The 72,089-nt window shown below is 36.5% G+C and overlaps 1 protein-coding gene across 2 annotated transcripts; it reads left to right on the forward strand.

Annotated features, from left to right (window-relative positions):
* The first annotated feature begins 3,804 nt into the window (after positions 1-3,804).
* LOC127672584 (cytochrome P450 3A13-like) lies at positions 3,805-56,261 on the forward strand. 2 transcript variants are annotated; one of them, XM_052167820.1, is made up of 13 exons: positions 3,805-3,875; positions 5,383-5,485; positions 13,837-13,889; positions 20,305-20,404; positions 30,914-31,027; positions 31,324-31,412; positions 32,018-32,166; positions 36,957-37,084; positions 37,835-37,904; positions 42,469-42,629; positions 45,583-45,809; positions 53,569-53,731; positions 56,235-56,261. In XM_052167820.1, exons 1-13 carry the CDS (start codon positions 3,805-3,807, stop codon positions 56,259-56,261), a joined length of 1,455 nt encoding a protein of 484 aa, XP_052023780.1. The 2 variants fall into 2 exon arrangements, with proteins under 2 accessions (XP_052023780.1, XP_052023781.1); XM_052167821.1 differs by having other exon boundaries at positions 5,383-5,476.
* Positions 56,262-72,089: the final 15,828 nt, after the last annotated feature.

The following is a 72,089-nucleotide window of genomic DNA, read 5'->3' on the forward strand; positions in this document are numbered from 1 at the left end:
TGCAAAATTTATGATGTCTTGGTATTTAAGAGCTGAATAGTATTTTATTGTGAAGATGTACCACATTTTTAACCCATTCTTCAGCTGAGAAATATCTAAGTTGTTTCCCTTTTCTGATAATTTTGAATTTTTAAGAACATAGTTGAACAGTGTCTTTTTGGGATATTAAAGAATGTTTTGGCTATATGCCCAGGAATCTTGAGTTACAACTGTTCCCAGTTTTCTGAGAAATCACCAAAATGACCTACCTGATCTTGATTTACCTTTGGTAAGCAATATATTTCTAGAAAATGATCAATTCCGTTAATAGTTTCCAATTTTTTGAATACAGGCTTTTGAAGTAAGATCTAACGATTTTATGAATTTCCTTAATATCAGTTATTATATCTTCCTTTTCAATACATTATTTTGATTACTTATAGTAAGCCTTAAGCAGCATGATAGTTGGGTAGCTGCCTACTCTCCATGCTATTAGAATCTACCATTCTGTCCATAAAAGTAAGTTATGATGAACTGTTTACCATGTTCTCTCTGGGTTGCACTTAACTCCAACTGGGCATTTCTGGGGGCCATAGACTCTTGACCCCTAACCAATGCCAGCTTTTCCTACATTCTCCTGCACCTACTTTTTTCTCTTCATCCTACTATCCCCCAAGACTGTGAAACCTAAACCAACCTATGTCTCTTTTGCTCAGCTATTAGGTGTCTGCATCTCTAAATTGGAGACAGGATCATGGGATCTATTTGCAGACTTAAAGGTTTGGGGCCAACATTTAGCATTACAATAGACAGTAAAATAAAACCTCAATAGGTAGAGCTGGTAGTTCCTGATATCAACAAGCCTCTGACATTGCAAATAGAGTTGGTTGCCCATAGTGGCTCTAGGATTCCAGGGATGCAGGCAAAAGTAGGTGAGTCTAAATGCTTCAGCCTGTTAGTTGTCCTGGGTAGGCCTGGTGCTCTCCTTTTGAACAAATCCCCAAATGAATAAAGGAGCCAACCACTAGACTAGTAGGTAGGACTTCTGGGTTGGATGAAAGAATACAGGAAGCAGGGGAGAGTAAGGCTCTTCTGAATCTGGGGAAACAGAGGGGTACAATGTAACTACTACAGATTCCACGTATCATGGAGGATCTGCAGGAATCATCCACCGGAGGGAGTCAGATTTTAATAAGTCATAGATTATTAGGTTTTAGTTGTTGTGCCCAGAAATTGAGTTACCATTGTTTGTGAACTGTTTGTATTGTGTCTATCTTCAAATGATGCCCTGTTTGGGTTCAAGAGAGAAAGGTATGGCAGCCAAGCATGGATTTGCCTGAGGTGCTCCACAAAGGCTGTGGAGGATTTGAAGCAAGGGATTGGCATGGTACAACTCACCAGTGGGAACCTGGTGAGCTGGATAAAGAGATTGTGGAGCTCAGAGTTAGAATCTCCATGAGATATAAACAGGTCTGCCATTGCCCTCCAGTTCATGGCCAGCCAGGCTGCTGGGACAGGCACAACAGCAAGAATAAACCACTTCTACTTTTTCACTATTAAATCCAAAATAAGCAGGCCTCCAGTGAAGGAGATAGAGCTGGTGGTCCCATATAGTTGCAGTCATCTATTTGTCCCAGGCACCAAAAGTCCTTCAATGATAAAGGCAGAGCAGTGGACTGGAAAATGGAATATGGGGACAGGGTTATGCTTGCTGCATTTGGATTTTCCCAGTCAGGAAACTGGGTATAGCGGTTTCACGTGGTGGTCATCAATGTCTGCACATGTCTGGAGTTGTTGCTACAGTGTGTCCTTGTGTTGTGAAGTATGGAGAGGTTAGGGCAGACCACATGACTGCAGAACTGCATGGGAGCATAGCAAGCAGAAACTTAAGGCTTGGGAACGCAACTGGTCGACCTTGAGAGCAGCAGGAAAAGGGAGAAGGGGTAGGCAGATCAAGTGTAGGGAGAGCATGGGGAAAGAGATGGGAAATCAGAGATGTGGGCATCTCTTGGACATTCCAGAGACCTGGGAAATGGACACGCATTAAGGTTTCATGGTATAACACTCCTATTCTTCTTGCAGGGTATTTTCAAGGTTCCCAATTGTTCTTTGTTTCAAGGATAATTCTTCTCTACAAGTAGTTTCCTGTTACATTTCTACAGGGATTCATTGTTCTTTACATGCCTTAGGCATGTTCTTGTAACAGATACTCATGAAAAAATTGTTTTGTTTTTCACTTCACGTGAGGCAAAATCTGAACAAGGAACATCAGAAAGTCAAACTACACACTATGCATGATTAATTCAGAAGACTTCTTCATTTACCTTCAATTTATGGATAGAAGCATGTTCTATGGAACTTTAATAGTAAATCTATGACTTTTATCTAATGAGTCTCAGAAGAAAAACTTTTTTCAATGTACAAAATATAGTAGAAATTTTACATGATCTGGTAATAGTAACGAACAAAAAATATCCATCACCACCACTATTACAAAAACAAAAATTTAGAAGAAAAAAAAACAGCAAAATGACTAAGAAGTGATTATGCTGCACCAAGCATACATACCCTTTACTCTAGTCAGTGCTCAGAAACCACCAGATGCATGCAAGTAAAAATGGGAAGAATTGGTGAGTGGTGTTTTATAATCTCTGGAATTAGTAATAATGCTGATTATGTTGTTAAAAATACCTCATTTATGGATTCACTGGAGATACAACTAGAATGTGAATGTGATGCTTTTTCAGAAGTCCATTCTAAAGTATGTCACACTTCTTCAGCTATGGGGGATGCACAGGATGTGGATTACTATGGAAATGAAAGAAAATAACACTATAAAAATATTAAAAGAAAATAGGTTCACAAACATTACCATATTTTTATTTTTTAAGGAAATATTTACATCTATGTTATGCTTATTGTTGTTTTGAATACTGTCTGTACACCAAGACACTGGATTGCAATGCAATAGTGAGCAATGTCAAGACTATTCCATTAATAATGACATAGTGTAAGAAGAATATATACAAAAATGTGAATTGAGAAAAAAAGATAAGAAAGAAATGCATGAGCCAGGTGGTGGTGGTGTATGCCTTTAATCCCAGCACTTTGGAGGCAGAGGCAGGCAGATTTCTGGGTTCTAGGCCAGGCTTGTCTACAGAGTGAGTTCCAGGACAGCCAGGGCTACACAGAGAAACCCTGTTTGGAAAACAAACAAACAAAAAAAAAACAGAAAAAAAGAAAGAAATGCATGAGACATTGTAGTTTATCTGAGGATGAATTTATATATTTATTTATGGTGGCATTTTGTCAAACTTTGTTATGAAATCTGATACTTCATATTTTAAGGGATTTAAAGTGTTCCAGAGATATGGAATGTTTATGTGCATAAACATTTACAAATGGAGCTTGTGTATGGATATTTAATGAACTTTGCAATGTAGGAAAATGCATAAATATAGAGTGGAAATTTAGCATCAATCACATTACTATAATTTTTATTTAGAATATTCATGATCTTTGGTCTTACTGAGGGCATAGATTTAGTTATTAAATACCTACAAAACCTGCAGAAAATATCTAGGAAAAACTCAAAATGTCAGTTTTAATGAACAATTGTTAACCGACAATTAACGAGGAAACTCATGTTTCAGTACTTAGGAAACAAAGTTCATTGTTCAACTGACAATATTGATTGTTCCACCTACTGCCTTGCACATAAATACTGCCGATTGGCAGCACAGATATACAACTGGATGCAGAAGGGGAACTCAAGGCCTTACCTGCAAGGAAAAGTCAGAGAATAGAATTGTTGAAATAAAAGCTATGGACCTGGTTCCAAACTTTTCCATGGAAACATGGGCACTGTTGTCAACTATCCTCGTGCTGCTCTACCTGTAAGTAAAGGCTCAGACTCCTCTTCTTTGTATTTCAATAGTTGGGATGATTCTTAGGTCCTTATTCCCTTTTGGAAAACAAAAGGTATTATCCAATGAAAATTCATACTGCCAGAGATGATAAAAGAAATCTGATGTAAACTAAATCATTTATCTCATTGAGCTTTTCAGCCATACTGTCTCAACTCTTGTTTAGGAGCCAGTGTGGTGAGACTGAAGACCGAGCTTGAAATGGTTATTCAACTATTTATCTTGATGGTTTTGTGTTATTGGTCAGTAATTTGTCACATTAGTATAGCAAAGTTTTTAGGATATAGAACTCACAATGTCTACACCTGACATGTTAAAGATTATTCTGCCGGTAGATTGTTTGTCCAGAAAGTGTTTTCAATATCGATGGCTGGGTTACAAAGTCGGTTAATTAAGTGCGTTTAACTGATCTACTCAATACAGAAAGCCTTGGAAGAAATAAGACAGATATATGATGACTTATGTAGTAGTAATATCATTTGGGTAACTCATGGTGCTGTTCAACTATTCTTGGGAAAATGGAAGAAAACATCGTATGACCATGTCACCAATGATACCTTGGAGAGACTAAAGTTTATGGTGCTATGTCATTAATTTGTTTTAAATATTGCTTCCATGGGCATGAATGGCTCAAAGGCATCTGCAGCAACAAACTACCATATCTGAACAAATGGTGACTTCCAACTACTGTATCTTTAAATGAGAGTATTCGTGCACATTACTGTTTTGCCTACATGCGTGATAAATATGAATGTTAAAAAAGGTACTTGATTCCCATGTACTGGGATTATAATATGCTGTGAGTTGGTGTGTGTGTGTGTGTGTGTGTGTGTGTGTGTGTGGTATAGAACCTGGTACCTCTGAAAGAGAAGCAAATGTTCTTAACTGCTGAGCCTTCTCTCCATCCCAACAACTGAATGTTTGAAGCTCTGAACAGTTTGCAGACTGTGAGATACGACAACTCAGAAAGTTCCTCTAATGTCTCACAGCTCACTGCTTATATAACATTCACAAGGGATCTTGTGGATCTTGTATTCATGTTACCCATATTGGTTATCTGTGTTTGCTTTCTAAATTTGTGAGACCCTCAGTAACTTTCAAACTCTAGCTTATAAAGTTGTATTACATATTAACTCTAGGATTAAAACATCAAATATTAACGTAAAATGTCTATGCTAAGTTGGGATGGGAAGGGTATTATTACTCTAAGAGTTTATGTTAAATTCTGCTCACCTGTGTCCTCACTGAATAGATTCTAGTAACTATCAATATTTGCACCCAAGAATATATATTCACAGAAATATATATACACATGAATATACTCATATATATTGAGTCAATGATATACATAAATTAGTACCAGTGTGAATATATATTTACATATATCAATACCTATACATGTGCATATGAATCTGTTTATTCATATATGTGTTTGTGTTAGTATGCCTATGACCTAGTTTTCTCCTTCATGTTTTAGATATGGAACTTCTACTCATGGACATTTTAAAAAGCTAGGGATTCCTGGCCCCAAGCCTCTGCCTTTTATTGGGACATTGCTTTTCTACAGGAGGGTGAGTGATGTTGAGTTCCTTACTTTGCTGCAGTGACTGTCATTTTCATGCGTGTTAAGAAACCCTGTGTAATTTCACCAGTACCAGTAGCCATTGCAATGAAAGGCTAAAGTTTTCAGCTTTTAAAATTGTTTGTGCTGCATCAACATCACTGCCAGGTTATCCCTGGAATTTATTGACTTGAGTTGGGGACTACAGGTTTTTGTCAGGTCAACTGATAAACCTCGATCTTGACACACCAAGGCCTGCTGCCAAAATGTTGATGTGTAAACTGTATAAAAATAAAAGACTTAGGTTTCTTTTTCAGTACAGATTCCTGAAAATTACAATTATTCCTAATCAATATTAAAAGGATCATATATATATATATATATATATATATATATATATATATATATATATATATATATATATATCCACTGAGTGACACCCAACCAATTTGAACTAGATTTCAGTTACATTATTTGCTCTACTTGTTGAGTAACTCTGGCACATGGCTATCAAGAGTCACATTGGTACTTTTGGGGAATATGCACATACTTGAATTCTTAAAGGAACTCTTTAACCATGTTCTCATTTCAAACATAACAGCCAAGGCTTTGCCACCTAAATGAAGATTTGACTTTACTCCTTTTAACTACAAAATAGGACACTGCGTATAACTCTAAGGAACTGGAATATGGGAGACTAGATAATTGCTATGAACCACAGATGTTTAACCATATCATGAGTTTTGTTTCTCAAAACAGAAGAAGATTTATACAAAATTATTAATGAAAGCATGATTTGACAAATATGAAAATACTTAGAAGTAGTGTGTGTAGTGTGTAATATGTGTAAATGCATGCATATATACAAATACATGTACATGTACATACATACAAACAATTTTGAAATTTTTATTTACATAAACATTTTGTGTATGCTTTCTAACGTTGGAGTTCTGGCACATCATTTTTAACAACAGATCAACGTGTTAAATGTTTACTCATGATTCTTCCAAAATGAAGGTTTAAGGTCCAAAGAATTCCACACTTTTAGACCTCACTTTAAAAAGCAATAACTTACCTCATCATTTTTTTGATGATCTCCTCTTTATGTATTTGAAATACACTTGTTGGGATAACCATGGGCTGAGGGAAAGTTTTGAATCCCAGAAACTTTATCCTTGACTGCTTAGAGGTCATAGCACCAGATTGAGATAGAGACTCGTGGAAACTGTTCCTGGAAACAACTTGAACTGTTTGTATTTTCTGTATAGACTAGTCTGTTTGGACTTTGACTATGTTGTCTGGAAGAACTTTGTATCAGTATGTATCAAATAGTACCACTCTTTTTAGATTTTATATCCAGATGAGTAATTTGTACCTAAATGTTTAAAAGCCCCAGATACTATCACTCGATACACTAAAAAAGGCCCCCTGATACTATCAAAGCATCCCAACAAAAGTAATTTGAGGATACTACTCAACAAATATGCAGAAATGACAAAGATATCACATGTTTACAGACTGTAATATATATTTAGTAACATCTAAAGAGAAATTGAATGTGCAACAAAATTGGCACAGGTATTTAACAATTTGATTGATGGTTAGGAAGTCTAAACTAACATTATCCTGGTGCTATATTCCCTGTATAAATGATGTATACTTCTATCACATTTCAATTCTCACTTGCCCCCTCATTACTTAGAAGAGAAACATATAGGTATCTAAAGCCAGCAAAACAGTAATTGTAACTGACATCTTAGTATCTCCTAGGTAAAACACCACAATTTTAATAACATTTAAATTCTTGGCTTTATATATTTCTTCTTGTGATGATGAAGCAACAGAGCTATTATAAAAAGCTGATTAACAAAACGGGTAGTTTACACTTGCAGGACAAGGGCCATTCTGACAGCAGCCTCTGGTTTGACTGTTATTACCACTGCAAAAGTTATAATTAAAATGTGATGTAGAAATACTTTTTAGTAAAATACTAGAGAATTTGTGTCAATCACAAATTCAGAATTAACAGAGAATGTGTTTATCAAAATCATCATATTTAATGTGCCATTAAGGTGCACAGGAACCATATCAAAAGAAGGGTGTTGAAGTAAAATAAGGCCTGAATGAGCAGAGTTTTCACAGAAATAATAAAACTGACCCAAGTAATTTTTAAGTGTCCCTCATTCTCTTGCATAGGGATATTCTCACTCACTTCAATATATGGAGGGTTGACAGAATAGGTAATGTAAAATATAAAATGATGCCTATGGCATGGTTTGTCCTTGCTTGAATAGATCATCTCAATTTCCAGGTGTACATCGAACAGCGTAAGGTCCTTTTCACCACTTCCCCTGACTATGGTATAATAGGAAATATCCAATGGGCAGGTTCTAAGAAGTTATCTTTAGTCAGATGAGGTGAGCACATTAGGATCATCTATCTACTAAGAGGCAAGGAATACTGTTGAACCATGGAGTATGCCATTTAAGGGGAATTTTATTCTGAACCAAAGCACAGAAATCTCACCATATTCTGGGCATTGTCTATCCAATGGATAATTGAATTGATCAGAAACTAGAAAACTCAGGTGATGAGTAAGTTGGTGATGTTTGATAAACTCTATCCTTATTCCCACATGGATACTAAAATAATAGTCCTCGCCAGTCACTCAAATGAGAACATCCATACTGATATAACAATGAAAATGCAAATAATTCATGATATTCCAGTGCAGACAGAGCACTGGAACATCAGAATTGCACAGTAAATATCATATCATTAGTACATAGGCTTAAGTGTCTATGTGTCAAAATGGATGTCAGATTCATAGGCGCAGTAGACTTCATCACCTTCAATGGAAGTGGCAAAAAGTAATGCCAGAATTCCTAAAAATTATTTGAATGTAAGTAACAGGCTGCCTTGTCACATAGCGCACACATTTTTTTTTTCTGCAGTGAGACATTTAACCTATCACCAAGTTGGGAGTATGACCATCCAGACTTCAAACTTGTCATCATCTGCATCTCTATTTTCTGGCACCCATAGTACAGCAGATGCTTACAAAAAATAGGGATGTCTGAAAAGGTGCTTTGATACCCAAGCTGCTTCATAAGCTGCATCTGGGAACACACAAATATATCTACTTCCCTATGTAAGCACAGAGTCAGGACCACACTGTTTCCCTATAGCAAGAACTTTCTATAAACACCTCTATATCTGGAGCATGTCTGCCATAAAATATCTTTGTCGATCAAATCTCAAAAAAAAATATAAATGAATTAAAATTGAAAATATTTTTAGGAGTAATCAGGTATATGTACAATTCCTTTTCTTTTCAAGAAACACTTTAAAAGACCCACTTACAATTTTTCGCCCTTGAGGAATGTAAGACAGGCCAATTATATGTATAATACTAAAGATGGCACAAAATTTTAAAGGCACCAAAAGTGTATGCAGGAATATTTATTGTTTTTAACATTTGCAATGGCTAGCTATAGAAAATGATTCTAGGCAATTAGTAAACTAATGCTTACTAGCATTTCTTGTCATTTGGATAAACATGTAGAGTAACCCAGATATGTGTCACATTTGTGGCTTTCAAGAAATGATATGTCTGTAATATCTATCTACTATAAGATTGTAAGCCTTGGGGATTTGCACCATAACAAGCAGTAGGCAGATAGGTTACATGATCAGGACAATTTGCCATACCTGATCTCTAGACTGAAGGAGGGCAATTCTGATGGTCCTGTTCTCCTCAATAGGTTCATTATTTGTCAGTCTGGCACACCAGGGGCCAATTTCTGGGAAAAAATACAGTCAGATTTTCCACATACCAGGATGAAAAGGCAGATTCAAAGAAGCAGACGGGGGATTCTGGCATATTTGGAGAAAGTACATAGCAACTATATGAGTTCTCAAGGGGAGCTGGTGTCTGTGGCCACTACCATAGGGGGGTGGTCAGAGATGTTTCACAGAAGATGGTTGGGAATAGCCACTGAAGTTTAGAGTAGGCGAAGAGATGGAGACAATAAATTTATAAGAGCACACTTTTCCAGGTGAAAGACATCAGCACCCAGAAGTTGTGCCAGGTAGATGAATTGGAAATGAAGAAAAGGGGAAATCATTTGAAATGTAAATAAAAAATATATCGATTAAAAAAATGGAAAGGAACAAACTGTGTGTGTGTGTGTGTGTGTGTGTGTGTGTGTGTGTGTGTGTGTGTGTTTTGTCCATGGATTCGTAGGGGCAGGTAGAATTATCACCTCCCAGAGCTACAGACTGGTAAAAACAAAAAGGAAATCAGTTGGGGGCTGGTAGCTCAGTTGGTCCCAGAGAAAATCTGGTAGCCTTAAACTGCACACAGCATTAGAAAAATAAATTGAGACTGAGGCATAGCAGAGGTATGATGGAGACTTGACTGAGTCTGTAGCTTGTTTAAACTGAGAAGACACACCAAATATCTGAATGAAATAATAGGAAGCTGGGTATACTGCTTGACTTCTTTCCAAGGAAGCAGAAAGTCAAGTGCTTGAAGATTTTGAAGAAAATAAAGATAATCTCCTGGTTCTGAAGCTGTTGCTGGACATGCTGAGACAAGTGAAGCATCTTTTCATCCTCAGTAAATTTTCTAAGATCCCAGGAAATATATCAGCAACATGCCAGGCATGTACACTGTCAGAGTAAATATTGAGAGGATAAAGGAATGCAAAACAGTCTATGCTTTGAGAAGACATAACTGAAACATACAAAGTAGGGTGAAGTAGTACAAAGTCTACTTCAAGTATAACATCAGCCATTCCAGAATGACTCTCACTAAGAAACACAGTACTTGCTGTGGGGATTGTATACTTCATACAAAGGATAAAATGATTAGAATGTAATGTTGACAAATCTGAACTAAAATATCTGCAGAATATGATATGCCAAGGAGAGCTACCTGTCAAGAGTCAGTGAAGCCATAGAGTGTATCTATCTTCTCTGTGGGAGCCCAATCTTCCCTCTAGTCTGTATCTCCTCATGCAACTGAGACAAGCCCTGACCTTATGCACCAACGTCTGACTGTCTCTCAGGTGGTTCACCCTAACCGGTGATACAGGAAGTCTCCCCTAACCAGGAACAAAGGAAGAGAGGCAAACCAGGGACACAGTAGGCCTCCTCTGACTAGGGATAGAGTAGACTGTACAAAACAAGAGAAAGCACTGCCTTCCTCCAAGGAGACCTGCTCTCACCCATGTTACAGTTGTTTACGTTTTTCCAAGGAGGCAGAATCCTGTCAGAGATACTCAGGGCAGTTAATACCAGAGAAAACCAGATGACAAAAAGCAAGCACAAGAACCTAAGCAACAAAAGTCAATGTAATTCGACATCATCAGAATGCAGTTCTCCAACCACAGCCAGCCCAGATTACCCTAACACACCTGAAAAGCAAGATTCATAACTAAAATTCCATCTCATGAAAATGTTGGAGACCTTTAATGAGATTATAAATAACTCTCTCAAAGAAATATAGGAAAGCACAGGCAAACAGTTAGAAGTACTTAAAGAAAAACAGATAAATTCCTTAAATACACATAGGCAAACATCTTCAACCAATAGAAGGAATTGTCCAAAAAATTCCAAGACCTAAACTGGAAATAATAACAATAAAGTAATCTCCTGGAACCCTGGAAATGTAAAAAATAGGAAAGGAATAAGGAAGTACAATGCAAGCACAACCAGCTGAATACAAGAGATGGACAAGAGAATCTCAGGAATAGAATATACCAAAAAAGATATTGACACACTGTTCAAAGAAAATATAAAGTGTAAAAGGCTCCTCATACTCATACAAAACATCTTGAAAATTCACAGCACAATGAAAAGATCAAATCTCTGAATCGTAGGAATAGAATAGGGTAAAAATTCAGGCCCAGAAAATATCTTCAATTAAATCATAGAAAAAACTTCCCTAACCTAAAAAAGAGATGGTCATAAACATACAAAAAGTCCACAAATCAGCAACTACATTGAAACATAAAAGAAATTCTTTCCCTCACATATTAACTAAAAGACTAAATCTACAGAACAAAGAACAATATTAAAAGCTATATAGGGAAAAGACAAAGTATCATATGAAGGCAGATCTATCAAAATTACACCAAACTTCTCAACAGGTGTAATAAAAAAAACAAAAGGACCTGTACATGTGTCACACAGAGCATAAGAGAACACAAAGGCCAGCCCAGGATACTATACCCAACAAAATTATCTGTCACTGAAGTTGGAGAAACCAAAGTATTCCATGATGAAACCAAATTTAAACAGTACATTGCTACTAACCCAGCTCTACAGAGGATACTAGAAGGGAAAAATTCATTACATAAAATACAGGCAAGAAAACACAACAAAGTAATAATCTCACAACAAACACAAAAGAAGAAAATCATAATCACACACACACACACACACACAATATTCCCTCCCAAAATAAAAACAACAGGAACTAAGAATCATTGGTCTTTATTGTGTCTCAACATCAATAGATTCAATTCCACAATAAAAAGACACAGGGTAACAAATTGGATATGTAAAAAGGATCCAGCATTTTTATTGCATACAAAAAACACAACACACTGACAAAAGCAGACACTACTTCCAAGTAAAATGCTAGGAAAATTTCCAAGCAAATGGTCCCATGAAAAAAGCTAGAGTCACCTTTTGAATATCCAATAAAACAGACTTTCAACCAAAATAGATGAAGAAGAAACTTAATATTCATCAAAGGAAAAATCCACACAGACAAAGTCTCAATTCTGAAAAACTATTCCCCAATGCAAGGGGTCACGTATTCATAAAAGGAACTTTACTAAAGCTCAAAACAAACATTGTCTTCACACAATAATATTGAGGGTGCCATCCTTTCTCTCAGTGATTTCACCACCCATTCTATTTTACATATACACAAGTCTGACATTTAACAAATATTATTTCTACTAATCTCAGAATCCATATTGAGCAACACATAAGTCAAGTAGAAAGAATGAGGATTCCCAAAGGGCAAGATGATAAGATGATTAGGGAAAGAATCATGGAACAGAAATATAGAAGGAACATAGCTCTGAACAGGTTGTCTTCCATAAAATAATGACTTATGTTGAAAATTTATTAAGCAGCATACCTTCTTACATGCTACATGTAGGGGAAAATGACCAAGGTCACCATAGAGCTAAATCAGATAATTTTCGCAAACAACCTAGGATAGTTCAGACACATCTGCCATTCAGACAGCTCAGGAAAAAGTCAAAACCCTTTGGAACTACAACTTCAACTTCTGCAATGCACTGTCTTTATCCCTAGACTATAACTTAGGAAGTCTGCTTGTGTAGAAGGACACAAATGTAATGTTCTCTTTATCCTTTCTTTAGGGTCTCTGAGCATGCCTTGGTTCAGAATAGCTCTAAGCCCTGGAGAAGTGCTCTACAGGATGGGTTTTAACATCTGGCAGGCTCATAGTTTCATGCAGTTGAAATTCACAGTGGCTGAAGAAGTAAATGCCTTATGTATATGGCTTGCCTGAAACAGACTAATCCCTAAGCTAGACCGGACCCAGCATCATGTAAAATATAGGATGATGCCACACACTTATAATACCAACAGTTAATAGGATCAGAAATTCAAGTTCAGCTTTATATACACAGGGATTGATTCAGGATGAGGTACATAGGATTTTATCTCAAAAAAGTTACAATAACCACTTAATGACTACAGTGATTCCTCCCACAATTCAGGGTTCAGTGGTAACAGTTGAGATCAAGCTTTTAACTTTGTTTACCTTATGTCAGTGAAGAACTCCTCATCTTTTGATGTTTAACAGAGGCACCAGAAGGCAAAATCATTTGCCTCTACTTAATTTCTAGTATAAATCTAATATGCTATAGGCATCGATATTGTCTTTACTTTACTGAGGATATTAAAATCCTAGAGAAATCATCGGGTGAGTGAAAGGGCAGTAAGCAATGAGAAGCAAAGAGATTTTGAAAATTCCTGTCAGTTTCCCTGATTCTTGATGCCTTATGAATCAAAATGTGAAACACTAATGTGTTTCAGAACTTCACAAAGCATAACCAAAGAAACTGCCATAGATTAAAGCAGTTAGCATATAGTTTTATTAGAGGAGGACACATTTGGGAATGTACAATACTCAGAAACAAAATCATGAATATATTTAAATGCCTGACATGTCTCAGAGAATTCTGTAGGATTTGTATTACTTGCAAGTTAGGAATGTATACAATGAGACTAATTTCCTGGTTACTGAGTCATTGGTTTCTCACTTAGGGGCCAAATGTGTATAAAAATAATGATCTCTTTAATTTGTTTTCCCAGGGTGTGTGGAAATGTGACGTAGAATTCCGAAAAAAGTATGGAGATATGTGGACGTAAGTAGTTTGGAAATGTCTAATATATGTTTTTGCTAAGATGTGAAACCAACCGAGCTGAAGACTCTGTCAGTCTAGAGTATCTTGGGTTGTATTGACCTATTTTAATGTGTGTGAAAGTCTGCCCTGCCAAGAGTTCTGTAAGTATGTTTTAATTCAGTCTGAATTAGAACATTGTAGGTCATGATTTTTCTGCATCATTTAATGATCTAGCAATATGGTCCTACTTTTACTCACTGTCATATAAGGGGTCTTGGCTCCATTTGTTATTAATTAGGATTTTTGTTGTGTAAAATGTATTAATTTAGACAAAACTAAAACATGAATATAATTTTAAAAGTATTTCTTCTGCCCTCACTTAGGCACCAGAAAAGAATTTAATAAAAATATTTCCAGTATTCTCAAAGACAGGATTTATTTTTCTTTTTCTTTGTGTTTTTAAATCATTTTATTGATTACTTATGAGTTTCACATAGGCCATCCCACTAATACTAATTTTACTATCCCCTCATATCCACCTCTCATCCTTGCAACCAAACCTCCCCACAAATTAACCACAAACACACACATACACACACACACACACACACACACACACACACACACACACACAGGCAATTCACCACTACTGAGGACGAAAATGATGATGATGACAGCAATGTCAAAAAACAATGCATAGAAAACATCTCATTGTGGAAACTACATTATCTTTCTCCGTGTCCCACACTATATCCCTTTGTCTTCACATCTTTACTTACAAATGTTCACTGCAATGAGTCATTGGTCTGGTTTGAGGGCTCTGGCTTGTGTGACACCATCAATATTGGATCCTCATTGGGACTTCTCCCAGTTATTTTGTTGTTGCAAAGTGTCAAGGAAATTCTGAAACCTTGAAAAAGGACTGGCCAATTCATGTGTTTGAGTAATTAGCAGATGATGTAGATTTAGATGTAAGCCATCTCAGAGCCCAGGATCAAGGCCTGGATAGTAAGAGAGCTAGTTATCCCACTGGCTATCCCGTATCCACACTACAAGGGTGAGCTTACCAGCATTGCTATAGCCCTGCCACCCAATGGTACCATCAACAAGACACAGGATCAGATTTACTTCTTTCATTCCATGAGATGGCTCACTCACATCCGCATCACCAGAATCAGATCTACACTGTGCAGGCAAGATGCAGGACTAATACTTGCCAGTGCTGCAGCAGATCATGGATGGGGCCAGTTTTTCAGTTCTTATGACCACAGTTAATGAGGGGGGAAAGGAGTAGGGCACCTCCCCATCACCCACTGCACATCATCGCAGATGAGTGGTAGAGACAGCTCTGGCTCAATCTCATCCTCAGGGATGAATCACCTGCATCCCCTCAACCATGGCCAGCTCTACTGGGCTGCTCAGGTGAGGTGTAAGGCCTCTAATTGTTCATTTTAATATAACTAATGTAAGTTGTACATTAATATGATGGACATTTTTCTTTATTCAAGCTAGTTCTCCAATAATAAAACAGAAAGACCAAGGTTTATTTTAAAGCTTCACCTCAATTCCTGGGAAGTCAAATTTCACACAGTGCACAAACAGATTTGTCCTACAAAGGTCTGTTCTTCTGAGCTCTGTGTCCATTGAGAAACAGGGCCAGCTCATCTGTTCTCATGCCCCCACATCTAGTTGATCTTGTTCATTCCCTTAAACAAACCTGGATACCTTCAAGCCAAAATCTGCATAATACTTCAATTTAGAGCCTTCCATGCTTCTGCTGAACTCTCATGAACTCCCTCCTTTCTCCTCATGGTTCAATCTGAATGTGTCTTCCTCTCTCTCTCTTTCTACACACCAAACAGGTGATCAGCTCTTATTGACATGACAGAGAAAATATGGTAAGACAAAAATTTTAGTCATGAAATTATTGACATAAGCTTTACAATTCCATGTCCAGATTGAAATAAGATATGAAGACAGAAAACTTGGTATTCGAATAACACAAGTATAAATTTCACACAGTGCACAAACAGATTTGTCCTACAAAGGTCTGTTCTTCTAAGCTTTGTGTCCATTGAGAAACAGGGCCAGCTCATCTGTTCTCATGACCCTCCCCCATCTAGTTCTCTTGACTGCTGCAGATGGTGAGGGGGGCATCCACACCCCACCATTTCATTCATTGCACAGCAGGATTGTCATGACCAGCTTTCTCATGCTCTTACCCTGGGTTAGCTCAACTATGCCCCTTAAACTGGGCCACCCCTATTATGTAAATGAATTATATATAATGTAAATGTACATGGTGAATTAATCGGACAGCTGTACTTCTTTACCTTATGGTATTCTCCAATGACTACACAGAACAAAGGGCATTTATTCACATCTATACCTCATTAGCTGAACAGTTAAATGATCCACCCTTTTCTCCTATGTGGATCTGACTTCCTCCCACTCACATCCCATGATACTTGCATATTATTATTAATCTGGCTCTTTGACCACTTCTCCATGGCTCCTATTCCTCCATCCTGTCAGCTAATCTGAAAAGTGAATTCTTTCTCACTCTCTCCATTCTATGCCTGGCAGTTATCCTGCCCTATTCTACATTCTGCCCAGCCATTGGGTGGTTAGTATTTTTGACAAGTCAGAGAAGAAATGATAAGAATTGTTTACACAAACTTGAGAGGGAGATCCTTGGTAATAAACATTACAGTAACATGTCTGCATTGAGACAATTTATGAGGTCAGAAAAGTAAGCATTTGAATAACTGAGGCTAAATTTAGCACAATGTATAAAAACATTGTGCCTATACTGTTATGATGCCCAGACAAAGTACAGGGCCTGCTGAAAATGGGCATATTTATAGTTATTACTTTTGTTTAGTTTACATAGTTATACAGTGTGGTCTTCGTATTGTTATTACTTCATTTTTGATGGAGGTTATAATTGCTTCCTTCCTCCCTTTCCTTTTCTCCCTTCAAGTATATAATTTGTACATGCAAATGAATTCATGTATATATATATATATATATATATATATATATATATATATATATATAATCACAACATGCTCAGTAAGTCTTAATTTTATGTATGTATTATGGTCTGACTACATGGAATTGTGTAATTAGTTGATGTGTTCTTCCCTGGGAAAGACCATTTCTCTCAATCTCAGGATCCTTTACTTGCCTGTAATACTTTCCATAGGGTTGCTGCATCCTGGGCTTTCTCTCGTTATTTTTTTGAGACTAGATCTCCACATATCCAAGGTAGAAGTGTAAGTTTCTATAGCCCAGACATCACTGTTTTCTATGACTACCTCCTGGCTACTTGTCTTAAAAGTCTGTGGCATCACACTTAGCTGAAATTTCTTTTCCTTCTCTTTTTACTGCATTCATTACAAGACAATGACTATTTAACAGGAATGTATATGGATATTTTCTCACAACACATACAACTAACTTTAAAGTACAGGTATAGTATGTGTTAAATCATATTATTGTCTTTAAGCATGTTTCATTAATTATTTTGTGTGATAACTAAGCCAACAGCAGCAGAACCTCCCTATGAGAGGTGCTTGTAATTTGGTTACAGTCTGAGAAGAAGTAACATCAATGTTCTGTATGACACAACAAAGGTATAAGAGATTCCATCCTCAGCAATCTCAGTAGTAATCACAAGGCCAGTTGCATTGCCATGATCACTAAGAGCAATGTGTTCGAATGTCATGGGCAATCTCTGCTGGATTTAACTTTTTATTGGTTCCTTCTGAATTTCTTACCACATCATACACCCCAATTCAACTCAGCACCCTCTCTCCTCATACCCACCCTCAACCCTTGTGACCTACCCTCAACAGAAAAAAAATAATAAAATCTCATTGTGGAAGCATTTATGTGTCAGAGAGTGTCCCACAAGATAAAATTTTGTTCACACTTCTTTGCTTGGAAATGTTCATTGTAATGAATTGTTGGTTTGGTCCTAGTCCTCTGGCTTCTACTATACTATCAAATCTGGAACCTCACTGCGACATCTCTCAAATATTCTGTCATTATCTGTGTCATGGAGAGCCGGGTTTTTTTTTTTTTTCATCTATAGAACTGGCCCAATCATGTACCCCACCAGATCCTGGAGGAGTCACTGTCAGGTTGGGCCAATTTAGAATCCTGTATTGGACCTGAGAGTTATTTGAAAAGATCAGCCTGCCAACTCTCTTATACACACACCACTGGGGCAAGATTTTCTGATCTCATGACCTCCAGCAGGTGCCAGCTCCTGAACTCAGTTCACATCAAGTGGAGAGGGCAAAAGGGAGAGGAGAGAATCTGGCCCTCTTCAATGATAGTGAAATGTTCTATATTTCTAATGTTCCCAAAGGAAAAGTTCCTTGCAAATTTTACCACTTGTCATTTGTTAATGGTATTGGGGCTGTAGAGATGGCTCAGAATTGAAGAACAATAGTTCTTACAGAAGATCAAGATTCATTTCATAGGGATTGCGCAAGTTTCTCTCCATTTAGTTTGATGCTGGCTACTGGTTTGCTGTATATTGCTTTTACTATGTTTAGGTATGGGCCTTGAATTCCTGTTCTTTCCAAGATTTTAATCATGAAAAGATGCTGAATTTTGTCAAATGCTTTTTCAGCATCCAATGAAATGACCATGTGGTTTTTTTCTTTGAGTTTGTTTATGTAATGTAATGCATTGATGGATTACCGAATATTGAACCAACCCTGCATCCCTGGGATAAAGCCTACTTGATCATGGTGGATGATCATTTTTATGTGTTCTTGGATTTTGTTGGCAAGAATTTTATTGAGTATTTTTGCATCGATGTTCATAAGGGAAATTGGTCTGAAGTTCTCTTTCGTTGTTGGAAATTTGTGTGGTTTTGGTATCAGTGTAATTGTGGCTTCATAGAAGGAATTGGGTAGTGTTCCTTCTGTTTCTGTTATGTGTAATAGTTTGAAGAGTATTAGTGTTAGATCTTCTTTGAAGATCTGATAGAATTCTGAACTGAAACCATCTGGTCCTGTGCTTTTTTAGGTTAGAAGACTTTCTATGACCCCTTCTATTTCTTTAGGGGTTATGGGACGGTTTAGATGATCTATTTGTTCCTAATTTAATTTTGGTATTTGGTATCTGTCTAGGAAATTGTCGATTTCCTCCAGATGCTCTAGTTGTGTTGAGTATAGGCTTTTGTAGTAGGATCTGATGATTTTTTGAATTTCCTCAGTTTCTGTTGTTATATCCTACTTTTTCATTTCTAATTTTGTTAATTTGGATACTTTCTCTGTGCCCTTTGGTCAGTCTGACTAAGGGTTTATCTATCTTGCTGATTTTCTCAAAGAACCAGCTCCTGGATTTATTGATTCTTTGTATGGTTCTCTTTGTTTACACTCGATTGATTTCAGCCCTAAGTTTGATGATTTCCTGTCTTCTACTCCTCCTGGGTGAATTGGCTTCTTTTTGTTCCAGGACTTTCAGGTGTGACCTTAAGCTGCTAGTGTATGCTTTCTCCATTTTCTTTTTGGAGGCACTCAGGGCTATGAGATTTCCGCTTAGCACTGCTTTCATTGTGTCCCAAAGATTTGGGTATGTTGTGCCTTCATTTTCATTAAATTCTAAAATGTCTCTGATTTCTTTCTTTATTTCTTCTTTGGCCAAGGTGTCATTGAGTAGAGTATTGTTCAGCCTCCATGTGTATGTGGGCTCTCTGTTGTTTTTGTTGCTATTGAAAACCACTCTTACTCCATAGTGATCTGATAGGAGGCAAGGGATTGGTTCAATCTTCTTATATTTGTTGAGGTCTGTCTTGTGACCAATTATATGGTCGATTTTGGAGAAGATACCATGAGGTGATGAAAAAAAAAAGGTCTATTCTTTTGCTTTAGGATGAAATGTTCTATAAATATCAGTCAAATCCAATTGGTTCTCCTCAACGGAGGAATGGATACAGAAAATGTGGTATATATACACAATGGAGTACTATTCAGCCATTAGAAACAATGAATTCATGAAATTCTTAGGCAAATGGATGGAGCTGGAGAACATCATACTAAGTGAGATAAACCCAGTATCAGAAGACCAATCATGGTATGCACTCACTAATAAGTGGATATTAACCTAGAAAACTGGAATACCCAAAACATAATCCACACATCAAATGAGGTACAAGAAGAACGGAGGAGTTGCCCCTTGTTCTGGAAATACTCAGTGTAGTATAAGGCAAAACCAGAACAGGGAAGTGGGAAGGGTTGTGTGGGAGAACACGGGGAGGGAAGGGGGCTTATGGGACTTTTGGGTAGTGGGGGAACAGAAAAGGGGAAATTATTTTAAATGTAAATAAAAATATATCGAATAAAAAAAGAGAAAAAATATTCTTTTCATTGTTCTGGATCAAACTGGTGTAATCATCTCTGTTTTCCCAATACAGGCTACATGACGGGATGACCCCTGTCCTGGTTATCACAGATCCAGAAATGATCAAGACGGTTTTTGTGAAGGAATGTTATTCAATCTTTACAAATCGACCTGTAGGTATTTGGTTTTCAACATGTAAACATTGTGCATACTGAACAGATTTTTATCTTTTTATCTAGTTATATATATATAATCTAGTTATATATATATATTATATAGAATATTATATACATATGCATATATGCATGGAGAAACATTTATTACAAAACCAAATGAATATGAAAAAGAGAAGGAAGGAGTGCTTGCAAAAATATTGTAATTATAATCTGACAATGTAAAAAATTAAAATGTGAGCATTCATTTAAAAATTTTACAATGAAAAGTTGGTATTGTTGCCCAGGAGCACATTTATCTTGCTCATGTTTCATGCTCCAGCACTAACAAACAAACAAACAAACAAACATTTTATTTTGAAATTCTTATGATTTCACCATAATTTTCCAACAATGTTCATAATGCTATGTGCCTTTGTGCTATTGTGTTGGGGAGAAGGGTAGCTCATCCTTCCTGAAGGAAAAATCGTCAGAAATAAATGAAAATCTCCTTTAAATCGTTTGCACTTATAGCCTCTAGCTAATGGCTAAAGAGGACTGAACTTACTATCTAATCAGGTAGAAGTGAAAATGTGACACTTATCAGCAGAGAAGTTAAGAAAACAAGATTACAGAGCAGAAGTCAGTAATTGATTTTAGCAGCTTTGCTGCCAAAGGCCAAAGACAGGCCTCCTTATTTTTATTTCAGCTATTCCCCAAGGAAAACTGGCAATAATAACTAAGGATAAGGCTAGTGCTTTTCTGATATCCTTTAGACTAGGCAAAACTGCACAAATATACACATATATACAGATAAAGATATATCATATACATATGTGTGTGCATGTATATGTATGTATATGTGTTTATTTTAGAAGTGTGTTTTTATTCTTTATTAGTGTCAGTGCATATATTCAAACGCAGCATTCACAGTTTTCTGTGATGACAGAGATATTTATCTAAAAAATGGTAACATCATTCAAATACATACCTTTTTATATAAAGAGTTTAGCACGACAATTTGTAAATTTTAATTAAATTGCATTTATACCATTTATTATTTCCTGCTCACTCCCCTCATATTCCCACATAAACTCTATTTCAAATTCACACACTCATCTTCCTTTCTTTTTCCTTTTTTTGAACAAGGGCCAATATATGCCCTAGCTATTCTGTAATTCACTCAGTAGATCATGCTTATCTAAGACTCATGTAAATCAGCCTGCCTTTATTTTCAAGTATCTTAATGAAACTTGCATGACTCTTTAATTTGTTGCATATATAGATGAAAAATGCATAAGTACAACTTGATTATACTGTTCAATGTGGCAAGCATATGTATGTTTCTAGAGATGATTACTCATCATTCAACAACCAATCACAGATGACTCTCAGGAGAAGACTGGTTCTCCCTCTCTGGCTCTTCATCTAGGAGTTTAAAATTTTCCCTACATCACCATTTGATGAAAGTTTTCAGGTCTTGTTTAGGCGATGATGTTGTTGATTTTGCATTTTGTAGCTTCCCTGGTATAGCTAGAAGGCACAATCTCACAAAAAATCTTCCTGATACTCTGGCTTTTAAAATTCTGGCCATACCTCTACAATGTTCTATTAGCCTTAGGTGCAGCAACTCTGTTATGATGGTATCAATAAGGTAGGAGAGCAGTGTGAAATTATTCCTCTCCATAATGACTAGCTGTGGTTTTCTGTAATTGTCATTTACATTTCAAAGAAACTTCTTGACAAGGATTGAGATCTATACTTTTCTGTGGATACAATGAAAAAACTTGAAGACAGTGACATAGCATACTGCTCTGGTAGGATAGGGTGATAGTAATAGGATCACTTCTAGAATCCTCAATAGCCACACATATTTAGCTAGGTTTCCAGTACCAGTAAGTATTTTTCTTACTTTGAGCAGGCCTTGAGTCCAACTAGTCAGCTATTGATTACTAATATATATATATATAGTACTAATATATATATATATAATTACTACCAATCTTTTAATGCTGCTATTATATTTTATTAGCATTTTCTTGTAATAGTATTTGTTGTGTTTCATAGGTGTCATAGCAGGATGGGCCTACTCATTCCTGCATCCTCTTATAAGTTTTTAGATCACCTTTCTGATATCCACTGTGTGTGGGTCAGTTACATTTTAAATACAGGGAATATTTGCTATTCCCTGTAGTTTCCTTTTTCTCATCTCTACAATTAAAATTCTCTTTTAATTTATCCACTTGTCCTTCATATTACATGTATACCATGCATCCTGTTATTTTAATCCTGGGAGTTTCCCTAGCCATGGTCCCGTCTACTCTTCTACTTTCAGTGGTTACTCTTTATTGTATATTCACATATGAAGTTTGGGGTCTAGGAACCATATATATGAAAGAATATATGGTATGTGTCTGTATGGGTCTGGGTTATCTCACGCTATATAGTACTTTCTTGTTCCATTCATTTAACTACATGATTTCAATTTGCTTTTCAGTTAAATAGTATTCTATTGAATGTATGTGTATGTATATATTTATGTATGTATGTATATATATATGCACTTATTAGTAGTAGTATACATATACATACACATATACATACATGTACATATGGAGCACTATATTAAAAAGTATTGAGGATGGAGGATACCTCTCTCTCACTCTCTTCTTTTTAGTATAATTTAATGGTTTTGCTTAATTTGTCTCCATTAAAAATAATCTTGATTGTGGATTTGTAATATAGAGAATTTATTATTTAAATATTTACTATATATTTTGTTTGGTGTATGTTTTTTGTTACTACTTTCTTTAGAAAGTCATGCTAATTTTTTTCAAACACTATCTTAAAAGTATCTCTGCCAGGCCTTGAACACAATTGTACACCAGCTGATGTTAAACTCACAGTATCCCTCTGCTTCTACTTCCTGTGCACTGAGATTAAAGCACATAACACCATCACACTAAATTTTTATATCACTTATTTACTTTTTAGTTTATTATTAAAATACTTTTATATATTTTTAAATTATGTGTGCATGCAGTGAATCATCATGTGTGTATGTTCATATATATGAATAATGGCAGTAGTTCATCTTTTATGTTTTCATTATTTATTGTTTGTATAAAAATTTTATTATGATATTATTGTAGGATTTAATCTGTTTTATTTTGGTTCTTTTTTTGACGGGTCGAATAAGCATTAAACCAGAATACATTGCACATTCCAGACTACTTGCTAAGAGAATACAGAGAAGAAAATTCCAACCTTTAATATATCCAAGCAGACATCACACACATTAAGTCCAATAACTAGTTCACAAATAGAATACATGTTACCATATATACATATAATAACTATACACACACACAAATACATATATATGTATATGTGTATGTTGCTTTTATTTAGATCCTATTACCTAGTCTTGTTCCTGTGCCACTCTCATTGTTCCCCTTCTTCTTCCATATTATACTTCCTTATACTCTACTGACTTTCAAAAATTGTGAGCCAATAAATTTAGTTTTGCTTATAAAATAACAGATTACAGAATTCTTTGCAGGAACATAAGCACCCTTCCACTCTCTACACTGCTGAAAAAAAATGGCTCTTCTTTCACTGGTTTCCAGTACTTACCAGTAGAAACAGAACCTCTCAATCTTTCCATTCTCCATGGTTTAGAGTTTATGGTTCTTATTCTGTGTCAGTCTTGGGTCATTAAACACAATTGCTAGAATCTCAAGAATGCAATGACCTTTTCATGCCCCAACGGGAACTTTCTACATGTCTCTACCTTTCCTGCAGACCATATACTGTTTAAAAGGCTTTATTTATAATTATTTAAATATATGTGCATATATGTAAATGACTGAGTATATATGTAAAGTGTTTATGAAGGTCAGAAGTGGGTGTTGGATTCCCTGTGTCTGAAGTTACTGCAGTTGACTCACCTTACAGGGTCTAGAAACTGAACTCATGCCCTTCTCAAGAGTAGTATATGTACTTTACTAATAGTCCTCATCTCCTATATAGGCTATATGTTTCTTCAACGCTACTCCATTTTTTTTTACTGCTCTTGAGCCTTTGAGTGAGTGATTTGGATATCACATTTAGGAGTGAGAATTCTGCTATCATTCTTAAAATCTTTGTCTAATTATAATTTTCCTGTGCTAATCTTTCCCCACTGTAAAATAAACCTTCTATGACAATCACTGACAACAGTAATCTATAGCTATAAATGTAAGATTCTAGAAGGTATATAGATAAGCATCACATATTCATTTAGAAAGAAGAGATGTAGTTTCAGCACTAAAGCCTATGGACGGCTTTTACCAGATTTACAAAACCATGTTTGGAGTCAGTTATTAAGAACACTGACTATAATTATTGATGAATGGGTTCAATTCCCTGTAGCCATATAATATGTAAAACATGTCTGTAATTTCAATGTCATTGGATCCAGTGACCTCTTCTGGGCTCTGCAACTGTTGTACCCCTGTGGGACAGATGTACATAGAGAAAAAACTGCTCATACAACTACCATTAAATCCTCAGGAAAAAGCCATGGCATCAAGATCCATTTTACATTCAATGATGAATTTCTAATTGGATTGATATTCTACAGATCTAGAGGAATACACACAGCAATCGTTAATTCGTGGGTGCAATAATAATATCATGCCCAGAGTCAAGAATTTCATGGAATTCCTTTGGCATTAAGAGACTTGCAACCCTATCTTCCATAATGTTCTCAGGGTCTTGGGTGTGATTGGTTATGCACTGGCTATGAAGTAGTTTAGTCAATTATGACTTCCCTTATTTTTATAAATAATCTTTCTTTTTTGTTGTTTTTTTTTATTTTTTATTGATATATTTTTATTTACATTTCAAATGATTTCCCCTTTTCTGGATCCCCACTCCCCACAAGTTCCATAAGCCCTCTTCCCTCCCCCTGTTCCTCCATCTACCCCTTCCCACTTCCCTTTTCTGGAATTCCCCTATACTCTTGCACTGAGTCTTTCCAGAACCAGGGGCCACTCCTCCATTCTTTTTGGACACCATTTAATATGTGGATTATGTCTTGGGTATTCAAAGTTTCTAGGCTAATATCCACTTATCAGTGAGTGCATACCATGATTGATCTTTTGAGACTGGGTTACCTCACTTAGTATGATGTTCTCCAGCTCCATCCATTTGTCTAAGAATTTCATGAATTCATTGTTTCTAATGGCTGAATAGTACTCCATTGTGTAAATATACCACATTTTTTGTATCCATTCCTCCGTTGAAGGACACCTGGGTTCTTTCCAGCTTCTGGCTACTACAAATACGGCTGCTATGAACATAGTGAAGCATGTGTCCTTATTGCATGCTGCAGAATCCTCTGGGTATATGCCCAGGAGTGGTATAACCAGGTCCTCAGGAAGTGTCATGCCCAGTTTTCTGAGGAACCGCCAGACTGATTTCCAAAGTGGTTGCACCATCTTGCAATCCCACCAGCAGTGGAGGAGTGTTCCTCTTTCTCCACATCCTCACCAACACCTGCTGTCTCCTGAGTTTTTGACCTTAGCCATTCTGACTGTTGTGAGGTGAAATCTCAGGGTTGTTTTGATTTGCATTTCCCTAATGATTAATGATGTTGAACATTTCTTAAGGTGTTTCTCAGCTCTCCGAAGTTCTTCATGTTAAAATTCTTTGTTTAGCTCCGCACCCCATTTTTTAATGGGGTTATTTGGTTCTCTGGGTTCTGCCTTCTTGAGTTTTTTGTATATATTAGATATTAGCCCTCTGTTGGATTTAGGGTTGGTGAAGATCCTTTCCCAATCTCTTGGTTGATGTTTTGTCCTTTTGACAGTGTCCTTTGCCTTAAAGAAACTTTGTAGTTTTATGAGGTCCCATTTGTCAATTCTTGATCTTAGAGCGTAAGCTATTGGTGTTCTACTCAGGAACTTTTCCTCTGTGCCCATGTCCTCAAGGGTCTTCCCCAGTTTCTTTTATATTAGTTTCAGTGTGTCAGGTTTTATGTGGAGGTCCTTGATCCATTTGGAGTTGAGCTTAGTGCAAAGAGATAAGAATGGATCGATTCACATTCTTCTGCATGCTGACTTCTAATTGAACCAGCACCATTAGTTGAAAAGACTATCTTTTTTCCCTTGGATGCTTTCAGCTCCTTTGTTGAATATCAAGTGACCATAGGTGTGTGGGTTCATTTCTGGGTCTTCAATCCTATTCCATTGATCCGCTTGCCTGACATTGTACCAATACCATGCAGTTTTTTTTTTTTTTTTCACTATTGCTCTGTAGTAAAGTTTAAAGTCTGGAATACTGAATCTCCCTGAAGTTCTTTTACTGTTGAGAATAGTTTTGGGATTTTTATGGGGATAGCATTGAATCTGTAGATTGCTTTGGCAAGATGGCCATTTTAACTATATTAATCCTTCCAATCCATGAGCATGGAAGATTTTTCCATTTTCTGAGATCTTCTTTGATTTCCTTCTTCAGAGATTTGAAGTTCTTGGCATATAGGTCTTTCACTTGTTTGGTTAGAGTTACCCCAAGATACTTTATGCTGTTTGTAGCTATTGTGAAGGGAGTCGTCATTTCCCTAAATTTCTTTCTCATTCTGCTTATCCTTTGAATATATAAAGGCTACTGATTTGCATGCCTTGATTTTTGTAGCCAGCCATTTTGCTGAAGTTGTTTATCAGCTGTAGAAGTTCTCTAGTAGAGTTTTTATGGTCACTTAAATATACTATCATATAATCTGCAAATAGTTTGACGTCTTCCTTCCTTTCCAATTTGTATCCCTTTGACCTCCTTATGTTGTCTAATTGCTCTATCTAGGACTTCAAGAACTATATTGAAAAGATATGGAAAGAGGGGGCAGCCTTGTCTAGTCCCTGATTTTAGTTGGATTGCTTCAAGTTTCTCTCCATTTAGTTTGAGGTTGGCTACCGGTTTGTTGTATACTGCTATTACTATATTTAGATATGGTCCTTGAATTCCTGTCCTTTCCAAGACTTTTAGCATGAAAGGATGTTGAATTTTGTCAAATGCTTTTTCAGCATCCAATGAAATGATCATGTGGTTTTTTTTCTTTGAGTTTTTTTATGTAGTGGATAGCATTTATGGATTTCCTTATATTGAACCATTCCTGCATCCCTGGGATGAAGCCTACTTGATCATGGTGGATGATCCTTTTGATGTGTTCTTGGATACGGTGGGCAAGAATTTTATTTACTATTTTTGCATCGATATTCATAAGGGAAATTGGCCTGAAATTCTCTTTCTTAGTTGGAACTTTGTGTGGTTTTGGTATCAGCGTAATAGTGGCTTCGAAGAAGGAGTTGGGTAGTGTTCCTTCTGTTTCTATTTGGTGGAAAAGTTTGAAGAGTATTGGTCTTAAGTCTTCTTTGAAGGTGTGATAGAATTCTGCACTGAAACCATCTGGTTCTGTGCTTTTTTTTGGTCGGAAGCCTATCTATGACCCCTTCTATTTCTTTAGGGGTTGTGGGTCTGTTTAGATTGTCTATTTGATCCTGGTTTAATTTTGGTAATTGGTATCTGTCTAAGAAAATGTCCATTTCCTCCATATTCTCCAGTTTTGTTGAGTACAGGTTTTTGTAGTAGGACCTGTTGATTTTTTGAATTTCCTCGGTTTCTGTTGTAATATCTCCATTTTCATTTCTACTTTTGTTAATTTGGATACTTTCTCTGTGCCCTTTGGTTAGTCTGGCTAAAGGATTATCTATCTTGTTGATTTTTTTCAAAGAACCAGCTTTTGGTTTTGTTGATTCTTTGTATGGTTCTCTTGGTTTCTACTTGATTGATTTCAGCCCTGAGTTTGATGATTTCCTGCCTTCTTCTCCTCCTGGGTGAATTAGCTTCTTTTTGTTCCAGGGCTTTCCGTTGTTCAGTTAATCTTCTAGTGTATGCTCTCTCGAATTTCTTTTGGAGGCACTCAAAGCTATGAGTTTTCCTCTTAGCACTGCTTTCATTGTGTCCCATAGATTTGTGTATGTTGTGCCTTCATTTTCATTAAATGCTAAGAAATCTTTGATTTCTTTCTTTATTTCTTCCTTGACCAAGGTATCATTGAGTAGAATATTGTTCAGTTTCCATGTGTATGTGGGATTTCTGTTGTTTTTATTGTTATTAAAGAACACTTTTACTCCATAGTGATCTGATAGGAGGAATGAGATTATTTCAATCTTCTTATATTTGTTGAGATCTGTCTTGTGACCAACTATATGATCTATTTTGGAGAAGGTACCATGAGGTGCTGAGAAAAAGGTATATTCTTTTGCTTTGGGATGAAAAGTTATATATATATATATATATATATATATATATATATATATCTGTTAACTTCAATTGGTCCTAAGCTTCAATTAGTTTCACTGTCTCCCTGTTTAGTTTCTGTTTTCCTGATTGGTCGATAGGTGAGAGTGGAGTGTGGAAGTCACCCACAATTAATGTGTTAGGTGCAATGTTTGCTTTGAGCTTTAGTAAAGTTTCTTTTATGAATGAGGGCACCCTTGTATTTGGGGCATAGATGTTCAGGATTGAGAATTTTTCTTGTTGTGTTTTTCCTTTGACCAGCAAGAAGTGACCTTCCATGTCTCTTATGATGACATTAGTTGAAAGTCAATTTTATCTGATATTAGAATGGCAACTCCGGCTTGTTTCCTGGGACCAGGCAGAGAGTATAACAGAATAGATGGTATAATAAAGTCTACAGGAAATTTATATTCTTTGAATGTGGGCTTCATGGGAATTATAAGATAAATTCTTGATTTGACAAGGTGCCTGGTTCTTATTAGCAGGTGTTAATAAAAGTGTGATTAAATTGTTTTAATAGTTAGGAAAGAAGACAGATTTTCAAAACGAGTAGAATTATGAGGTTTTTGGTTGTTTTGTTATTCCACTGAAAGAGAATGCAGGATACAAGATTTCCTTGTTGCTGACTGAATGGTATGCTGATTTGAGAAAAAGGGTTTGTCTTTGTGTTTTTAGAATAGCTGATTAGTGTCTATATACCTTCTAGAGTTATATGGACCAGATATTACAGAGGGAAACTGCCTGAATATAAATTCAGGTGAATCAAATGAAAAACTATTCTTCATGATATCCGCCATATGGCACAAATGCCTTGATGGTAGTAGTGTGGGATTTATATTTTTTAAATATTTCACACTACATAGGGAGATTCATTGTATGCAGTTCAATTGCGTTCAGTTGGGTTTCTCCCCGAATTCCCTTCAGTTTTTACAGTTTGTGAAGTGAAGGTCAGCAGAGGCATTTGAATCCAGAGAATAAAAAATAGACAGAAAAATTACAAAAAAATTGCAAACTTAGTTTGAATCCAACCAGAGAAATTCAGTGAGAAGCTGAGAAAAGCCCCCTTGAATCAGATAACTTGGATAGGATCTTAAGCCAAAGCATATGAGTTGAAATAGCCAGGCCTGAGTTCAGATAGAACTAGAAAGGGTGAGTTCATTCAGCAGTAAATCTCTGAGATAATGATTACATCTGGTGAATAAAAGGTACAATTACAATGGCAAATTGCTTATACAGTGCTGATTGTTTTTGGCACCACGACATAAACCTAGACTTAGTTAGGAAGAGTCTTCAATTGAAAGAATGCCTCCATTAGCTCATGTCTAGAAATGCTTCAGGGCATATTCTTAATTAGTGACTGACAACCAAACTCACTGTGGTTGACACCATCCTTGGGAAGTTAGTCCTGGGTTATATATGAAAGCAGGTGAGCAATCCATTAGGTGACATTTATGCAGAGATTCTGCGTCAGTTCCTGCCTTCTATTCCTGCCTTGTGTCTCTGCCTTGACTTCTTTTTTTGAAGGGATGGGATCTGAATTGTAAGCTTAAATAAACCCTCTCGAACCAAGTTGCTTTGCCCATGTTCTTTATCACAGAAATCACAACAATAGAATGCTATCTAAGAAACCAATCTTTCTTTTTTCTATTTTCTATACTGAGTTCGAGACTATATTTCAATCTCTTTCCTGTCTATTCATTTTGAAAGGAAATTTTTCTCATGAGTAAATTATATTGATGTAAAAATTGTCATAGGACAGGTTAATACAATATCAGATAGATGTATGTATCCTTCTTGTACTTTGAGGTATTTTACATATTTAATTTATTCATCACATTGTGTGCTTGAGTGTATTATATGCATGGCATTTGTGCAAGTGGTCACAGAGACCAAAAGAGGACTTCAGATACCAAGAGCTGTAATTACTGGTAGCTGTGAACCACCAACTGGGTGTGTGCTAAGCATTGAACCAGGGTCGTCTACGAGAAGAGTAAGCGTTCTTAACCACCAAGCCACTGGTTCATCCCCAGTTTGAGAAAATTTATTGAGAGACTTGCAAAATCTAAGCCACCCTGAAGAGGGTTACTATCAATTAATATCAAGGAATATTGTCTATTTTATAAATATTTTACAAATGCCAAGATAACCAAAATAACGAAAGGGAAAAGTATAATTTTCTTGGTATTGTAGGCTGTGGGTCCTGGTGGAATTTTGAAAAAGGGCCTCCTAAGAAGTGAAAATGAAGAATGGAAAAGAATTCGATCATTGGTTTCTCCAACCTTCACCAGTGGAAAACTGAAGGAGGTAAGAAAATAAAGGATGTTTTTTAAAGATGTGATCAATTCTGAGTACAGGGTGAAGTAATATATTCTTCAAAGAAATGTTCCTTTGTGCATCACATTGCTAAGAATTGTCTTTCTTTTCTTTGTTGATGTTGTTATTTTTATTGTTTTTCCTTTTATGGTTTTTATTTGTTTCAGTGGAGGTTGCTCTTTCACCTCTGTTAAAATGTGACTCTTTTCATAATTTCAAAAGTCTTGTTATTTGGGAACCTCAGATGTTGACATTTGTCAATGCAGTGTATTGTATTTTGTACTTAGATGTTCCCCATCATCCAACACTATGGAGAAGTGCTGGTGAAAAATATGAGACTGGAAGTAGAGAAAGGCAAGCCCATTGCTGTGAGAGAGTGAGTAGTAATGCATGTATTGGCTGTGGGCTCTGTCACTTCTGGAGACATCCCCTACATTTCAAGAACCCCAGATTATTCCAGAGAAAAAGGACAAGTATGATGTTATCCTCCTGTAAACCATGCATTAAGAAACACCTCCCAGATTAACTTTGGATAATCTCCCTCTAATGTACATGAAACAAAATTAGATTAGAATTTGTTGTCTCTTATTTTAGAAGACAAATTATATAGTTTAGAGAGAATGATGAAAATTTAGGTAAGATACAGCTCTCAATACTAAGAAACGAAAGAGGAGAATATATGAGGTTCATCAGAGATCCTTAATTTGCCATGAGTATTACAGTTTATATCTTTGGACAATCTAAAATTCATGTTTTGCTGAACATCTTAGAAATATATCAACAAAAGAGAAATCGCTTCTACCTCTATTTAATTAAACTGAAGAGGGGTGACTTTCTGGAAATTATGTGGGCAGTAAAATCACATTGATTTTTGAAGATGCCACAATAGTAAACTCAGGCTGCACTAAACATAATGCAGACAAATTGTCCCATAGCTCAGGAGCTGTGTTGGTCTCATATCAATCCCTTTGTCTTTCTTAGAATTTTTGCTGCCTACAGCTTGGATGTGATCATTAGCACCTCATTTGGAGTGAAGGTGGATTCTGTCAACAATGCTCAGGATCCATTTTTGTGTAATGTCAAGAAGCTTCATAAATTTAACCTTTTCAATCCATTAATTTTCTCTATGGGTATGCTGTCTATTTTTAAACTATTACTATATTAGTCTTATTGTAAGTAGCATGCAATGTACAATATACTTCACAGCATATCAATACACAATTAATTCTCCCCCCTTCAGGCTTCACCACTATATGATCTGTATTATCCCCCTTTGTACTTTCATCTTACATCTTATCCATCATTGATATATCTTTGCTCTTTTTAGATAATTTTATTACATGACCATGTGATTTCTGTCTTTGAGCCATCAATGCCATGATTTATATTTATACATTTACATATATTATTCATTTCACTATATCTTGAAAGAAACTTAAATAAATATCTAATTTCAAGGTTTGTTATTTTTCTGGATAGTATATTAATTTTAGGAGTAAGTGTAGAACTCACCATTTTGTGACACAGGTTATTCTGTGACACAATATCTAGTATTAATTAAGTTTACATATTTATGCATATACATTTAGAGTTGCAATGCTATATGGATGATAGTTCCCTTAAATGCATAAAGTAGTCTATATGCTTGTGATTTGTTTTGGTATTTCAGAATAGTAATGCATGCTCATTTCCTATATTGATATTTGACGGTTGGATATATTTCTTGGAATCAGCAAAACAAATTCTGATTGCTAATACAATTGGCTAGTTTGTGTATTGTTTGTTTGTTTGTAGACAAACTCATGATCTTGGCTACTCTGTAACTAGCTATGTAGACCAGATTGGATGAAACTCATAATGATCTGTCTGACTCTGTTTTCTGACTATAGGGGTTAAAGGATGTGTTAGTACTATCAGCATTAGTCTGTGTCCTTTGCTAAAGGAACTGAAACCATTTATTTTCAGATTCTTAATGAAAAGCATTCACTGGTTCTTATCATTTAATGGCACTTTGTGGCCTTGTTTGGTGCTCTTTTTTAACAACTGCCTTAGCAGTTTTAAAACTTTTCCCCCCTCACTCTTGGCTGTAATTATGGTTTCCTTCAGTCCAAATTCTTGTTTCCATTATGTAATACATGCAGGCTTCACTGTGATTAATTCTTTAGGCAATTCATTAGGCTGACATAACATACAGTTTTTGCTTCTCCTTTAATTGTAATCAATAAGTTTTTGAAATATTAATACTTTTCAACAGATCTTATGTATTAAACATGAAATATATCTTTTAAAGAGCCCCTGGCTTTCTTGTTTACTGTTGAAAAGACAGAAGTCACACTGAGGAACTTCTCTTTATATATAAGTTAGTCCCTCCTCTTGTACCTTCAAATACTTTTTTTTTAATTTTGTGTATTCACCTGCTCTTGATTTCATGATTCTTTGTATTGGTCTGTTTGTTTCTTATTGGTTGATTTAAGTCCTAAGATTGACTACTTCCTGACATCTATTCCTCCTGAGTGTGTTTCCTTCTTTTTGTTTTAGAACTTTCAGGTGTACTGTTAAATTGCTAGTATGCAATATCACATATTTCTTTATGAAGGCATGTAGTGCTATGGCATTTCCTCTTATCACTGCTTTCATGTTTGGGTATGTTTTGCCTTCATTTTCATTGAATTCTAGAAAGCCTTGGATTTATTTCTTCTTTGACCCAGTGATCACTGAAAAAAAAGAGTTCTTCAGTTACCACGAGTTTTTAGGGTTTCTATTGTTAATGAAGTCCAGTTTAAATCCATAGTCATCAGATGATAAACAAAGTATTACTTTAATCTTCTTGTATCTGACTAGGATTCATTTTTGCTGAGTATATGCTCAATTTTGCAGAAGATTCCTTGAGGTGCTGAGAAGAAATATTATTTTGTGTTTGGGTGAAATGTTATATAGCTATCTTTTAGCCCCCTTTGATTTATACCATCTGTTATACACCCTGTGTTTCAATTTAGCTTCTGTTTGATGACCTGTCCAGTGATGAGAGTGGGATATAGATGCCTCCCACTATTAATGTGTGGAGCTCAATGTGTGATTTAAGCCTCAGTAATGTTTCTTTTAGGAACATGGATACCCTTGTATTTGGCACACAGATAGAGTTGAGACATCCTCCAAGTGGACCTTTCCTTTGACAAGTATGAAGTGATATTCCCTGCCTCTTTTTATTAATGTTGATGGAAAGTCTATTGTATTAGATATTAGAATAGCTACAACATCTGGTTTCTTGAGTTTCTTTGCTTGGAAATACTTTTCCGCCACTGATTCAGTTAGTGTCTATCGTTTTTGCCAAGATGTGTTTCTTGTATGCAAGTGAATGGTGCACCCTATTTATTAATCAGCTTTGTAAGCCTCTGACTTTTTATTAGTGAATTTAGACCATTGATATTGAAAGATATTAATAACCAATGATTGCTACTTCCTGTTAATATTGACAGTGTTTGTGTGTGTGTGTGTTTGTAGGAAAATTATACTCTTAGTTTTGCTAATTTGGTGTGAAATTATGAATTCTCATAATTTGGTGTGAAATTATGAATTTTTGTGTTTTATTTGGTATAGCTAGCCTTGTTCGGTTGGAATTTTCCTCCTAGTATCTACTGTATGGCTAGATTACTGGAACAATAGTGGTTAATTTTGGTTTTGTTGTGGAATACATTGGTTTGTCCATCTATAATCATTGAAATTTTTGCTGAGTAGAGTAATCTGAGCTGATATTGGTCTTCTCTTGGGGTCTGCTTGACATCTGTCTAGACCTTTCTGGCTTTCAGAACCATTGTTGAGATGTCAGGTGTTATTCTGAATTTATGTGTTTGTTGGCCTTTATTCCTTGCAGCTTTCAATATTCTTTCTTTGTTCTGTATATATATAGAGTTTTCATTATTGTGCAGCATGAAGAATTTTCTTTTCTGGTCCAATTTATTTTGTGTTCTCTAAGCTTCTTGTATGTTTATAACCACCCTGGTCTTTAAGTTAGGAAATTTTTCTTCTGTGATTTTGTTGAAGATATTTTGTGGTGTTTTGAGATACAAAATGTCCTTTTCTATTCCTATTATTCGTAGAATTTTTTTTTCATAATATTAGATATTTTCTGAGTGTTTTGTGTCAGGAATTTTTTTAAGATTTAACATTTTCTTCGACTCCTATTTCTTCTACAGTATCTTCTATGAATGAATGCGTCTCTTCCATCTCTTGTATTCTGTTGGTAAAGCTTGTTTCTGTGTCACTGATATCTTTCTAGATTTTCTCTCTCCAGGATTACCTCAGTTTGTGTTTTCTCCATTGCTTCTATTTCCATTTCTCAGGCTTTGAACAGTTTTATGCATTTCATTGACCAGTTTTATGTTCCTGTACATCTTTATGGAATTCATTTATTTGCTTTTCATAGACTTGTATTATCTACATAAGATTATATTTAAGGTTGTTTTCTTGCTGTTGATGTGTGATAGGATATACAAAGGTTGCTGTAGTAGAATAAGTGAGTTCTAGTGGTGCCATATTATCCTAGCTTTTCTTGAGTGTATTCTTACTCTAGCCTTTAGTCATCTGTTTATCCCTGGTTTTGCCTGGTCTGATAGTCCATGCTGGCATTTTTGACTGCATTTATAGCTGGTATTTCTGGGTTGAACCAGATGGCTACTGCCCTCCGGGAATAATAAATTATTATGACTTGGAAGATGTAGAATAGAGGAGATCACTTTGAAGATTTTCTCAGTATTATTTTCTTGCTAAAAGTTTCACATTGACATTGTTTGTTGTATTAGATATGTGTATACATAAGTATGTGGATAATATTGTGTTAAGTGTGTTGGGGAAGATTTTTGACCCCAGAAGTAGTGCAGTAGAGGCAGGAATATTACAATCATTGACCACTCTGACCTACTATCAAAATTCTTCCTCAAACCCAAAGAGGTTTGGAGCTTCATGATAGCATACTTATCTAGCATGTATAAGGGTGTGCAGTTTTTCACCAACACTGCAATTATTTCTTAAATTTTAAGCAGTTTCTTTATAATAATCACATCTTCTCTCAAACTATTGTTTCTTGGCCTCAAACTCCAGAACACATGACAATTTAATTTTGTTCATTTTTGTGAATACATACTGTACCATAAAAGACATAGGAACCTCGTTTTATGATTCTTATAGCTGAATAGATGTGATGATGGAGTGAGCAACCTTCCATTTCCATTTTCTGGAAAGTAATAAGAAATATTTCAACCCTCAATTTTTGGTTACTTAGTATCTACTGACAAGTTTCATAAAGTTTAGGGAATTCTATGCTATTGCTATTTATCTGAGAACATTATTTAGGAAAAATGTTTAGTTTTTCCTGAAATTTTTCAGAATACTCAATCTCTGATTATTTTGTGTAATTTGATATTATTCTGTCATGTGCCTTATTTGATAACATGCATGTTAATATATAACGAGATTCACTTCATGATTCTGCATTCAAGTAGTAAATGTTTGTGAAGTTAACTTATCAAACTTTTAAGTCTTGTTTCTATATAGGATTTCTTTCCCAAAAGGTTTCTGATTTTAGAAACAGGGATGGAGAAGCTTCCAGATACAATTTTCCACTTTTACCTAATTTTCTGTTTTGGGAACTCACATGAAAACTTGTTATAAATTGTCTGTTAAATATTTCATAGAACTCCACTGTGAATCTTTCTGTAGCTGAATTCCTCTTAGTGACTCTGTGTTTTATTTAAAATTCAATTACTTTTAAGTATGATAGAATATAGGTTATAATAGCATTCATTTCTATCACAATATTTCCTGTTGTTTTTTCAACTAAAACATTGACTTTTACCTTTATTAAATAAAATAACTGTCAAAAATTTAAATTTTTGTTTTCATCATATATTTTTCTTTTTTATAGCCCTCTTTCCATTTCTTAACCGAATATATGACAAACTAAACATCTCCATTTTTCCAAATGATGCTATAACATTTTTTAAAAAATTTGTAGAGAAGACCAAAAAATGTCGGCTTGAAAATATCCAAGAGGTAATATATGAAAAACTTCTTTCAATTCAAAGGAAATGCTGTCAAAATCACACATTCTCGAGAAAAGACCCTATGGAGATATTTGATGAATTTGATCTATTCAGTTTGAGATGTGGCTAGTCTAGAACTTGGGCAGTTATATTTGACCATAGAGAGTGCCAATTGCATAAGCAAGTTTTGCCCAATGCAGCCTATAACCTGGATGAGGGATATTGGCAGAAAAAGAACATAGCAGAAGGATGTTTGGGAGTCAGTATTGTGTCTGAGATGTCACCAGTGTTTTTCTAGTATTCTGTTGATTGGAGCATTTCAGATAATCATATAAAATCCAGGAATTAGAGCCATAAATACCCATCAGTAATTATGGGATGTGGGTTCAGGATGTGTGAAGGACATGACAAATTGACACATTCTGCATATAGAATTTCTTTATAAACAAGTGTTTATGACAGGAGAAAGAACTATAATCAATCAGGCAAAGGCTTGTGCTCATCACCAACAGATGTGCAGAATCAGAGAAAGCCATGAGGGAAAAAAAAGGTGTTGGGCATGGCAGCATGATATTAGAAGTACACATCTTGTTCTCCAAAATCTAGTGATGAGTGTTTTGTTCTACTAGTGATTCTGGCAACAATAGCTATATTCTAACATTAAGTAATTTATAGCCTCAAAAAATTTTTAAGTTCTTCATTAAATTTCCATTTTAAGGTCCCCCAAACACTAATCTGACTTTGATATTTCTGATTTCAGAACCCAGTAGATTTTCTTCAGCTGATGATGAACTGCGGTAATTCCAAAAATGAGGATGGTTCCCATACAGGTAACCAAGGATACATTAGGATCTGAAAGATATGCACAGAAGAAGGGGTTGGTTCTTAACATATAAAGGGACAGTCTATTAAATTTCAGAGAAACACTGACATGTGGTGTTATATACAGCAGCTTAAGGAACTCTCTAAAAACACACAGTAAAGAATGCTCATATTCTGAAGACTACTGTGCCTTCTATCTATGACAGAGAATCTACCTGCATGAAATCTCAAAACCTAGCTACCTAACGAAGACCTAATTAAGTTTTAAAAAATAGGTTAATATCCCTAATAGAGGAGGGAAACTTCAGGGTGACTCCTCCATAGATAACAAGCTACAGGGATAATGAGACATCTCCATAAATGAGTTCCATAAATAGCTATCCAATATCTAGATATCAGCCCTAGAAACAACTATATGCAGATAATACTGAGAGAATTCCTTAGGTTATAGTTTTATGATTATTCATTTGTGTGTATGTTACAATGATGTTCAAGGAATTGGAGGCTCTAGATTTGCAAGTAAGTGTGGATGTGACTTAGGAAGAGTAAGAGGGAATGTCATACTTAAATATTATTATTCTTATAGTAATCTTAAAGCCATTTGTAAGCATGATTTCTTAGGCCAAAATTCATTTATGATGTATGCATTTCCTAAATTAGCCAACGCTGTTTCTCAGCCTCATGCAGAACCATTGATTTAGAAATTTATCCTGGAAATCTGCTTCCATGGCATAGAGGAGGTACAATGGTTTGCATGTCATTAGTATTTGTCAATGTAAGAGACTTGGAAATTTTATTTTTTCCTTTCATGGTGATCTAGTGACAATTTTTCTCTAAGTAAGAAGGCTCTTTCTCTTTAATAATATACAACATACAGACAGAAAATTAATGAAACAGATTATGAAATTAATAAGTAAGAGTTACATTCAAATAGACCAATCTGTTCCTATCTGGCAACTCAAAAAAAGTATTCAATTAACTATCCTGGTGAGTTTAGAGTTTAGCATCTAAACCATTTTAGATTTTAATTTTTAAATGAACTTAATAGCATCTTAAACCTAAGTATCTTCCTAAATGCTAAACAACTTAAATTTAAATCTTCATCTTTTCAAGTATTCAACCCTATCAAAACCTGAGAAGTAATAAGTATTACTTGAGTATGTAGAAAGTACAGGAATTGACAGAGACTGCTGACCTTCTGGAAGTCCACAATATCGCCTCTATAACATTGAAACATCACTCTTTAGACTTTTGAACCAATATATCTGACAGACCTTAAGTGAAGCAGGAATTATGAAAGAATGTTTATCAAACATTGCCTGTCTCCAGCTACCTAGTATCTATACATTCAGGACATATATTTCATTTATGATTTAGACAAATATCTGATATGACCATGAGTTTGACTGTCTGATTATTAATTGGCATTAATTATCTTTAACAGTTTTTAATATCAGATATTAAAAGAACTGAACTAAACCTCGTATTCTTAAAATGAGTTGCATGGGCATAGTATCTATACAAGGTTTGAAATATACATATATTTCATTGTTACAAAACTAATCTTATCAATATGCAGAGATTTATACCAGTGTAAACTTTAAACCTGTATCAATGTATAAAGATATGTACAAATTTAAAAATATAGCCTCAATTCTGCATCAAAATGTAAAGATCTCTACCAATGTAGTATTATGGCTATAAAATATTTTTTAGTTCAAGAGTACATTCAATAATCTAATCCTATTTGTCTAATTACATTCTGTTCAATCTCCTTACCCTTACAAAAGAAAAAAGGATAAGTGTGGAAGCCCATATTTATAGAGCCCTCATACTAGTGTGACACCCATTACCAAGTTAGCTCTCATGAGTGGCAACTGGGTTTCCTGTGGGAACCTCATATTCCAAGGAGTGGAGCTACAAGGGATTGAAGGAGAGGCTACAGAGAGAGAAGCTCATGACCTGGAGAAAGCGCAAGTTATATGGGATAATATAGATAAAAAAAAAGAGTCTAGTATATTGGGAGATCTGCCCAATCTAGGCTTATAGCTTGTTTTGTTACTGATTGAGTTGAGATTTCTTTTACCAGGGAATTGGGTTGGAAACAAAGCAGCAACAACATATATTAGTTTCACTGTATCTCTGTTTAGTATCTTTTTCAGAGATCGGTCAATTAGTGAGAGTAGAGTGTTGATATCTCCTACTATGATTGCATGAGGTTCAATGTGTGTTTTGAGCCTCAGTAACATTTCTTTTATGCATGTGTGTGCCCTTGAATTTGGGAAATACATGTTCAGAATTGAGACTACCTCTTTTTGGATTTTTCAGTGGATGGATATGAAATTTTCTTCCCCATCTCATTTGAAATTTTATGGTTGAAAGTACATTTTATTTGATATTAAGGTGGCACCTCCAGCTTGTTTCTTGATATCATATTCTTGTAAAGATTCTTTCTAGCCCTTTATTCTGAGGTAGTGTCTCTCTTTGTTAGTGAGCTGTTTTCCTTGTATACAGGAAAATGCTGGATCTTGTTTAAGCATCCAATCTGTTGGCCTGTGTCTCTTTAATTTTGGAATTGAACCCATTAATGTTGAGAGATTTTAAAGACCAATGATTGTTAGTTCATGTTATTTTTGTTGCTACAGGTGGTATTATGTGTGTATGATTCTCTTCTTTTGAGTTTTTTGTGAAATGTTATTTTTCTTGTGTTTTCTTTGGTGTAGTTGTGTGCCTTTGTTGGAGTTTTCCTTCCACTATCCTCTGTAGGACTGGATTAGTAGAAATATATTGTTTTAATTTGGTTTAGTCATGGAATATCTTGGTTTCTCTATCTATGATGATTGAGAGTTATGCTGTATATAGTAACCCGGGCTGGTATTTGTGTCCTCTTAGAGTCTGGTTGACATCTTTCTATGATCTTCTGGCCTTTCGAGTCTCTGTTGATAAATCTGGTGTAATGCTGATAGGTCTACATCTATATGTTACTTGACCTTTTTATTCTTACACCTTTTAATGTTTTTCTTTATTCTGTGCATTTAGTGTTTTGATTATTATGTGACTGTAGGATTTTCATTTATAGTCCATCCTGTTTAGTGCTGTGTATGCTTCTTGTACATCTATTGCAATCTCTTTCTTTAGGTTAGAGAAGTTTTCTTCTATGATTTTGTTGAGGAGGTTTTCTGGCCCTTTGATCTGATTTTTCACACTTTTCTATTACTAGTATTTGTAGCTTTGACCTTGTCATTGTGTCCTAAATATCATGGAGGTTTTGGGTTAGGCACCATTTACACTGTTACTTTTGACCAATGTGTCAATATTTTCTATGGTATCTTCTATGCCTGAAATTCTCTCTTCTATCTCTTGTATTTGGGTGGTGATGCTTTCATCTATAGCTCCTGATCCATTTCCTAATTTGTCCATACCCATGGTTACCTCCCTTTTTGTTTTCTTTATTGTTTCTATTTCCATTTTTGTTCTTGGACTATTTTGTTCAATTCCTTCATGTGTTTCATTGTATTTTCCTATATTTCTTTTAGGGTTTACTTGCTTATTTTTTATGGGCTTTTTTTTACAACCTGTTTTTCTGTGTTGTCATATATTTCTTTAAAGGAGCTATTTCTATTCTTTTTAAAGGTCTGTATTATCTTCATGAGATGAGATTTAAATCAGTATCTTACTTTTCAGGCATGTATCCACGCTTGCTGTGGTAGGAGAACTGAGTCGTGGTGGTGCCAAATTGTATTCATTTCTGTTGTTTATGGCCTTCTGCTTGCCTCTGACCATCTGCTTATCTCTGATGTCAACTAGCCTGGGTGTCTTTGACTAGAGTTGGCCTTCTTGGAGGGAAGAAAAACTCTGTTTCTTGGGTTAGAAGAGATCTCTCTCCTTGGAGGCAGGCAGTTTTGTCTTGGGTTGGAGTGGGTTTCTTGTCTCATTTTTTTGACCAGGCTGTCTCTTTCCCTGATTACTGAGAACCTCCTGCGAGGCAAGTAGGCTGTATCCCTGGTTCCTATAGACACCCTGGAAGGTAGGCAGGCTGTGTCCTTACTTTGGACCTCTTGGGAAGCTCAAAGGCAGTAGCATGTTAGTAGGTATCATGCCTCTGATCAGACCTGGATTTGGAAGTGGACCAAAGAGAAAGTGGAGCTGTGATCTTGGTTACTGTAGACCTCCTGGGAAGCATGGAATCTATAAGGTGTGGGCAGGTATGTAGCTGCTGATCTGGCCTAAAACTCACATCTTAAGTTTACCTTTGCTGCACAACTTATTGTGAATAAGCTCAAAATCCCAGTTCTTTCCTATTCTATTTTTTGCAGCTTTCCAATGCATGGCACATTGACATCTTGCTTATCACTATGCATAGTGTGCTATATTATTGTCCATACTTCTCTTATAAGTACACTATATAGTATTTTTACATTTATCCTGGTATTTGTTTACTATATATTCTCATAGAACACTGCCCTACACATGATTGATAATATTTTCTCAAAATTATAAAGAGAGGTGAATTCAACTATGCCATCTTCCCAACATGATCCATTATACCTGTTATGACTAATCTTATTTTAGCTCTCTCTGATCTGGAGATTTTGGCCCAATCAATAATATTTGTTTTTGCTGGCTATGAGACAACAAGCAATACTCTTTCCTTTATTATGTATACACTGGCCACTCACCCTGATGTCCAGAAGAAACTCCAGCATGAAATTGATGCAATTCTGCCCAATAAGGTGAATAGATAGCATCTGTAGACCAGAATACATCAAACCTCAACAAGAAACATTTCTTCCACACATATATTTAAAATGATAATAAATATCATAGACATTGGTTCTTATAGAAATCAATAGTGAAAATCTAAGCGCAGAAGAGAAATGAGAGATGGAAGCCAATAGTGTTCATAGAGAAAATTAATCATTGTACTTTTTAATGATCCTCTAATATCTATTATTTCTTGCCAAAACGGCATACTCTAAAAGCATGAACAAAATATCCAGTCTTTAAGTATAATCACTTAACAGTCAATGACTTTTTAAATCTGCACTTAATGTATATAACTGTTTTGCCTAAATGTATATTTATCATCATGTGCATGCCTAGATCCTGACGTCACCAGAATGGTAATACAGATGCCCCAAACTAAGTTTCCAGTAATTGTGATCCACAATTTTGGCACTGGGAAACCACTCTTTGTCCTTTGCGAGAGAAAACAGTGTTCTTCATCACTGAGGCATTCCTTTAGTCTCTCAGTGACCTAGTAGCTGCTTTATTACTGTGAATGCTTTGGCACGGATATTAACAATTACAACTTATTTGTTTTTAAAAGCATTTTATTGTATTTTTCAACCACTGTGGAAATCAGTCTGGCACTTCCTCAGAAAACTGGACATGGCACTTCCTCAGAAAACTGGACATGACACTTCAGGAGGACCCTGCTATACCTCTCCTGGTCATATACCCAAAGGATTCCTCGGCATGCAATAAAGACACATGCTCCATTATGTTTATAGCAGCCTTATTTATAATAGCCAGAATCTGGAAAGAACCCAGATGTATTTTTCAAAAAGATAGAAATAGCCACTGAAGATGCTACTGAAGGAAATGAAATAAAGCCTAGATCAGAGACCAAGGAGCAGTAAATATCTGAAGACATACAATAATCTACCACACATTTATTTTTCTATTTTTAGATTGACAAGAGATTCTTGTCTCATGTTTTACATTAACACAGTTTCTCCTCCATTCACTCCTCACAGCCCCACCACCTTCCCTTCCTCTCCTTCAGACTCTCTCCCTCTCCCTCTTCCTCTCCCTCTCAATCTCCCTCTCCCTCTCCCTCCCTCCCCCCCTCTCTCTCTCTCTCTCTCTCTCTCTCTATAAGAGATCATGTCTCTAAGAGATAACAACCCAATGAGACAGAACATGATGTAATAACACAATACAAAAACCAGCCATTATAACTTTTTGTATCAAAGTTGGGCAGATATTCTCTCCATTACTTCTTTCTCCAGTCATATGATTAGATATGGACATGGAAATTATGGAAGATTCCAACATAGCTTTTCACCTAATGGTAGTTCCAATGTCCCATGGAGCAATAGCAACATATCTCATAAGCTGTCTTTACATCTCTACACAAACGTGACTGCAATGGACTGTGTGGTATCTGATCTGTGAGTGTCTAGCTATCAGTGAGAAGCATACAAAGCATCATCAGGTCTCATACTCACCTTCTGTTCTTACTTCATTCTCTCATGTGGCAAATACCATGACAAAAACAATGTATGTGGAAGAAATTACTCATTTCAGCTGACATTTTTTGATGACAATCTATCATTGAGCAAAGAAAATGCAGGGACTCAAGACAAGAACTTGTAGGCAAGAGTGCTTGCAGCTCCACATAGCATTTCTTTTGATAGAGGCACTTCCTCAAAGTCAAATAAGAACATCAGGGACCATGAAGGATGCTATTTACTGTCTGACCCACTCACTGAGCTATCATGATATAGCTGTTTTCATATACGTCAATACAAACTTCTCATGAAATAATGCTACCCACAATTGCCTGGACACAGCCACATCAATCAAGACAATCAGGAAAACAAAACTCTAAGACATATCCACAAACCTATCTAAACTTCTAATCCTTAATCTCTCAGTTAAGACATCCTTTCAGCCAACTATAGACTGTGAGATGTTGAAAGGTAAAGAATTGTTTGAACACTATATGAAGCAAGAAGAGGATGTCTGTTTCAGCAACTCTGCATGGAGTTGAATGGAAATTTCAGTAGAATATAAATGTTACAGTCAATTATTGCCCACGTTTACCTTATTTTATCAAGTAAAGTTCCAAAGGAAAAGATCCTACTGAACTTATTTCACTATAATGTCATACATTATTCCTGTTTAATATGCCATTAATCTTCACACCTATAGTAATATTGAACTTAATAATAGGTTTTTCACACAATGTGTTCTCATTAGAAAGGCTTGATATAGATTTTTCTTTTGTTATTAATATTTTTATTTTCTATATTCTTTGTTTACATTCCAAATGATTTCCACTCCCGGATTCCCCCTCCCCATATGTCCCATAAACCTTCTTCTCTCCATCCCTTCTCCAATCACCTCCCTCCTTTTTCTCTGTCCTTATAGTCCCCTCCAGTGCTAGATCAATCCTTTCCAGGATCAGAACCCTTCACACCTATAGTAATATTAAACTTAATAATAGGTTTTACACACAATGAGTTCTCATTAGAAAGGCTTGATACAGATTTTTCAAAGATAATTTGACACTGTCTGCATTAAATTTCCTTGGTCTGCATTAATGGCCTCTCTATAAAAAGTTATGATTACTTTGACAGCTGATCTATATTGAACAAGATTGATAAAATATGATACTCATTATTACTGGAAAGAAGAGAAGTATAAAGAGAAACTTATGAGTTGAGATCTAAAAAGAAGTTTATTTGAATATCCCCCATAATCACTTCACTGTGAATTTCAATGGCCCTTTAGCTGATCAAAACACATGACTATTGTGAATATAACATATCAGTGTTCAATTCAATCATTAATCTGTGTTGAATGAGTAGTTTCTAACAACTTAGAAGTGCTGTATGTATTGATATGAAAGTTAATTACAGATCTCAAATCATCAAATATCTGTTTTTCTCTTCCCAGGCACCTGCCACTTATAATGGCCTGGTAGAGTTAGAATATCTGGACATGGTAATAAGTGAAACTCTGAGATTATATCCAGTTGGTGCCAGACTTTCCAGACTAAGTAAGAAAGATGCTGAAATCAATGGTGTGTTCATTCCTCAAAATACAAAAGTAGCTGTACCGGTCTTTGTTCTTCACCGAGATCCCAAATACTGGCCAGAACCTGAGAAATTCTGTCCTGAAAGGTATGATGTCTATGTGAATGGACACACTCAAAATCATAATTCTCGAAGCACATTAATATGTCTCCTATAGAGACATATTAATCACACAGATGGAAATTTTTATTATCTTAAATGTATGTTTAAATTTACAACGTTTTTACTACAAAGTGATAATTATTATTTTAAAATGCTACAAGGATTTTAGCTGAACAAAGAAATTATATTTCTAAATTGTGAATTTTTTTAGAGTCTTAAAAGCTTCTTTAATACAGTGACATCATTGTAAGCATTTCTAAGTATGGGTAGATATTTAAAAATTAGTATAAACAAATGTTTCTCCAGTTTTTATAAATACTAGCTACTTTATATAATTTATCAACACTATTTTTTGAGGCATGCTGGCATGATGTATGCATGTATGTGTATTAGTACCTGTCAGAGAGATCAAGCACAATTACAATGATTATGACACTAATGTTTTATTAAAGTCACTGTTTATGTTTCTTTGAAGTTGTCCTTTATGCTAGAAGAAATCTTTAGACATGTGCCCAAATATGGGAATCATGTCTCAAATATGGGAAACCATTGAGTTACACATGTGTGCATTTAAAAGTTGCAGAAATTCATACTTTTAGTAGTTTGAGCAGTTTCACTGAGGATAAATGTGAATGCACCTGCTCCTAGTGTTGTCCCTGTCTGCTTCCTGAAGATGGCTCCTCCACAGTCATTTAGTGAGTGATTCCTCCAAATGCAAGTAATCTATTCCTTAGAGAGTTGATATGATCTTTCTTTTATTGAATATTTTATTTAGTATGTGCACATTTTCTGAGATCTTCTTAGATTTCTTTTTTGAGAGACTTGAAGTTATTGTTATACAGCTATTTCACTTGTTTGGTTAGATTTACTCCAAGATAGTTTATATTATTTTTGGCTATTGTGAAGTGAGTTGTTTCCATAATTTCTTTCTCAGCCTGTTTATCATTTGTATAAAGAAGGCTACTGATAGATTTGAGTTACTTTCATATCCACCCATTTTGCTGCAGTTGTTTATCAGCTGGACAATTTCTCTGGTAGAATTTTTGGTATCGCTTATGTATACTATTTGCAAATAGTGACACCTTTATTTCTTCTTTGCCCATCTGTATCCCCTTGATCTCTTTTCATTGTCTTATTCGTCTAGATATGAGGAGAATATCCTTGTCTTGTCCCGGATTTCAGTGGCATTGCTTCAAGTATGTCTCCATTTAATTTGATATTGGCTGCTGATTTACTGTAAATTGCTTTTATTTTGTTTATGTCTTGGCCTTGAATTCCTGATCTCTCTAATACTTTCAACATGAAGAGGTGTTGTATTTTTTCAAATGTTTTTTTCTGAATCTAAGAAGATGATCATGTACTTTTTTCTTTGAGTTTGTTTATAAAGTGGATTACATTAATGAATTTTTGTATATTAAACCAAATTGCATCTCTGGGATGAAGCCTACTTGTAGTGAATGACGGTTTTGATGTGCTCTTGGATTTGATTTGCAACAGTTTTATTGAGTATTTTTGCATCTATATTCATAAGCAGGATTGGTTTGAAATTCTCTTTTGGTCCTTGTGTGGTTTAGGGGTGAGAGTAAATTTGGCTTCATAGAACAAAAGAAAATCTGGGGGAATCAGTATCCCTGACCTCAAGCAATACTACAGAGCAATAGTGTTAAAAACTGCATGGTATTGGTACAGTGACAGGCAGGAGGATCAATGGAACAGGATTGAAGATCCAGAAATGAACCCACACACCTATGGCCACTTGATCCTCGACAAAGAGGCTGAAAACATCCAATGGAAAAAAGATAGCCTTTTCAACAAATGATGCTGGTTCAACTGGAGGTCAGCATGCAGAAGAATGCGAATTGATCCATCCTTGTCTCCTTGTACTAAGCTCAAATCCAAATGGATCAAGGACCTCCACATAAAGCCAGACACTCTGAAGCTAATAGAAAAGAAACTGGGGAAGACCCTTGAGGACATCGGTACAGGGAGAAAGTTTCTGAACAGAACACCAATAGCGTATGCTCTAAGAGCAAGAATTGACAAATGGGACCTCATAAGGTTACAGAGTTTCTGTAAGGCAAAGGACACCATCAAGAGGACAGATCGGCAACCAACAAATTGGGAAAAGATCTTCACCAATCCTACATCAGATAGAGGGCTAATATTCAATATATATAAAGAACTCAAGAAGTTAGACTCCAGAAAACCGAACAACCCTATTAAAAAATGGGGTACAGAATTAAACAAAGAATTCTCACCTGAAGAACTTCGGATGGCAGAGAAGCATCTTAAAAAATGCTCAACTTCATTAGTCATTAGGGAAATGCAAATCAAAACAACCCTAAGATTTCATCTTACACCAGTCAGAATGGCTAAGATTAAAAATTCAGGAGACAGCAGGTGTTGGAGAGGGTGCGGAGAAAGAGGAACACTCCTCCACTGCTGGTGGGGTTGCAAATTGGTACAACCACTCTGGAAAGCAGTCTGGCGGTTCCTCCGAAAACTGGGCACCTCACTTCCAGAAGATCCTGCTATACCACTCCTGGGCATATACCCAGAGGATTCCCCACCATGTAATAAGGATACATGCTCTACTATGTTCATAGCAGCCCTATTTATAATTGCCAGATGCTGGAAAGAACCCAGGTATCCCTCAACAGAAGAGTGGATACAAAAAATGTGGTATATCTACACAATGGAGTACTATTCAGCCATTAGAAACAATGAATTCATGAAATTCTTAGGCAAATGGATGGAGCTAGAGAACATCATACTAAGTGAGGTAACCCAGACTCAAAAGGTGAATCATGGTATGCACTCACTAATAAGTGGTTATTAACCTAGAAAACTGGAATACCCAAAACATAATCCACACATCAAATGAGATACAAGAAGAAAGCAGGAGTGGTCCCTGGTTCTGGAAAGACTCAGTGAAACAGTATTTGGCAAAACCAGAACGGGGAACTGGGAAGGGGTGGGAGGGAGGACAGGGGAAGAGAAGTGGGCTTACGGGACTTTCGGGGAGTGGGGGGGGGCTAGAAAAGGGGAAATCATTTGAAATGTAAATAAATTATATCGAATAAAAAAAATTTATTTTCAAAAAAAAAAAAATGCTATCATTGTGGCCAGGCAGTGGTGGTGCACGCCTTTAATCCCAGCACTTGGAAGACAGAGGCAGGTGGATTTCTGAGTTCAAGGCCAGCCTGGGTGTTTAAGTCTCCCACCTCTATTGTCTGGGGTTCAGTGTCTGTTTTGAGATATAGTAAAGTTTTTCTTTTAATAATTGTAGATGCACTTGCATTTGGGGCATAAATTTCAGAATTGAGAATTTCTCTTTGTGGATTTTCCCCTTGATGAATATCAAGTGTCCTTCTTCATCACACTTTATAACTTTTGGTTGAAAGTCTATTTTCTTGGATATTAGGATGGCAACACCAGGATTTTCCTTGGGACCATTTGCCAGTCTTTTACAATGAGGTACTGTCTGTCTTTGTTATTGAGATTTATTTCTTGTATGTATCAAAATTCTGGATCCTATTTGTGTATCCAGTCTGTTAGCTCATGTCTTTTTTTAGGTGATTTGAGTTCATCAATATTGATAAATATTAAAGACAGAATATTTTTAGTTCCTGTTATGTATTTTTTGTACATGGCAGTATGGGCATGTGGTTTACTCCTTTGTCTTTGTTGTAAGATGATTAATACTTTGTCATTTTGGTAAAAGTACCTTCCTTGTGCTGGAGTTTTCCTTCTGGAATCCTCTATAGGGCTGGATTGGTAGATAAACTGTTTATGGTCCTGCACTTGTCTTTTGCTATTTGGATATCCCTGGTGATTGTTGGTTTCAGTGACTGTCTAGAGTCTGCCTCTTTTGTTCCTGAGTTGCTTCAGGTCTCCTAGTAGCCCTGCAGCATTGGCTGTAGCAAACCACCTGTGGGAACCCCCAACTGGGAACTTTTCACAGGGGCAGAGAAGCTCCTGATCTGTTGCCCTGGCTGCAGTAGATTTCTTGGGAGGCCTTCAGGCTCTTGGGTCTTCATTCGAGCAGTCAATCTACTGTCCAACTGCTCTGAGTTCAGCTGATCCTCAACTGTTCTGCATCCAGTGGATCCTCAACTGCTCTGAGCGCAGGGGATCCTCTTCTATTCTGAGTGCAGCAGGTCCTCAACTCCTCTGTGTGCAGCTGGTCCTTTCAGATGGGTTAAGATATGATTTCTTCAGTGGAGCACCCCAGCTAACACTCTGTCACAGGGGAAAGGACCAGACAGAAGGGGCAAAGTGGATGGGAGGGAGATTTTGAGATTTTAATTTAGGTATAACATTTGTTCTTATACTTCTCCCACCCAAAAGTTACTGTACATCTCTACCCACACTTTTCCAAGTTGAAGGTCTCTTTTTGGCATAAATTGTTATTGCTTGTATATAAGTGTAAGGCTATACATATTATATTCATGAATGTAATCTGCTCAGTCCACATACTTCTACTTATGTGAAAAATATTTTTAAGATAGTAGTAGTTGAATCAGGAGTCAAATAATTTAGATGTATAGTGTTCTATCATTTTTCATAAAGATTTTGATGCCAAAGATCTTGTAGTATTAGTTCTGTGTCTAGTTAAGGCAGTTCGCACATAGTACACATTGGAAGACTAAAATAGAGTTGACTGATTTCAGTTTCCTGTATAGGCGAAATCTATCTACCCACCAATCTCACCTCCTGTAGCTAAATGAGTTCAAACAGATGTCATTTATTGTACACATTGATGTGCTTTGAACCCAATATTATATGTTCAGTGAACATCACTGGCTACTAGTCCAGAGAGTGAGGAATGCAAAAGTTAAAAAGAAAACATTAAAGTTATGGTTATAACCTAACATATAATATAAAGTCTACAGAAGTGTTCTAATATTTCTCATGTTTTATATAATATTCCCTAATGAGATTCACCAAATTCATTTTGCACATACATTCCAACACAACCTCCATCTGACTCCAATGTATTGTGTAAAATATTACTAAGGAATTATTTCACAATCTTTCATGATGCTTAAAAACTCTCAGAGAACAGATGGTTATTAGGCTTCCTGAGCATTTTCAGAATCTGAATTTTTATTTATATAATCACATGAGAAATTAAATTTTTTAATTGTTCTTGTTTTTCTTTTATTCTTGAATGTTTTTACAGTCCAGTCTTCATCTCATTCCTGGTCTTCCCCCTGACTGTTCCCCATCCCATTACTCCTCCTCTCCATCTCCCAGAGGATACCCCCCCTCCACTGAATTTCACCCTGCCAGGCCTCTCCATTCCCTGGGATCTCAAGTATTTTGAAGGTTCAGTGTATCTCCTATCACCAAGGGCAGACCAAGAAGTCCTTTGGTGTATATGTGTCAGGGGCCTCATATCAGTTGGTGTAAGCTGCCTTGTTGTTGTCTTAGTGTCTGAGAGATCTCGGGGTCTAGGTCAGTTGAGACTGATGATTTAAATTGCACATAAGACTTTACTTTTAGTAGTCTTTCTACTAATTGAAAAGATAGAGACAAAAATAATTGATAAGACAATTGAAAAGCAGTGTGGTGCCAGTCCAGCTTCACTTCTCCCCCCAGGGCTTCCAGACACCAGCTGTACACTAGGCTGCAAGGAGCGAACAAAGGTTATCTATACAAGTGCATCCAAAGGTTTCTGGTGTGGCAGTTATTGCAGGGAGAAACAGGCTTCTACCAAGTTTTCAGTAAGAAGTAATACGTGTTTTGTAAATCTTATATAGTATGTAGTATGCAGTATGCAGTATGCAGTATGCAGTATGTAGTATGCAGTATGCAGTATGTAGTATGTAGTATGTAGGGGTTTTCATAGTGAGTGTACACTATTTTTTAATTTATTGAATATCATCTTCATTTACATTTTCACTAGTAAAACCTTTCCCGATTTTACCCCTCTCCACACACACCCAACCCCTCCTCCCACCCCCTGCCTCCATGTATATGCCCCTCCACTCGACCCACTTCCTCCCTAGTCCCCCTCAATTTCCCTTTGTTGTGGCATCTATTGAGCCTTCACCTGACCAAGGACCACTACTCCCACTGAAGCTCAGCATTCCTCTACCACATTTTTGGCTGGAACCATGTGAACTCCTTGGTTGATGGTTTAGTCCCTGGGTGTCCTGGGACATGTGAGTCACTGAAATCATTGTTCTTCCCATGGGGCTGTAAACCCCTCCAGCTTCTCCTGACCACCTTCCAACTCCTCCATTGGGGACCCCTTGCCCAGTCCAATGGTTGGTTGCTAGCATCTGCCTCTGTATTTGTAAGGCTCTGGCAGAGCCCCTCTGAAGACAACCATGGCATGCTCCTTTTGGAATATACGTCTTGTCGTTGAGTTTTGCTGACTGTTTATGGGATGAATCCCCAGGTAGGTCACTCTCTGGGTGGCCTTTACTTCAGTCTGCAGCCTTATTTATAATAGCCAGAAGCTTGAAAGAACCCAGATGTCCTTCAACAGAGGAATGGATACAGAAACTGTGGTATATATACACAATGGAGTACTATTCAGCTATTATAAACAACGAATTAATGAAATTCTTAGGCAAATGGATGGAACTAGAAAGTGTCATCCTGAGTGAGGTAACCCAATCCCAAAAGAAAGCACATGGTACGCACTCACTAATAAGCGGATCTTAGCGCAAAAGCTCAAAATAAACAAGTTACAATTCACCCAGCACAGGAAGCTCAAGAAGGAGGACTTTAAGTCAGCGTGCTTTGGTTCCTCTGAGAATGGGAACAAAATACTCACAGGAGTAATAAGGGAGACAAAGTGAGTGTACATTATTGGCTGTAGCTGAGATGCTAGGAATGCTTCAGTTTCATGAAGAGGAATTCCAGGTGATTTCTGGACTTGATCTTATGGGGAAGAAAGAGGTTAAACCTGGAATTGACCACCAGGCTCTGTGTCTATCCCAAAGGTGGTGGAAGTGGGAACAGAAAGCTATGTTTACTAGCACATGCATGCCCAGAGACATGGATAGAAAAATCCTTACTCCTGTTTTTCTCAGGATGAGCTTGACAGGGTTTGGATATACCTCAGCATCACCCTTGCTCTAGGCCACATCCCCTATTCACACAGCTCACGTCTTTCTTAATGTGTGTCCTTGCAAACTAATTCACTTGATGACAATTGAAGGAAGGAGAGAAAAATCAAATATTAAAGTGTCTTAATGAGGCGAAAGGAGTCCTAAAATGAAAGGGATAATGAAGAAAAGGAAGCAGATTAGAATGAGTCGAATAAGGCAAAAATAGGAAGGCAAGAATGGAGCATGAGGAAACTAGAGGATGCAATACAAACAATTCATTAATAACATTTATCTTCTCCTTCGTTCCCAATGAGTGAATCCCCAACTCAGACCTCAGGACACTTCCTTTTTCATTTACTTCTATTTTGTAATGTTTAGACATTGGGAACCTAGACTTCTTTAATATTTTAATGACTTTAATTTTTAAGGACACACTTGATTTCAATGAGCATCCACTACACATCATCTTTAATTCTGGAAGTGTCCTTATTGTCAATCTGTTCAACGAACTTTAAACTTCCAAATCTCATAATAAATCAACTCCACCACTATTAGAATAGTGAATAACCTGAATTCTTATGTATGATTCTGTATGAGGGCTATAAGTGAAACCCACAAATATATCAGTCATGTGTTCTTGTTTCCTTATTTATGTTCTTGCTCAATTTTGGTACCAGGTTCAGCAAGGAGAATAAGGACAGAATCAATCCTTATGTATACATGCCTTTTGGAAATGGTCCGAGAAATTGCATTGGCATGAGGTTTGCTCTCATTAACATGAAGCTTGCTGTTGTCAAAATCTTGCAGAACTTTTCTGTACAGACTTGTGAGGAAACAGAGGTGAGGAAAAATGTATTCTTTTTTGATATAGTTTGGGAAACTGTACAAAGAACCTTTCACTTCCAAATCTGATAATAAATCAACTTGACCACTATTGGAATAGTGAATAACCTGAATTCTTATGTATGATTCTGTCTGGGGGCTATAAGTGAAACCCACGAATATATCAATTTTGTGTACTGTTTATCACATGCACTTTCATAAACTTAGGGATATGTATCCCATAGATAGATAGATAGATAGATAGATAGATAGATAGATAGATAGAAAGATAGATAGTTAGACAGATAGATACATAGATATGCACATATATATACACAGATATAAATATGTACATATATTCACACATATATATACATATATACATATATACATATATACATGTGTACATCCATATATACCTATACGTATATACATATATAGGTACACATATATGCATACATATATATGTACATACATATATTGGCATAATATATATGTACATATGTACACATATACTTATATACATATATACATACATATATACATACATATATGCATACATATATTCATAGATACATGTATACATACATAATACATAATACATATATACAGACATATATACATTTATACATACATACATGTATGTATTTATGTATACACATACCTACATGCATACATATACATACATACACACATATGTATATGTATACATATATACATATATACATATATACATATATACATATATATATTTATACATTTATACATTTATACATTTATACATTTATACATATATACATATACCTATTTTAATTAAATGTTCTCTGTTAAAGATGTATTTAAAGTCATGTGTGAGCTCTAGGGCCCTTCATTTTGGGGGCAGTTATTCTGTGTCTAAGTGTAAGTTGTAAGATCACGTACAGTTAATGAAAATATCCCTTATATGGTTATAAAAATATCATTGAATGTAGGTGGTTTTTCCCTTGTTACAAGTATATTTGTACTTTACACTGTTATTGGCTTTATTAGAACATTTTCATTCTTATGTACACTATATATGTGACCAATTCTTTTCTGTTTTTCATAAAACATATCTCAACCATAGCCTCCACTCCCTCCTCTCCTCTCAGGCCCCTGTCCTGCTTCCCTTTCTACCAGATCTACTGCTACTTCATTTATTTTCATAAAAGAGCAGATCTCCCAGTACTAGCAACAAAACACATCATAAAAGAATGCAATGTAATATACATAAACAGTTCTTAATAGGATAACTCAGTATGAAGAAATGGATCGCCAAAGAAGGCAAAAGACTCATACACACACTCCTATTGTTAGAAGTCACACAAAAACTCCAATCTACACAAACATGGCATATATACAGAGTGCCACTGCAGTCTCAGTGAGCTCCCATGAGCTCTGCTTTGTTCTGTGGGCCATGTTCTCCTAACATCCTTGACATGTATGACTCCTACAGTTATGGAAGAAGTTTTTAAAGTGTGTTTCAGGTTAACTATTTGTAAAAGTATATGTGTGTATCTGCCTGTGGTTCCTGAAAGGCACTGTCTCCTTGAAGTCAGTCATCTGGTCTTACAAATTCTCAACCCCATTCTCCGTAAACTTTAAAAGCAACTTGTCACATTAATAAACATGTTTGAAATGTCTCATATGAAGAACTTAAGAATATATTGTAATTAAGTTAATAGAAAAATGCCCAGCAAGTTTAATTTCATGGGTTTTGTAACATGTATATCTCAAAATATTTCTGATGTAGAACCCCCTCTCCCACAAACCAACAAGAATATAATTTTAAAATTAATCAAAATAACTGTATGTTTTCTTTTAGCACCATCTTGCAATTTCAAAATAGATAGAGGGGACTAATACCTTAAAAGTTCCCAAGGCCCACCCTGTATTATGAACACACTTGCATCAGATTGGAAGGTAAACATTCCTTTTGGAAGTCAAAGTATGACAACAGTGCTCCCTATGAACAAACCCTAATCATGGTTGTCTTTCCAGTTTACCAAATGGAAATTAACTTTATATCACATTTTTAAAAATATATACTTTGTGCCCTAAGATCTGCTTTACGAAGTTCAAATTTCTAATTTTAATTTAAAATTTACATCAAATAAAAAGATACACTGTTAAACGATTTTGTCCTGAGCCTATTACAGGATAAGTATTCAATATGTATGTTAAAGTATAAATAGACTGAATGATAGTTTCATATTCTACATAAGCAATTCAAAATGTTCAATATTAAAGTGATATTTAATCACTTATATGGATTTTGTGAAAACAGGAAGAAGTCTGTGTTGATCACAAAGTTTTGACGATACTATTTACCTCAGCAAGCCTTAACTTTGTATTCTTCCTCCCTCTTACTTCTGAATATTGGGATCACAGACATGCAATAACATCGGAAGAAGCCAGTACTGTTATTAATAAATTGGCTCTAGCAACCTGTGAAATTTGATAATTCCTTTAACTTACCAATGTGTTTATTCAATTATTTCAGATTCCTCTGAAATTAATAAGAAACTGATTCTTTCTCCAGAAAAGCCTATTGTCCTGAAAGTTACATCAAGAGATGGAACCATAAATGAAGGATGATTTTGTTCTCAAGTTCTGATATGTTCTTTAAATAATAAATGGCAAATACCTGAGATTTTAACTTACCCTAGAAAAAAACCTAGATGATGACGACTTTATTCTTCTGCACTTTATTAGTTGACTATTCGGTGTTCAATTAGTTTTAATTGTCTGGATACAGTCTTGATTATTATATGTGAAAGGAAAATTATTGTTCAGTAATGTACATGTGATCTCATATCAAAAATCCACTTTTCTAGTGATAGCAAAATCACCTTTGCTTTATTTCTATAGTGATTAAAGTTTACCCAATAATATTGTCAATTTTGTTTCATTGTAGAATCTTTAATTTCCCATTTATGGGTAAGCACTCTACTAACAACTTCTTTGATTAGTACTTGTTTTTAAAGATTTACTTACTGTGGTTTGGGGGGAGCTAAGTTTTCTTGCTAAGTTCCTGTTTGAGGTCTAGAACTTGCTATATAACTCAATTGGTTTCAATCATTGAATCCTCCAGAGTGTGCATATTAATTTCAAGGATTATAGGCATGTAGCATCACTCTCAAAATGGATTATTGTTCTCTTTCTTTTTTATTCACTTTACATCCTAATCGCTGCCCCACTCCTACATCCCCTTCCAGAGTCCAAAACCCTTCCCCACTCCTCTTCTTCTCTGAAAGGGAGAAGCTCCCTCCCCTCGTATCTCCTCACCCTGGAACATCATGTCTCTGTGGAGTTAGTGCTAGGTGATTCCCCCACTGAGGCCAGAAAATGAGAGTTGAGTTATGGGAATAGATCCCACAGGTAGGCAACAGATTTAGGGATAGCCCCTGATCTAGTTGTTTGAGAACCACATGCAGAGTGAGTTGCATATCTGCACATATACTTGTGTGTGTGTGTATGTGTGTGTGTATGTGTGTGTGTATGTGTGTGTGTGCACGCATGCATGCGTGCATGCATGTTTATCCTTTTTGTTGATAGTTCAGTTTCTGAGAGTCCTGAAAGGTCCAGGCTGGTTGACCATGTTGGTCTTCCTGTGGAGTAGCTATACCCTTCAGAATGCTTTATCCTCCCCCTAATTCTTCCAGAAGAGTTCCCAAGCTCTATCAAATGCTTAACTATGGATTGCTGCATCTGTCTGAGTCAGCTGCAGAGTTGAGTCTCTAAGAGAACAGCCATGGTAGGCTCCTGTCTACAAGCAAAACAGAGTACCATTCATAGTGTCAGGTATTGGTGCTTCCCCATGACATGGGTCTGTAATTGGGCCAAATATTTCTTGTCCAGTCACTCAGTCTCTGAGCCATCCCGCATGTTTGCATTTTTGTCAGCAGAATAAATTTAGGGTGGAAAGTTTTGTGGGTGGGTTGGTGTCTCTATAACTCTATTGGGTTTTCTACCTGGCTATAGGAGATGACCACTTCTGGTTCTATAATCACAAACCTAAGAGTCATAACTAAGGGCACTCCTACAGACTCTTGGGAGCTGCCCCATCCACAGGTTTCTGGCATATCCTCAAGCTACTTTGAGCCCACATCACCGCAGAGTGAAGATTTAAATTCATTCTCAAGACCATCCGGCCATCTCCCATTTTTCTACCTGGGTGTGGAGGATCTGATACTAAAATTTGGCTGCCTAATCGGTTCTTGATTGTGTCAATTAGGATGGTGTAAGCCAATTGCTGGGCAAAAGGAAAGGAAATACTTATGGATCCCAGGAGGAAAAGAAGGGACACAGGGAGAGAGGAAGTTTCTTTGGACCAGGCTTCAGAATGAGTAAGACACAACAACCATAAGTCAGAGCCTGCACCCTCCACCTCAGACAGGCACTGAGTAGGTTGGAAGCATATAGCTGATAACATTAGGGCCGAATATTCTTTGCCCAACCATTGTGTTATCTGGATAGATTTAAAATAGTAAAACTGTCATGCTCCGAACTAAGGTAGACCTGATGTCTCTGTATGTTTCATGTACTAGTGGTGCCTTCCAGATGACAGCTATATCCAGCTCCAGTCAGCAACTACATGTGGGCATCGATAATAGTATCTGGGTTTTGTAACTGTTTATAGGATGGATCCCTAGGCTGGGTAGTCCCTGGATGGCCTTTCCTTCAGACTCTGCTCCACACTTTGTCTCTGCATCTCCTTCTGTGGTTATTTTGTTCTCCTTTCTAAGAAGGACTAGTGTACTCATACTTTGTTCTTTTTTCTTCTTTGGCATCATTTGATATGTGAATTGTGTCTTGAAAATTCCAAGCTTCTGGATTAATATCCACCTATCAGTGAGTGCACATCAGGTGTGTTATTTGTGATTGGGTTACCTCACTTAGGATGATAGTTTCAAATTCCACCCATTTGACAAAGAATTTAATGTATTCATTATTTTTAATAGCTAAGTAGTATTCCTTTGTGTAAATATACCTCATTTTCTGTATCTATTCCTCCATTGAGGGACATCTAGGTTCTTTCCAGCTTCTGGATATTATAAATAGGGCTGCTATTATCCCCTATCGTGGTTCTCCCCCTTTCAGGAAGGCCCCCTTCCTTCCCTCCTCCACCTGCTTCTATGAGAATGTTCCTCTACCCACCGACACACTCCTGCCTTTCTGCTCTGGCATTTCCCTACACTGGGGCATGTTTCAAGCCTTAATAGCACCAAGGGCCTCTTGTTCCATTGAGGTCTGACAAGGCAGTCCTATGCTACATATGCAATTGGAGCCGTGTGGATTCCATGGTGGATGGCTTAGTCCCTGGAAGCTCTTTGGGTATCTGATTGGTTGATACTTTTGTTCCACCTATGGGGTTCCAGACCCCTTCAGCTTCTTCCACCCTTTATCTAACTCCTGTATTGGGGATTCTGTGGTCAGTCCAATGGTTGGATGTGAGCATTTACTTCTGTATTTATAAGTATATGGCAGCTCCTCTCAGGAGATAGCCATATCAGGCTCCTTTCAGCAAGAATTTCTTGGAATCCACAATAGTGTGGTTTTTGGTGACAGTATATGTGATGAATCTCCAGGTGGGAAAGTCTCTGAATGGCCTTTCCTTCATTCCCTGCTTGACATATTGTCTCCATATTTGTTCCTGTAAGAATTTTTTTCTCATTCTAAGAAGGATGGAAGTATCCACACTTTGGTCTTCGTACTTGAACTTCAGGTCGTCTGTGAATTGTACCTTGGATATTTGGAGTATTTGGGCTAATATCCACTTATCAGTGAGTGCATACCATGTGTGTTATTTTGTGATTTGGTTACCTCACCAAAAATTATATTAGTTCAATCCATTTGTATAAGGATTGCATAAATTCTACATTTTTAATTGCTGAGTGGTGCTCCACTGTGTAATACAGTAATGTACGACATTTTCTGTATTCATTCTACTGCTGAAGGACATTTGGTTTTTTTCCAGATTCTGGGTACTATAAATAATGCTAGCCTTCCTCTACACAAAGAATAAAGGAGCTGAGAAAGAAATTTGAGGAATGATACCCTTTACAACAGACACAAGTAATATGAAAGATCTGTATGGCAAGAACTTCAAGTATCTGATGAAAGTAATTGAAAAAGATCTCAGGAGATGGAAAAATCTCCCATGCTCATGAATTGGCAGGATTAATACAGTAAAAATGGCCATCTTGCCAAAAATAATATATAGATTCAATGCAATCTCCATCGAAACTCCAACTCAGTTCTTCATAATGTTAGAAAGAGCAATTTGTGAATTTATTTGTAATAGCAACAAACCCATGACAGAGAAAACTGTTAATAACAATAAAAGATTTCCTGGGAAAATCACCATACCTGAGATCAATCTCTATTACAGAGCAATACTGATTAACATAAAAGTGTATGGTATTGGTAGAAAGAGAGGCAGGAAGATCAATGGAATAGAATTGAAGACTCAGAAATAAAGTCACACACCTATGATCACTTGACCTTTGACAAAGGAGCTAAAACAATCCAATGGAAAAAAAGACAGCATTTTAAAAAATGGTGCTAGTTCAACTGGTGGACAGCATTAGAAAAATGCAAACATACCCATTTTTATCTCCTTGTACAAAGCTGAAGTAGACATGCATCAAGGACCTCCACATAAAACCAGATCCACTGACACTTATAGAGGATAAAGTAAGGAAGAGCCTCCAACACATGGTCACAGGGGAACATTTCCTGAGCAGAAATATGGCCTATGATTTAAAATCAAGAATCAACAAATGAGACTTCATAAAATTATAAAGCTTCTGTAAGGCAAAGGACACTATCAATAGGACAAAACTGCAACCAACAGCCCTGAAAAAGGTCTTTATTAATCCTACATCCAATAGAGGGATAATATCCAATATTTACAAAGAGCTCAAGAAGTTAAACTCCAGAGAATCAAAAAACCCTATTAAAAATGGGGTACAGAGCTAAACAAAGAATTTTCAACTGAGGAATCCTGAATATCCGAGAAGCACCTAAAGAAATGTTCATCATCCTTAGTCCACATGGAAATGCAAATCAAAACAGCCCTGAGATTTCACCTGACATCAGTAAGAATAGCTAAAATAGAAAACTCAGTTAACAGCATATATTGGCATGGATGTGGATAAAAGGTAACAAGGCCACATTTTTAATCCTTTCTAAGAGTGCCACTCCATAGTGACAAAGTGCTCAAATCTATGTGGCTATGAATCTCTTCTTTTTCAAACAACCACATTGTGGAAACAGAAAAGGGTATGAAATGCCCTGGAACTGAGTCATATTCCCAGTCTTCTCATTATGACATTCCAGATAACAGAAACTGTTCCACTTAAAATTATAGTGAACACAAAGCACCTAACCAAGTGCATTCTATGCTATAGATGCTCATTGAATGGATAATGATAATATTTTGGTATCTAAAAAGAAATAATGTGTACTTGTTATATAGGGGAGCGTCTTTTGGGACTATGACCAGGAGTGTTATAGACTGGTTTTCAGGTAGAACTTTTTCCAGTTTTCTGAGGAACTGCCAGATTGGATGTACCAGTTTGCACTCCCACCAGTGATGGGATAAGCACTCCACATCTATGCCAGCGTGTGCTTTCACTTGAGTTTTTAATCTTAGCCACTCTGCTCAGGAAGTTAGACTCCAGAGAATAAAATAACCCTATTAAAATGGAGTACAGAACTAAACAAAGAATTTTCAACTGAGGAATTTCACAAGGCTGAGAAGTACCTAAAAAAATGTTCAACACCCTTAGTCATCAGGGAAATGAAAATCAAATCAACCCTGAGATTCTACCTTACACCACTCAGAATGGCTAAGATAAAAGACTCAGGTGACAGCAGATGCTGGCAAGGATGTGGAGAAACAAGAACACTTCTCCATTGCTGGTGCGCTTGCATGCTTCTGCAACCACTCTGGAAATCAATATGTTGGTCCCCCCAAAATTGTACATATTACCTGAGGATCCAGCTATACCACTCCTGGGCATATACCCAAAAGATTCTCCAACATATAACAAGTTGGGAGAATTTTAAAGAATGCTTCTATTTCATTAGGGGCTATTGGCCATTTAAATAATTCACCTGATCTTCATTTAACTTTGGTAAGTTGTATCTCTTTAGAAAACATTTGATTAAGATTTTCCAATTTTGTATATCACAGGCTTTTGAAGTAAGATCTAATGATTCTTTGAATTTCCTCATTGTCTCCTCTTATGCCCCTAATTTCATTTCTCTTTTATTATTTGGATGCTGACTGTTGTTTGGTTAGTTTAGCTAAAGGATTGTCTATTGTGTTGATTTTCTCAGAGAACCAGCTCTTGGATTGTATGATTTTTTATTGTATTATTTTTTCCTAATTGAGAGATTTCAACCCTAACTGATTAAATCCTGCCTTCTACTCCTCGGTGGTTGTTTTGTTTTCCCTAGAATATTTCAAGTATACTTTTAAATTGCTTGTATGAGAACATTTTAATTTCTTTATTGTGACACTTAGTATTATGAACTTTCCCCTTAGCACTGCTTTTCTTATGTCCCCAAATTTTTGGCTTATTGAATTTTCACTGAATTCTTTAGCCTTTAATTTCTGGCTTTATTGCTTCCGTGATCCAGAGATCATTGAGTAGGGAGTTGTCAAATTTCCATAATTGTCTAGTCCTTCGGTTGCTCCTGTTGTTGTTGAAACCCAGCTTTAATACATGGCGGTCTGATAAAACAAAAGGTGTAATTTCAATTTTCTCGTACTTGTTGAGGCGTGATTTGTAACAGATTATATGGTAATTTTCAAGAAGTATCCTGGAGTTGTAGAGAAGAAGGTATATTCTTTTGTGTTTGGTCGAAATGTCCTGTAGATATGTTAGGTCCATTTGATTCAAGGAATCAGTTTCGTTATTTCTGTTTGGTATTTTTTTGGATGACCTGTCAATCAGAGAGAGTAGATTGTTGAAGAATCCTCTCTTAATGTGTGCATTTAAGGTCATCTTCTTTTGTTTTGGTTGTGTTAGAATATCCAGGGTTTGCTATAGTGGGGAAGCTGTGCCCTGAAGGTGTCATATTGTCCTGGGTTTTGTTGACTGTGTTCCTTTGAAGACATTTAGCCATCTGAATGCTTGAAAGATCCTGTTTTAGTAGGTATGTGGAGGTAGCCTAATCTCCATCACCCTGGTGTGTCAAGCCTCTGATTAATATCCCTGTTCTGTATGGCTCCAGATCAGCAGGTCTGATGAAAGTGGGCTAGAAGTAGGGGGAGAATGGCAGTTCAGCTGGGATTGCAGGTTCTTCAGGGCAGCTGGGGCCACTCCAGAATTCTCAGCAGGTAAGGGATATAGGTGAAAGAAAGGAATCTAACCAGTATGCTTCTGGATCAGGAAGTCTGATGAAGGTGGGCAGTGAGGTAGCAGGATAATAGAGGTCCACATGGATAGCAGGTTGTTCAGGAAAGCTGGGGATGTCCCAGAGTACTCGGTGGGATACATTACTGTTCTTAAAGTATTTCTTTCTACTTGACTTCCATTGTGTTTGGGGATGTATTTTTTGTGTTTTCATATGTTCTTGCAACTGTTGTAGCCCCTTATGACATTAAGTGAAAAGTATTTATTTATCTAGAGAAAGCCCCTTATTCTTAAGGTTGTGCCAAGAGATTGAAGTATATTTGTAAAGATTTTGCAGATGTATAAGCAGAACACTTTAGATTGGATCTCTAGAACTTCTTTAAAATATATAGAGAGTTTTGGGTACTTTTAACACCAGGACTGGGCAGGTAATTATATGCCTAATCATGTAACTCATTGTCAACATATCCTAAACATCCAAAAATAAGTATGAAATGAAATTGAAAGGTAGTCATATGTGTAGAATCTCACATGCTTATATGCAATATATATACTAGCCACAAATGCATTCATATTTAGAGACACATGTATTCAACACCTGCTGTCTCCTGAGTTTTTAATCTTAGCCATTCTGACTGGTGTAAGGTGAAATCTCAGGGTTGTTTTGATTTGCATTTCCCTGATGACTAAAAAAGTTGAGCATTTTTTACGATGTTTCTCTGCCATCTGAAGTTCTTCAGGTGAGAATTCTTTGTTTAACTATGTACCCCATTTTTTAATAGGGTTATTTGGTTTTCTGGGTTCTAACATTTTCAGTTCTTTATATATATTGGATATTAGCCCTCTATCTGATGTAGGGTTGGTGAAGATCTTTTCCCAACTTGTTGGTTGCTGATTTGCCCTTTTGATGGTGTCCTCTGCTTTACAGAAACATTGTAATATTATGAGGTCCCATTTGTCAATTGTTGATCTTAGAGCATATGCTATTGGTGTTCTGTTCAGGAACTTTCCCCCTGTACCGATGTCTTCAAGGGTCTTCCCCAGTTTCTTTTTTATTAGCTTCAGAGTGTCTGGCTTTATGTGGAGGTCCTTGATCCATTTGGAGTTGAGCTTAGTACAAGGAGACAAAGATAGATCAATTCACATTCTTCTGCATGCTGACATCTAGTTGAACCAGCACTATTTATTGAAAAGGCTATGTTTTTTCCCATTGGATTTTTCAGCCCCTTTGTCAAGGATAAATTGGCCATAGGTGTGTGGGTTCATTTCTGGATCTTCAATCCTGTTCCATTTATCCACCTGCCTGTCACTATAGTATTGCTTGAGGTCAGGGATACTGATACCCCTAAAATTTCTTTTGTTGTTGAGAATAGTTTTATCTATCCTGGGTTTTTTGTTATTCCAGATAAATTTGAGAATTGCTCTTTCTAAGTCTATGAAGAATTGAGTTGGGATTTTGGTGGGATTGTGTTGAATTTGTATACTGCTTTTGGCAAAACGGCCATTTTAATTATATTAATCCTGCCGATCCATGAGCATGGGAGGTTTTTCATTTTTGATGTCTTCTTCCATTTCCTTCTTCAGAGTCTTGAAGTTTTTGTCATACAGATCTTTCACATGTTTGGTAAGAGTCAACCCAAGGTACTTTATACTGTTTGTGGCTATTGTGAAAGGTGTCATTTCCCTAATTTCTTTCTCAGCCTACTTATCCTTTGAGTATAATAAGGCTACTGACTTGCTTGAGTTGATTTTATAACCAGCCACTTTGCTGAAGTTGTTTATCAGCTGTAGGAGTTCTCTAGTGGAGTTTTTTGGGTGACTTAGGTTGACAATCATATCATCTGCAAATAATGATAATTTGACTTCTTCCCTTCCAATTTGTATCCCCTTGACCTCCTTATGTTGTCTAATTGCCTGAGCTAGTACCTCAAGTACAATATTGAAAAGATAAGGTGAACGGGGGCAACCCTGTCTTTTCCCTGATTTTAGTGGGATTGCTTCAAGTTTCTCTCCACCGGTTTGCTGTATATTGCTTTTACAATGTTTAGGTATGGGCCTTGAATTCCTGTTCTTCCCAAGACTTTAAGCATGAAAGGATGCTGAGTTTTGTCAAATGCTTTTTCAACATTCAATGAAATGACCATGTTGCTTTTTTCTTTGAGTTTGTTTATGTAGTGGATTGCATTGATGGATTTCCCTATATTGAACCAACCCTGCATCCCTGGAATAAAGCCTACTTGATCATGGTGGATGATCGTTTTTATGTGTTTTTGGACTCAGTTGGCAAGAATTTTATTGAGTATTTTTGCATCGATGTTCATATGGGAAATTGGTCTGAAGTTCTCTTTCTTTGTTGGATCTTTGTGTGGTTTTGTTTCAGTGTAATTGTGGCTTCAGAGAAGGAATTGGGTAGTGTTCCTTCTGTTTCTATTTTGTGGAATAGTTTGAAGAGTATTGGTGTTAGGGCTTCTTTGAAGGTCTGATAAAATTCTGTACTGAAGCCATCTGGTCCTGTGCTTTCTTTTTTTTGGTTGGAAGGCTTTCTATTACCCTTTCTATTTCTTTAGGGGTTATGGGACTGTTTAGATGTTCTATTAGGTCCTGATTTAATTTTGGTATTTTGTATCTGTCTAGGAAATTGTCCATTTCCTCCAGATTCTCCCGTTGTTTTGAGTATAGGCTTTTGTAGTAGGATCTGATGATTTTTGAATTTCCCCAGTTTCTGTTGTTATATCCCCCTTTTCATTTCTAATTTTGTTAATTTGGATACTTTCTCTGTGCCCTTTGGTCAGTCTGTCTAAGCGTTTATCTTTCATGTTGATTTTCTCAAAGAACCAGCTCCTGGATTCATTAATTCTTTATATGGTTCTCTTTGTTTCTACTTGACTGATTTTAGCCCTGAGGTTGATGATTTCCTATCTTCTACTCCTCCTGGGTGAATCTGCTTCTTTTTGTTCCAGGGCTTTCAGGTGTGTTGTTAAGCTGTTAATGTATGCACTCTCCATTTTCTTTTTGGAGGCACTCAGAGATTTTTCTCTTAGCACTGCTTTTATTGTGTCCCAAAGATTTGGGTATGTTGTGCCTTCATTTTCATTAAATTCTAAAAAGCCTCTGATTTCTTTGTTTATTTCTTCTTTGGCCAAGGTGTCATAGAGTAGAGTATTGTTCAGCCTCCATGTGTATGTGGACTTTCTGTTGTTTTTTCTGCTATTGAAGACCACTCTTACTCCATAGTGATGTGATAGGAGGCGTGGGATTAGTTTGATCTATTTAAATAAATCTAAACATGAGGAATTCCATGGATTCCACTACATATGTAGCAGAGGACTGCATCAGTGAGAGAGGAGGCACGTGGAGGTTTGAAGACCCAGAGAAGGGAGATGCTAGAGGGGTGAGGTGAGAGTGATTGAGTGGGTAGAGGAGCATACTCTTTTTTTTGGGGGGGATATAAAATATTATATATTTTATATATTATATAGCACTATCTTTTTTTTTATTCGATATAATTTATTTACATTTCAAATGATTTCCCCTTTTCTAGCCCCCCCCCACTCCCCGAAAGTCCCGTAAGCCCCCTTCTCTTCCCCTGTCCTCCCTCCCACCCCTTCCCAGTTCCCCGTTCTGGTTTTGCCAAATACTGTTTCACTGAGTCTTTCCAGAACCAGGGACCACTCCTGCTTTCTTCTTGTATCTCATTTGATGTGTGGATTATGTTTTGGGTATTCCAGTTTTCTAGGTTAATAACCACTTATTAGTGAGTGCATACCATGATTCACCTTTTGAGTCTGGGTTACCTCACTTAGTATGATGTTCTCTAGCTCCATCCATTTGCCTAAGAATTTCATGAATTCATTGTTTCTAATGGCTGAATAGTACTCCATTGTGTAGATATACCACATTTTTTGTATCCACTCTTCTGTTGAGGGATACCTGGGTTCTTTCCAGCATCTGGCAATTATAAATAGGGCTGCTAGGAAATGACCCCCTTCACAATAGCCACAAACAGTATAAAGTATCTTGGGGTGACTCTTACCAAACATGCGAAAGATCTGTATGACAAGAACTTCAAGACTCTGAAGAAGGAAATGGAAGAAGACCTCAAAAAATGGGAAAACCTCCCATGCTCATGGATCGGTAGAATCAATATAGTTAAAATGGCCATTTTGCCTAAAGCACTATACAGATTCAATGCAATACCCATCAAAATCCCAACTCAATTCTTCACAGAGTTAGAAAGAGCAATCATCAAATTCATCTGGAACAACAAAAAACCCAGGATAGCTAAAACTATTCTCAGCAACAAAAGAAAATCTGGGGGAATCAGTAACCCTGACCTCAAGCAATACTACAGAGCAATAGTGTTAAAAACTGCATGGTATTGGTACAGTGACAGGCAGGAGGATCAATGGAACAGGATTGAAGATCCAGAAATGAACCCACACACCTATGGCCACTTGATCCTCGACAAAGAGGCTGAAAACATCCAATGGAAAAAAGATAGCCTTTTCAACAAATGGTGCTGGTTCAACTGGAGGTCAGCATGCAGAAGAATGCGAATTGATCCATCCTTGTCTCCTTGTACTAAGCTCAAATCCAAATGGATCAAGGACCTCCACATAAAGCCAGACACTCTGAAGCTAATAGAAAAGAAACTGCGGAAGACCCTTGAGGACATCGGTACAGGGAGAAAGTTTCTGAACAGAACACCAATAGCGTATGCCCTAAGAGCAAGAATTGACAAATGGGACCTCATAAGGTTACAGAGTTTCTGTAAGGCAAAGGACACCATCAAGAGGACAGATCGGCAACCAACAAATTGGGAAAAGATCTTCACCAATCCTACATCAGATAGAGGGCTAATATCCAATATATATAAAGAACTCAAGAAGTTAGACTCCAGAAAACCGAACAACCCTATTAAAAAATGGGGTACAGAGTTAAACAAAGAATTCTCACCTGAAGAACTTCGGATGGCCGAGAAGCATCTTAAAAAATGCTCAACTTCATTAGTCATTAGGGAAATGCAAATCAAAACAACCCTAAGATTTCATCTTACACCAGTCAGAATGGCTAAGATTAAAAATTCAGGAGACAGCAGGTGTTGGAGAGGGTGTGGAGAAAGAGGAACACTCCTCCACTGCTGGTGGGGTTGCAAATTGGTACAACCACTCTGGAAAGCAGTCTGGCGGTTCCTCCGAAAACTGGGCACCTCACTTCCAGAAGATCCTGCTATACCACTCCTGGGCATATACCCAGAGGATTCCCCACCATGTAATGAGGAGCATACTCTTAAAGGCAAAGGGGAGTAGGTGGGTGAAACCAAGAAAGAGGATAACATTTGAAATGTAAAAAAAAAAAGTAAAATAATTAATAAATGCAAATAATAAGAATAAATAACATCCATACCTATAGAGAAAAACAATGGAATGAAATAGTCAATGTTAAAAGCATCTGGTATTTTTCACAAAAGGAACCTTGGGTCTGTTGAGGGAACTTCACTCCAAATGTGGCGCAAATGATCATAACCATGATCCTTCTTCAGTTCCCAATCTCAACTCCATTTACAGTAAGATGTTATTTCGATGTTATATAATTTGTTTCCTAGAATATACAAGATGTACCACTTAATCAAAATTTTTCATGTTCACACTGGGTAAAAATCTTTCTACCAAGGTAGTCTATAAACTGCCCATTTTCAAAGACATAACAGCAGGGTAACATCACCCCCTCCTTTATTCTGTCTCTAAAACAATTTAATACTGGGGACATGAGTTACCTGTTAGGCAGGAAAAGATCTCCAGATAGGGCATAGAACCTCCAAAAAAGTGTATGTACCACTCACTCATTCATGGTAACAGGCTTCCCATTCTCTATTTCTTAACTAATATTTTTCAGGAGCACATCTCCATACTGTTGTATGATGAGGAACATTTAAGCACAAACCCCAACTTATTATATTGTGAATGTAAAGGTTTGAATCCTCAAATAACAAGTCATTGACAAACATGAATAAATAGTCACTTTTAAAATGAAGTGTATGAGGCCTAATTTAGAAAAAAAAAAACGTTAGCAATCTAATGGAAAACAAAACATTTCTCTGAAGAAAATTTTACTTCTATCTTTCCTCAGATACAAATTTTTACATGTACAATTAAAATCCCTTGATTTTCTTACCTCCTTCAGTTTTTCACAAGTGAGGGTCAACATCAGTAATGCTCAAATTCTTTTCCATTCTTCATTCTCATGTCTTGTGGAACCTTTTTTTTCATAAATCCAATTGGATCAATTGATTTTAACACCAAGAAAAGTATATTTTTTTTCTGTTGCATGGGATTGGTTAGCATAAATTGATTGTAAAACATGTTAATCATCATCTTTCTGGTCTGCACCTCCACCTGCACCCAGAGCAGATGGTCAGTCTTTTCCCTCACAACTACACATCAGTCTGCCTATATCCCATAATGTATAACATAACTGGGGACACAAGAGGGATGCAATAACTAGGACACAGGAGGGATACTCAAACCAGAGAAAGGACTACCTGTTTCCAAGGAGGCCTTCTCTAATGCAGGTCACAAAGCTCTACTTCCCACTAAGGAGGCCTGCTCTAATCCAAGAAACCCTGGCCTGTTAACACTAAAGATAACTATATGGGGGAAAGGCAAGCCTAAGAACATAAACAACAGAAGCCAATGCAATTTGACACTATCAGAACCAAATTCTACAGCAACAAGTCCTAGTTACCTTAACACACACCAAGAGCAAGATTATGGATAAAGGCCTAAAGTCTTGTCTCATAAAGTTGACAGAGGTCTTTAAGGAAGATATAAATAACACCCTTAAAGTTAGACAGGAAAACACAGGCAAAAAGAAAACCAAAAACAAGTAGAAGTCTTAAAGAGCAAACAAATATACCCATTAAGTAAATACAGGAAAAGGTAACCAGTTCCACAACACCCAGAAGACGATCCACTCCCAGCCACTTTAACAAGACCAGGATCATAGGATCAGAGGAGATCCTATTAGATCAGATCAGATGAGGACACAGTATCTTTCCCAACACCAGGAGTTACTGTGACCAGTGGGATCTAGGCACTCAGGAACACTGTCAGAGCATTGAAATGTGTTCCCCTGGGTCTGTTTGGACTGGTGCCTTGAGTAGATATTGGGCACAGACTCCTCAACCAGTCCCACAACACCCCAAGGAAGTTCCACTCCCAAGTGATTTCACATACCCAGGAACACAGGATTCCAGGATCTTGGGATTTTGGTAACACAAGTATCTAAGGATCTTAGAGGTAGTTTGAGTCGTAGGAGCTCAGACACACCCAGTATTTCAGAATCACAGGATCCAAAATCACAGGATCACAGAGACATATTGACTCTGAGAAGTTCTGGCACAACCAGGATCACAGGAAGAATAGGCTCCAGTCAGATATAGCAAGGCAGATAGCAGTAGATATAACAAGATGTCAAGAGGCAAGGGTAAGAACATAAGTAACAGAAATAAAGGTAACATGGCATCACCAGAATGCAATTTTCCACCATAGCAAGTCCTGAATATACCATCACACTGGAAAAGCAAGATTTAGATCTAAAATAACTTCTCATGATGAAAAAAAAAAAACTTCTCATGATGATGATGGAGAACTTTAAGAAGGACATAAATAACTCCCTTAAAGAAATGCAAGAGAACACTGTAAACAGTTGGAAGACCTTAAAGAGGAAAGACAAAATTCCCACAAAGAATTACAGGAAAACTCATTCAAATGGGTGAAGGAAATGAACAAAACCATCCAGGATCTAAAACTGGAACTAGAAACAACAAAGAAATCACAAATTGAGTTAACACTGGAGCTAGAAAACATAGGTAAGATATCAGGAGTCATAGATGCAATCATTACCAACAGAATAAAATAGACAGAAGAGAGAATCTCAGGTGCAGAAAATACCATAAAAACATTGACACAACAGTCATGGAAAACACAAAAAGCAAGAAGCTCCTCATCCAAAAATATCCATAAAATCCAGGACAAAATGAAAAGCTCAAGCCTAAGGATAATAGATATAGAAGAGAGTGAAGATTCCCAAATTAAAGGGCCAGTAACAATCTTCAACAAAATTATAGGAGAAAATTTTCCTAACATAAAGAAAGAAATGCCCATGATCATACAAGAAGCTTACAGAGGTACAAATAGAATGAACTAGAAAAGAAATTCCTCCAGACATATAATAATCAAAATATCAAAAGCAGTAACAAAGAAAAAATATTAAAAGTAGTATGGGCAAAGTCTCAAGTAAAATAAAAAGAGAGGCCTATCAGGATTAGATCCAGCAAAACCCTTAGTACCATAGATGGAGAAACTAAATTTATACAGTATCTTTCCACAAAACCAGCCCTAAAGAGGCTAGATCATGGAAAACACCAACACAAGGGGGGAAACTACACGCTAGGAAAAGCAAGAAAGTCAACATTCAACAAACCCAAGCAAACATAATTCTACCTATAACAACAAATATAATAGCAAGTAACAATCACTTTTCCTCAATATATCTTTTTTTTATTTTTTTTATTATTCGATATAATTTATTTACATTTCAAATGATTTCCCCTCTTCTAGACCCCCAATCCCCGAAAGTCCCGCAAGCCCCCTTCTCTTCCCCTGTCCTCCCACCCACCCCTTCCCACTTCCCCGTTCTGGTTTTGCTGAATAATGTTTCTCTGAGTCTTTCCAGAACCAGGGGCCACTCCTCCTTTCTTCTTGTACCTCATTTGATGTGTGGATTATGTTTTGGGTATTCCAGTTTTCTAGGTTAATATCCACTTATTAGTGAGTGCATACCATGATTCACCTTTTGAGTCTGGGTTACCTCACTTAGTATGATATTCTCTAGCTCCATCCATTTGCCTAAGAATTTCATGAATTCATTGTTTCTAATGGCTGAATAGTACTCCATTGTGTAGATATACCACATTTTTTGCATCC

Source organism: Apodemus sylvaticus, chromosome 22, assembly GCF_947179515.1.
Source record: "Apodemus sylvaticus chromosome 22, mApoSyl1.1, whole genome shotgun sequence".
NCBI classification, from domain to species: domain Eukaryota; kingdom Metazoa; phylum Chordata; class Mammalia; order Rodentia; family Muridae; genus Apodemus; species Apodemus sylvaticus.

What these genes read in the sequence shown, in the direction of transcription:
- LOC127672584 (XM_052167820.1), top strand. Translation starts at nt 3,805, where the DNA reads ATGGACCTGGTTCCAAACTTTTCCATGGAAACATGGGCACTGTTGTCA. An exon ending in ATCCTCGTGCTGCTCTACCT is followed by an intron (nt 3,876 to 5,382) that starts GTAAGTAAAGGC and finishes TTCATGTTTTAG; the next exon opens with ATATGGAACTTCTACTCATG. An exon ending in CCAGTGGAAAACTGAAGGAG is followed by an intron (nt 31,028 to 31,323) that starts GTAAGAAAATAA and finishes TTTTGTACTTAG; the next exon opens with ATGTTCCCCATCATCCAACA.